Here is a 65,443-nt window from a genome sequence, read left to right on the forward strand (position 1 = left end):
ATTCATATGTTGAAACCTAACTCCCAAGGTGATAGTATTAAGAAGTGGAGCCTTTGGAAGACTCTGCCCTCATGAATGAGATTAGTGCCCTTTAAAAACAGGCCTTAGACCGGGCGTGGTGGCTCACATCTGTAATCCCAGCACTTTGGGAGGCCAAGGCAGGCAGATCACTTGAGGTCAGGAGTTTGAGACCAGCCTGGCCAACATGGTGAAACCCTGTCTCTACCAAAAATATATTTAAAAATTAGCTGGGCGTGGTGGTGCACGCCTGTAATCCCAGCTACTCAGGAGGCTGAGACAGGAGAATTGCTTGAACCCGGGAGGCAGAGGTTGTAGCATGCCACTGCACTCCAGCCTGGGCGACAGAGCAAGACTCCGTCTCAAAAAATAAATTAAATAAATAAATAAAAATAAAAACGGGCCTTAAGCCCCCTTTGCTCCTCCTGCCATGTGAGGACACAGAAGGTGCCATCTATGAGAAACGTACCCTCACCAGCCCCTGAACTGGCTGGCACGTTGATACTGGATTTCCCAGCCTCCAGAACTGTGAACAACAAATTTGTGTTGTTTACAAATTACCCAGTTTAAGATACTCTGTTATAGCAGCGCCAATGCCTAAGACACAGTCTGAGTATTGAAACGGTGGTTTTCTGGAGGCAGCCCTCAGCCAGAGAAGGGCCACTTGTGAGGACAGAGATTGGTTTATCAACCCTATTTAGGAGTTCAGGACAAAATAACTTACAAAATCAAGGCAAAGAGACCATTCTCCTTTCCTGCTTTTGCAGTCTGTTTCACTTTTCTGCCAGCATTTCCAGTGGCGCAGATGGCCAGGATGGTGCAGCAAGCAAGCCCTCTTCCACGCAGGGGGACGTTGTCTGGGAACCATGGCTGATATAGGAGCTTTTCCATCTTTGGTGCTCTGAACCAAAAAGGTGAGGGGATGGACAAATGAGAAAAGATTTTCATCTCATTGATGGCTCAACAGAACTAGAGATGGAACTATTTCAGATGAACTTGAGGGCCACTGCCTTTCCTTGATGCCCATCCTGTGGGCCTGCTGCAGTGTCTGAAATTCCCCACTCTTACATTGTGTCCTCTGGGACAGATCTTGATCCAGATGCCCTTGTTTGTTACAATGCACATTTATTACCCCAGGAATATTCTCTCTCCTGCTCAGTGCTCTAGTGCACCATTTGATCTCAAAGCACTGTTGGTGGAGCTCCAGTCCTCACCAGCCTATACACTCTCCACCACCTTCAACATTCCTTTTACTGCTCCTTTGCAGTCAAATGCCTCTTCCACCCCAACCTGTGACCACTGCTCTGTTACCTATCCCTATAGTTTTGCCTTTTCCTGAATGTCACATAAATGGAATCATACAGTTTATAAATTTTTAAGACTGGCGGCCGGGCACAGTGGCTCACACCTGCCTCTACTAAACCCCGTCTCTACTAAAAATACAAAAATTAGCCGCGTGTGGTGGCGTGTGCCTGTAATCCCAGCTACCTAGGAGGCTGAGGCAGGAGAATCTCTGGAACCCGGGAGGCAGAGGCTGCAGTGGGCCGAGGTTGCGCCACTGCACTCCAGCCTGGGTGACAGAGCAAGACTCCGTCTCAAAAAAAAAAAAAAAAAAAAAAAAAACAGACAAGAAAAGAAAACTGGCTTCTTGGCCGGGCACAGTGGCTCATGCCTGTATGTAATCCCAGCACTTTGGGAGGCCGAGGTGGGCGGATCACCTGAGGTCGGGAGACCAGATGGACCAACATGGAGAAAACCTGTCTCTACTAAAAATACAAAATTAGCTGGGCGTGGTGGCACACGCCTGTAATCCCAGGTAGTCGGGAGGCTGAGGCAGAAGAATCGCTTGAACTCAGGAGGTGGAGGTGTGGTGAGCCGAGATCGTGCCATTGCACTCCAGCTTGGGCAACGAGAGCGAAACTCTGTCTCAAAAAAAAAAAAAAAAAGCCATGCAGCTTCTGTCTTGTTCACTGGGACCCTCTTAGAGCCCTGAAATGAGGTGCAAGAAGCCTGATTGCCCCGAGGCCACCATGTTGTGAGGAAGTCCAAGCACAAAGAGAGGCTACATGCGGGGATTCTGGCCAACAGTCCTAGCTGAGCCTAGCCATGGGTGCCAATCTGGGTGCCAGATATAGTCCTCCCAATTGAGGATCCAGAAATTGTGAAGCAGAAACGAGCTGTGTTAGGCCATTTTGCACTGCTATAAATAAATACCTGAAAACTGGGTAATTTATAAAGAAAAGAGGGTTCCTTGGCTCTTGGTTCTGCTGGCTGTACAGGAAGCATGGCAACGGCATCTGTTTGGCTACTGGGGAGGCCTCAGGGAGCTTTCACTCACTGTGGAAGGTGAAGTGGGAGCTTGCACTTTGCATGGTGAAAGCAGGAACAAAACAGAATTGGGGAGGGCAGGAACAACCAGATCTCAGGAGTACTCACTATTGCAAGGACAGCACCAAGCCATGAGGGATCCGCCCCCATCACCCAAATACCTCCCACCAGGCCCCATCTCCAACACTGGGGTTTACATCTCAACATGAGATTTGGAGGGGATATCCAAATGATATCTCTGTGTGCCCATCCCTGTTGTGCCCATCCAAGTTCCCGACCCACAGAACGTGTTGGCCTAATAAAATTGTTGTTTTCAGCCACTAAGTTTGGAGTGGTTAAACAGCATCAGATGGCCATAACATCCTGCAATTTGGCACAGCCTACAAGCTTCTGGGCCCAAGAGATACCTGTTTTACTCTAAAAAGATGGATGTATGTCACTTCTTGGCTGCTTAGCTTCCATATGCTCCTCCTAACTCTTTTTGAGAAAATCATTTAAAATTCTCTTCATCTTCCCAGTAACATGGCCAATTAGATGGCCTAAACAGCCCTCTTAATAAAAAAACTAAAAATGCTGAAAAATTGGCCGGGCGCGGTGGCTCACGCTTGTAATCCCAGCACTTTGGGAGGCCGAGGTGGGCGGATCACGAGGTCAGGAGATCGAGACCATGGTGAAACCCCGTCTCTACTAAAAATACAAAAAAAATTAGCCGGGCGTGGTGGCGGGCGCCTGTAGTCCCAGCTACTCGCAGAGGCTGAGGCAGGAGAATGGCGTGAACCCGGGAGGCGGAGCTTGCAGTGAGCCGAGATTGCGCCACCACACTCCAGCCTGGGTGACAGAGCAAGACTCCGTCTCAAAAAAAACAAAAAAAATGCTGAAAACTTGCAAACATCTTTATAAACACACTGATGAGCAGGCATGAAAGTGAGGAATTTGTAAACATTTAAAAAAATAAAGTGAAATGGGCCAGGTGCAGTGGCTCATGCCTATAATCCTAGCACTCTGGGAGGTCGAAGAGGGTGGATTGCTTGAGCCCGAGTTTGAAACCAGCCTGGGCAACATGGTAAAACCCCATCTCTACAAAAAAATACAAAAAATAGCCAGGCATGGTGGTGCATGCTTGTAGTCCCAGCTACTCTTGAGGCTGAGATGGGAGGACTACGTGAGCCCAGGAGGTGGAGGTTGCAGTGAGCTGAAGGCATGCCACTGCATTCCGGCCTGGCTGACACAGCCAGAGCCTGTCTCAAAAAATAAATAAATAAAGTGAGAGCTAGGATTCTGAGAATCGAGCAACAAACCTGACTTTTAGACTGCTAAATCCTAGAGCACATAAACTTCCACCTTGGCAGCTACCTGAAAGCAGTAAAGACAAACCCTAGGGCCTCCCAGTGGGTGGGGAATATTCTAGAAGGAAACACTTTCAGGACCCCAGTTTCCACCCTCAGTATAAGGCTAAATAATAAAAACCACCACACAGAAGGGAACAAAAAGAAAATATTTCTCTTGTGGATGTTGTGACTTTAATCAAGCTCTAATCTCCTAGGAAGGTCCAAACCCCTTAGTACAACACAAAGGCAGCCACAACCTGGCCTTACCTCAAGATGGTTATTGGCCCCTAAACCTCATCCACGAGGCATTCATTTTGCTACTAATTCTTTTCACTTTTATCCTCTAGACTATGCCTTTGCATGTACCATTCTCTGTTTAGATCACACTTTTTTTTCTTAAGTATTTAAGTATACCAGTTATAGGAATCCTTTCCCACCTTTCCCGGCCATAGTTAATAGCTTCCTCCATTGTACTCTCATAGTTTGTTGAATGTGACACAGTTATAGAACATACTGCCTCTATTGTGATTTTACATTCTGATTTTTTCCATTGGACCAAGAGTTCATTTGGGGCAGTAACTTACTCATATTTGTAACCGTGCCTTGCTTATGGTGAGCAATTTGGATGTTTTGAAAGAAAGTAGTCTTACGGAGACGGAGAGTAGAAGGATGGTTAACAGACTGGGAAGGGTTGGTGGGGTAGGGAAGTGGGGATAGTTAATGGGTACAAAAAATAGAATAAGAAATAGTATAACTAGTATTTGATAGCACATCGGAGTAACTGCAGCCAATAATATTGTACATTTTAAAGTAACTAAAAGAATATAACTGGATTGTTTGTAACACAAAGGATAAATGCTTGAGGTGATGGATATCCCATTTGTCCTGATGAGATTATTATGTATTGCATGCCTGGGTCAAAATATCTCAGGTGGCCCATAAATGTTTACACCTACTATGTACCCACAAAAAACTTAAAAAAAAAAAACCACTAATAAATTAACCTGGAAAAACGTAGTTTTGTTCCTGAAGTAGGATTTTATCATATTCTTTGTAATTTTCAGTCTTCCCTGAGATGTAGCTCAGTGGTTCCTAGCTTCAGCTGCACATTAGAGTCACCTGCAGCTCTTTTCAAACTGTCGCTCCACAGCTGGGCCTCAGGCATCAATGCCTAAAGCTCTGCGGGTGATTCCAGCTTGCAGCCAGGGCCCTTCCAGCAACTCCAAGGCCGGCTGGTGTGCGCTGAAGCTGTCGGGAGTCGGACCAGCTGCACAGTTAATACATATGTGTCCTAGGCTCCTCTCTCCTTCCAACGCAAATATGTGCACAAACCCTGCCTGGAACCGCAGCCCTGTTCTCAGAATCAGATTCCTGAAAGTGGGCAAGCGGAAGCGGAAATAAGCCCTCTCCCAACGCCAGCTGACTCGATTTCGTCTCGGTCTTCCCCAGGGCTGGGCACGGGGCACCATGATCAGAGAGACACATTCCCTGTGGACGGCGCTCCCATCGGATGACTGGAGGGACGCGACACTAGAGGCAGGCAGTACTTCAGGGTGACCATAAGTCTTCCAAACATCCACAACGGCTCGTTCTCCCAGCTAAGGCGACAACGCTGCCATTTTGGATCTTGTTCACCCGCGCGAAGCCGGCGTTTGCACAGATTTTCGGACGTCATATTAAAGCGCACCGGGCGCCGAGACTTCAGGGAAATGAAGTCCTTGCGAAGGCCCCGCATTGATTGGGAGCGCGGGCTCCAGGACCCTTTGCGCAGGCGCGTTGGTTTCCCGACCTGAAGAGGCGCCGTCTTCCCGGGTCCCGAGCACTCTGTGCCGGAGGTGAGGGCTGTGGGTGTGTGTCTTCAAGGAGCGGAGTGAGCGCAGCAGCCGAGAGAGGGGACATGAGAACTTTGGGGAGGTGCTGTGGGAGCAAAACGGGGTGACACGGGCGAGGCCAGCCTGCAGAGCGTGTGTCGCGACGTCTCGGTGCGGACGGAAAGTTGTGCACCCACCCCCGTGTGTGCGTGTGTCCCGTGGGGTCTGGGCACCCATTGTATGTCGGTCCCGGACTTTCAGGTTGGAGGTTCGGAGTCTTCCTCCGCCTCTCCCGTTTCTTCTTCCCATAATGGGTGCTTAATGAACGTGGGTGGAATTAACACCAAATCTAGGATGCTGCCGCTTCCTCTTTCCCAGACAGCGCCTCAGATTGCCTCATTTAGCTCCCTACCCTGGGCCTCCGCATGAGTGCTGGAGGGCTTCATGGAGGAGGTGGGATTTGACGTGAAAACAAAAAGAACAACAAAACAAAAACCACGAAAGAAGCAGCTAAGCGTTAGGCAGATTTGAGCTGGAGATAGTTTTTACAGAAATGCAGGAACAGTGGTAGACAAGGTTGAAGAAAAGGTACGCTGGGAGCCAGGGCCCGGGACTCAGAGAATCAGGACAAGACTCAGTAGGCAAGGTGGCTTGTATAGGTGTGATCCAGGGACTGACACGAATGAAACTATTTGGGGACAGTTATTCTAGAGGTCACATTCAGGACTAGAGAGGGGAAAGGACCAGTAGCAGAGAGCCAGTTAGGAATATATGGTAGTTTTGAAGTAAGATGTTGTGGACCTGAATTATGGTGGTGGTAGTGAAAGGGAAGGATACAGATGACACTGCAAAAGAAGAGTCAAAAGGGCCTGGTGACTAGATTTGGGAGGACAGAGAGTGAGGTAAGAGTTTGAATTTGGGACACCTGGGAGAATAATAAAACATCGGATACAAATGTAAAGCCAGGAAGAGGCGTTGATGTGGGGAATTGCCTAAAGGAAGATAGTTTTGGGGTAATGGTGGAACGCCTAATTCAAGGTTTGCAGTCATTTGGAGATGCAGGATGAGTTTGGAAGAAGGCAATACAGTTGTATTGTCAAATTACAGGACATGGACATCTGTAGAGTTTGAAAATGGAGCCCTGAATGTGGATGGACTTTCTAAGGGATGGCAAAAACGAAGAAAGTACAAAGACTGAGCTATGGGCAGCATCCATGTTTCCAGGGCAAAAGTGGGGAAAAAGAGTCACAGAAAGACAGCAATTTTAGTGGTTGGAAGACAGGCTACTGCAGTATCATAGCAGTTACAGTAACCATTCGAATAAGCAGAAGCTTGTCAGAACAGTGAAAAGCTACAGAGAAATAGATAATATGGCCGAGCACGGTAGCTCACGCCTGTAATCCCAGCACTTTGGGAGGCCGAGGCGGGCGGATCACGAGGTCAGGAGATTGAGACCGTCATGGCTAACACGGTGAAACCCCGTCTCTACTAAAAAATACAAAAAATTAGCTGGGCGTGGTGGTGGGTGCCTGTAGTCCCAGCTACTCGGGAGGCTGAGGCAGGAGAATGGCATGAACCCGGGAGGTGGAGCTTGCAGTGAGCCAATATCGCGCCACTGCACTCCAGCCTGGGTGACAGAGCGAGACTCCGTCTCAAAACAAAACAAAACAAAACAAAAATAAATAAATAGAGATAATAAGATCAGAAATGCATTAGCAGGCTAGGCGCGGTAGCTCATGCCTGTAAGTAATCCCAGCGCTTTGGGAAGCAGAGGTGGGCAGATCACTTGAGGTCAGGAGTTCAAGACCAGCCTGGCCAACATGGTGAAACTCCATCTCTACAAAAATACAAAAATTAGCTGGGCATGATGGCGGGTGCCTGTAGTCCCAGCTACTTGGGAGGCTGAGGTGGGAGAATCACTTGAGCCCAAGAGGCAGAGGCTGCAGTGAGCCGAGATGATGCGATTGCACTTCAGCCTGGGCAACAAGAGTGAAACTCCGTCTCAAAAAAAAAAAAAAAAAAAGATAGTTTTCAAGCATGCCATTTCAGGTGCGTGAGGGGCAAAAGCTGAAAAACAAGGACTGGAGAACAGTAAGTGGTAACAGTGTGGAGTCAGTAGGTTTGTATTACTCTCCAAAAAGTTTGATCATGAAAGGAAAACCTAAATGAGAACTGTTTTGCTAGAAGGAGGTCATGGGATTCAGTGAAAATAGTTTCAGGTAGAGGAGGCTTGTATGTCTTTGAAGATGTCGAAAGAAAGTACTACTGGGGTGGAAAATGCTGAAAAAAAAAAAAAAAAGACTGGGGGCTGGGCGCGGTGGCTCATGCCTGTAATCACAGCACTTTGGGAGGGCGAGGCAGGCAGATCGTGAGGTCAAGAGACTGAAACCATCCTGGCCAAAATGGTGAAACCCTGTCTCTACTAAAAATACGAAAATTAGCTGGGCATGGTGGCGCGCACCTGTAGTCCCAGCTACTCAGGAGGCCGAGGCAGGAGAATCGCTTGAACCTGGGAGGCAGAGGTTGCAGTGAGCCAAGATCGCGCCATTGCACTCCGGCCTGGGCGACAGAACCAGACTCCGTCTCAAAAACAAAACAAACAACAACAACAAAAAAATGGGAAGTGCAGGGACAAATTCTGAGAGGAAGCAATGTGAAAAACAGTGGAACACAGGGTATAGGACACAAAGGTAAAGTCCTGGAGACAGACATTTCTGTCTTGTTGACCTCACACATCTCGCTGCCCTAGCACATAACAGCTACTTGGTACACATTCATCGAATAGTGGGACGAGTGGATGGGTTGCACTGGGCAGTAGAAAGGAAGAGAACTTTTATTTGTTGAATAAACTGTATGATAAATGCTTTATATTAATGGTCTCACCATTTATAACTATGCTGTGAGCTAGGTAGTAAACAACGGTTGGCTTAAGTAACTCATCCAAGGCTTCATGGTTAATAATTCCATGCCTGTGGAATGCTTTCTACCATATAACCCTGCTTCCCTTGAAACTCATTCCCAGGAATCTTTGGTGTGGTAGAAGACAAAAGTTATGCGGAAATTGAATGGTACCCATGGAGGTTTGGAATAGCTATGTAGCTAAGATGGGAGCAGTAAAAGCTTTCTGGATGACGTCAAGGGCTCATTTGAAGATATAGACTGAATTTAGAGGACATTTTCTCCAGTGATACTCTGAGATCCAGGGATAGGAAAAGAGAACACAGAAGTGGAGGTGGTTCTTGGCTAGCGGTAACTGCCCGTTGAGTTTGGTGGATTTGAGAAGTCTTCAGTGTCAGTGAGCTTACTGAAGTGACTGCTGGTGGAGTCTAAACCTAATGGGGAGAGAAGTCTACGTGACAGGGAACCTATGGATGAGGAGCACTTTGGGAATATCCACTGCTTAATAGCTGGGGAGCATATACGCTCACCACCATTTGTAATTTGTTCAGTGCTCTGTTTAATTAAAGTTGTAATCTAATAAAACTTTGAAAATTGTCTTTAAACATTTAACACTGGGCAGTTTCGACTGCAGTTTTGGATATGGTTTGATTTGTTCAAAAAGTTCCAGTGCCTTAGACAACCATATACAAATACTTTGACTGCACTTATTACTTATTATTAATTTGACTCCACTTATTATTACTACACTTACATTTAAACCTACTCTAAAATAGCAACAACTCGGCCAGGCCCAGTGGCTCATGCCTGTAATCTCCGCACTTTGGAAGGCCAAAGTGGGCAGATCACCTGAGGTCAGGAGTTCAAGACCAGCCCGGCCAAGATGGTGAAACCCTCTACAAAAATACAAAAATTAGCCAGGCATGGTGGCAGGCACCTGTAATCCCAGCTACTCAGGAGGCTGAGGCAGGAGAATCACTTGAACCCAGGAGGCAGAGGTTGCAGTGAGCCAAGATCATGCCATTGCACTCCAGCCTGGGCGACAGAGCGAGACCCTGTCTCAAAAAAACAAAACAAACAAAAAAATGCAGCAACTCAGTGTAATTAATATTTTCAGCACACTACCTTCCTAGAATTATAACATTACTTATTACATTAGCTTATACTAACTTTACTTAACACATTATTCTAAATGTGTTACATGTATTACCCTATTTAAGCATCAAGATAACTGCAAGAGATAGTACTTCTGTTATTCCAGTTTTGCAAACAGGCAGACTGAGACAGGTTAAGAAACTTTCCTGAGGTAGCACCGGTAGGAAGAGGCAGAGGCGGATTTTGATTTCAGGCAGTCTGTCTCCAGAGCCTATACTCCCAATGACTACACTTTCCTGTATCTCTAAATGCTAATTTTGACTTCTTTCTAGGGCCTAAGGGTAATATTTGGATACCCTCTTGGGATGGACGAATCTTAAAAGACCAAAAAGGAAAAGAATACTCTTAGACAACACACGTTGCATGCTCTGGTTATCAATTGACATGTCTTTGTTTCTATTTATGTTTATATCTGCCTCCTCTCAGCCAGATTCAAACTCTAATCTCTCCGCGTTAGGTTGGGGGTGTTTTTTGTTTGTTTGTTTTTTGCTTATACTTAGCTAAACTTGTTTTTCCAATAAGTTTTTGCTTTTCACATAGCTTTTGCAAATTGGTATTCACCCTCAAGGTAACATTCTTTTAAAATTTTGCTTGGCCAGTGTGAACCCATTGTTAAATAACCCTGAGCTGTCTGGCAACTTTTAACTCTAAGCTATAATGATTTATTTTCATGAAAAGATAGCATAGGTAACAGACCAACAGACTAGAAGAGAAAATCCCCAAATATCCAAGAATATGATAGACCTGTTATAGAATAGAGTTGAATGCTACCAAACAGACCAGTAAATATCTATTGATCTGGTCTTTTGACATTTTTGAAAACTTAATTGTTGCTTATTTCTGTCTTTGATTCATAAGTCTAGCTATAGGGAGACATCTCCTAAGGGAGAAAGGATGAAGTCTGCACAGTTACTATGCCTCTTTGGAACCAGAGGTTGGTTCATTGTTAGTAGAGCCCATTTCTCTTTCTACTTGATACTTACGTGTAGCCCCAGTACTGATTAGTCCTCCCTGTTTGGGGTATGTAGTTCTGTATCTAGAATTACCTGGTTTATTCCCATTCCAAATTTCTTTTTACATACTTATATGAGTAGATACAAGTATCTATCCCAAGGGTACATCTATACTTTATGAATAGTCATACAATTAATAGAAAAAAGTACCTTTTTATATAACTAAAGTTTTAAACATTGCCTTCCTTGTATTAGAACTTTTATGGCATACTTTATATTAACTTTTCTATTTTGAGTATGAAACTCATAGTCCTTCAAAGTTCAAATTATTTTATTTAGCACTAGTGATTTTTATTATTTATCTGGCCAGTGGGAGCCAGAGTCATCTGAGTTTTCTTATTCAAAGATGTGCGGTCGGCTCAAATTCTGAATGTCCAAAACTGTACTCATTGGTTTTCCCTTCAGTCCTCCTTCTCTATTCCTTATCTCCATGAATGGCATCGTTATCCATGCCACATTGGTAACCCGGGCATCATCTTTGCCCTCATCACCTTCAGCCTCTTCTTCCAGCCAGTGTATTGTCTGTTCTTTTCCTTTTTCCTTTTTCTTTTCCCCCGAGACAGAGTCTTGCTCTGTCACCCAGGCTAGAGAGCAGTGGCGTGATCTCGGTTCACTGCAACCTTTGCCCCCTGGATTTGAGCGATTCTCCTGCCTCAGCCTCCCAAGTAGCTGGGATTACAGGTGTCTGCCACTGTGCCTGGCTAATTTTTGTATTTTTAGTAGAAACGGGGTTTCACCATCTTTGCCAGGCTGGTCCTGAACTCCTGACCTCGTGATCCACCCGCCTCAGCCTCCCAAAGTGCTGAGATTACAGGTGTGAGCCACCGCACCCAGCCTGTCTGTTCTTAATAGCTTGACAGCAGTTTCCTCCATTTCTGCTTTCACAGCTTTCATTCAGTTTGTCATCTTTCTTATTTAATTATAACACTCTCCTCAATGGTCTACTCACCTCCATTCTTTCCTTCCTGTAATCCCATCACACCACAGCCACTCAGTGTGGCGTGGCTACCTGTGTTGGGGTCCCCAGGATCACCCCAGGTTCAGGGATTCACTAGAAGGACTTAAGACTCGACCCGTAGTTGTACTTCTGGCTAACAGTATGATGATGACCCTGCAAGGATAGGCAGCCAGATTATAAGGGGAAAAGACAAGCCGAGTAGAGGAATACGTATATAGGCTTCCTTCTATTCTCTTTCTCCCATGAGGGTGTCACATGGAGCACACTCCTTCCCCTAGCAACGAAAATGCAGCAACAAGTGTGATGTCTGTGCTCAAGGAAGCTCATTGGAGACTCAGAGCCCATGTTTTTTATTGAGGGCTAGTAACCTAGGCACCGTCTGCCTAACACATACCAAAATTCCAGACCCTCCAATAGGAGAGCACATGTTCACCATAAACCACATTGTTTGCACAAATAGTTTAGGCATAGTAGACCACCATTATCTCTTAGGGAACTGGGGAACCCTCTCAAAATCGAAGTTTCCAGCTGCCAGCGAAGGGTCAGCATGCAAGCAGAACTTTCTAGGAATAGCAGTCTCAGGTCTGCTATAACTTTTCTGCACACCACCCTTCTTTCCTTCCTGTTATTTTTTTCTGTACACCAAAATAAGGACATACTCTTGTTGAAAAAAATATATAAAGAATGGTAAGAAAATAAAAATAACTTATAACTCACCACTCAAATTTCATTTACATTTTAATGTGTTTTTCCTTTTTCTGTACATAATATGCATGTACAAATATGTAATTTTAAAAGTGTGCATTCTTCACTTAGTATGTTTTGAATTTGTGGTTTTTTTTTTTTTTTTAGATGGAGTCTCACTCTTATCACGCAGGCTGGAGTGCAGTGGCGTGATCTCAGCTCACTGCAACCTCTGCCTTCTGGGTTCAAGCGATTCTTCTGCCTCAGCCTCTGGAGTAGCTGGGACTACAGCCACGTGCCATCATGCCTGGCTAATTTTTGTATTTTTAGTAGAGATGGGATTTCACCATGTTGGCCAAGCTGGTCTCGAACTCCTAACCTCAAGTGATCCACATGCCTCGGCCTCCCAAAATGCTGGGATTACAGGTGTGAGCCACTGTACCTGGCCGTTCTTTGTGGGTTTTTTTCAGTTGTTGATTTTCTTTTTTTTTTTGTAAGAAACAAAGCATTACAGATAAAGCTGAAGTATCCTGGGTATCCTTCCCCAGTCTTATTTCCCTCTCTTCTCAGATATGTACACATTTGGTGCTTATTGTCCCATGTGTTAATAGATTTTTGTAGGTATTATCTACCTGTTTTTAAATTTTATATAAATATTAAACAGTAAGTCATTCTATAACTTATTTTTTGCCCAGTAATTATGTTTTTGCAATTTATCTCTGTTAACATGAGATAATGTATAATATTCATATATGTATATATATTCACAAATCCTTTATCTGATTAACGGACATTGAAGTTGTTTGCAGTTTATCACTAGTGATCTTCTCCCCAGTGACTTGTAATGCCACCTCAGTCATACATCAGGCTTCCCTGATGTTTGGATATGTTTTGGGATTTTCTGTTCTAGTCTATTGGTCTGTAATTGATGTGGCTATCTTTTCATGAAAATAAATCATGATAGCATAAAAGTTAAAGCCTCCCAGGCAGACATGGATTCAAGTTCTACCTCAGATTCTTACAAAGCCTTAATTTCCTAATCTGTAAAATAGTGCCTACCTTATTGATTTATGAGGATGGAGTTAAATTAGCCTTATAAAAAGCACTTAGCACAATACCTGGCAAATAGAAAATACTCAATAATGCTAGTTATTATTAAGATGATGGGTTTTTTTGTTTGGGTTTGGTTTGTTTGAGATGGACTCTCGCTCTGTCGCCAGGCTGGAGTGCAGTGGCACGATCTTGGCTCACTGCAACCTCCACCTCCCAGGGTCAACCAATTCTCCTGCCTCAGCCTCCCAAGTAGCTGGGACTACAGGCACATGCCACCACGCCCAGCTAATTTTTTTGTATTTTTAGTAGAGACGGGGTTTCACCATTTTGGCCAGGATGGTCTCCATCTCTTGACCTTGTGATCCGCCTGTCTCGGCCTCCCAAAGTGCTGGGATTACAGGCGTGAGCCACCATGCCAGGCCAAGATGATGTTTAATTGTGTTCCATTGTATGTATGGACTGGGCCATAAATTATTTAACCAAGTCTCCAGATGTTTAAGGTATTCCAAATTTTTGCTGCCTTATTGAAAAGATTAAATGAGATAATACATATAAAGTGCTTAGGAAGTGCCCTGGAACATAGCTGTCAATAAGGGTTAGTGTTAATGATGAGTCATAAAAAGCTGTGTATATATTATTACTTATTTCCTAGTATAAATTCCTAGGAGAGAATTGCTGGGTCAAACAGTATGTTTCAAGGCCCTTGATATAAGTCACAGTGATTTTTCTAAAGCACAGATGTGATGACATGTCCACACCCAAATCCTTCAGTAATCGTCACGCCTGTGGAGAAAGGGTCATGCAAAGCTCTCCTCGATGAAACTGGCCTCTACCTCTTTTCCCTTGTCTTCCCCACAGCACTACTCACAGCCTAGACTTCTACCATTCTAAGCTAATTTTTGTTGTTAATCCTTTCCATATAAAGACCTGCCTCCTTCTTTTTGAAAAACCTCAAGATTTAGAATGTTCTAGCTCCTCCCACAAATGAAAACTTAGCTTAGATCCCACTCCTGTCAAGAAAGCTGCAGTGTTCCTCCTTCCGTCCCTCCCTGCTGGGTTAGGTGAGCCTCTGAGGTGCTCTCATGGATTGCTGTGCATATCACTTTGCTGCTCTTAACGCATTCTGGAGTGAAATATTATTTCGTTTACTTGTTTGTTCTCTGTGCTAAGCTATAGCTTCTGGAGGACAAAGACAGTGTCTGACAGTTTTTCTGCGCTTGATATAAGTAGTTGGTGCTGAATAAATGCTGGTTGAATAGAAGGATGAATGAGTCACAAGAAGCAGTGACCATATCCCCTTGACTGTTGGAGAATGGTCAGTATACCACAAATATGCCTTTTCTTCCTCCTTACCAGGACCACACCATCTCCCAGCCACCATAAATCCCATAAATGTGGGATTTAATGCTCTTGTTTTATTTTTATATTTTTTATTTTTATAGAGACAGAGGTCTTGCTATGTTGCCCAGGCTGGTCTCGAGAACTCCTGGCCTCAAGTGATCCTTCCACCTCGGCCTCCCAAAGTGCTGGGATTACAGACATGCACCACCGTTCCTGGTCTGTTGTTTTAGTTAGACTCTTGATTGTGAAAAACTGAGACTTAGCTAATCCCAGTAAAGGGAATTAGTGATAAGATCTTGCACAGAGCCCAAGAGGGTTAGAGTATTATGGCAATCTATGAATAAATAAGGCTGGTTTGCATGGAAATTGGAGCCCATGGGTGGTGCTAGGCGAGGTGAGGGCTTCCCCAGGAATTCTTAGGTCTTTGCGTCAGTGTTTCACCACTGATGGGACTGCACTGGGCTTCCCCCTGCCTGCCTCTGGTCCCGTGGTCTGTTATGACCTTTTCTCTACCTTTTACCTCCCATGTGCCCACGGGTTCTGCTGCTGGTAACTTTGGTTCCCCGATCCTTGTGGCTACTTCGGGACCTCATGATATCCTTTCAGCTCGTCACCCACTTGTCCTGACATTTCTTAGTTCACATTCCCAAGGAAGGATGTCATCTTTTCAAGCCAGATCACATCTCAGTCTACTAGTCATATATGCATTACCCACCTGTGGCCTAATCAGTGTGGCTCCGGGAATGAGACACAGGGTCACATGGTACAAAACCTGGCTGCCCAAGGAATGCTCCTTTAGCAAGGGCTATGAGTGGGGTATTTTTCCTTTGAAGAGACTGGATTGTCTTTGATATGTCTTGTCCATGTAGTCATTTACAAAATTGCTTATGGCTTTTGCCCAGTAATCATTCAGGGCAATATTGAATGTGAATTTATACGTACTGTGTGAATCTTACACAGTTCTTGACTCTCAGGAATAGAACTCTGCCTCTAGCATCATGGTAAAAACCACCACCACATCGTGGTCTAATTCGCAATTCCATGGTTGTTGGCTCTAATTCTGGGGTGGTCTGGGATTGTTCCTGGCCTTGCTTTACTTGGACCCCCTTTTGTAAGGTATCGAGAATGTCATATCCCCCTGGTATGTGCTTCATGGGTCAAAAGACTATACGACAGGACTAGTCTTTCTCCTACCTTCTTTCTCACCCCCCACTTCTGCCTCATTAGGACTCTGCCCTTGTCCACAAGGAGAGTACACAGGAGAGAATGGCTGCTGTGTCTCCAACCACCAGATGCCAGGTGAGGTGGACTTTTGTGTTTCTGAAATACTCCATTTGTCTCCAGAATGTAACCACTTTTCTTTCTCTATCCTGGAGCCTCTTTGAGCAGACCCAGCCAGGCAGATGAAGGACTCCATAGGGAGTATTTCTTTCCTATTTGACTTGAGGTATCCTTTAGTGACCTTTTCTTGCTGTGAGCATGTGCCCATTAGCTTGTCACCAGGCTTACAACTCCTGGAGCCTTCACTGTGAGTGATTTTGCCTAGACGCCAATGGTAGGGTCTGATTGGAAGGTTTGGGGAAGAGTGGGCTGGTTCTGGTCCTGACTGTCCCTTTGGTACATTCATGTGTGGACTGAGAGGAGGCTCCAGTGTTCCAGGGAGTGTGGGGCTAGGCTGGGGCATGTGATACACACTGTAGAGCACCTCTGTGGGGTGCTAAGAGCCCTGAAGAGAGTCTCCTGTGCTAGAGACTGTGTGGCTTGCTCCATTCCTGCCCGAGGGCAGAGTCTTAAATTCTGCACCCTGGCCTAGAACTTTTGCAGACACACTGGAGATTCATCTGAAGTTTTAGAACTGGAGGTAAAGAGATGCAATCTTACAGAATTACAGAGCATTAGAATGAAATGAGAGGGATCCTACAGATTATCTAATCAACACCATTATTCTAAGAATTTGTAAAAAAAAAAAAAGACAATTGGTGAAATTTGAGTAAGATTGTAGATTAGATAATAGTATAAGATCAATGCTATTTTCTCCATTTTTTATAGTTATACTGTGATTATAACAACAGTACGTCCTTGTTTTTACAAAATACACACTGAAATATTTAGGATTAAAGACACATGATGTTGACAAGTTAGTCAAGAGGCCTAGGGAAAAGACAGGAGAATGTGTATCTAGAGAGAGACAGAAAAATAAAGTAAATGTGGAAAATGTTGACAGTTGAGGAAGCCAGGTGAAGGGTACACAGGAATTTTTTTGTGCTGTTTTTAGAAGTCTCAAAAAAGAGTCTGATATTCAGAAGCTCAGCTCTAAGTATAGTGGTCTGAGATTCTGACCAAGAACTTCATGTCTTGGGTGATAAGGCCACTTTTCCCAAATGCTTTAAAGTCCTACTCAGTCAGAACTGTTTTTCTTCCCTCCCACCATGCGTCCTCCAGGGCTGTCATCTTTGACATTTTTGGTCTGGTCCAAGTAAAGAGAAGGGTTAAGAGTAAGGGAGAATGTGATTGTATTTTCAGGAATCAGTGACATTCGAAGACGTGGCTGTGGTTTTCACAGATGAAGAGTGGAGTCATCTGGTCCCCATACAGAGGGACCTCTACAAGGAGGTGATGCTGGAGAACTATAACAGCATTGTGTCATTGGGTAAGGGGAGCCTCCATGAGGAGGTACAGTTTGTACTATGCTAATGTGGGGCTGAGAGGGCTGAGGAATTAATACCGTTCTCCTCCCCGCTGAGTTCTGAGCCACCTGAGAGATAAAGTAAGAGTCAAAAGATGTGGCATCAGAGTACAGCAACAGCGGGCTCAATACTGAACCCCAGCATTGGGCAGACATGCCCGACGACCATAGGCTCTCTCGCTCAGCAGCCTGCCCCGGCAAAATGCAAGGAGGGCCAGCGAAGGCTGAGGGACAGAGCGGAATGTGTGTTAGAGGCAGGGAGCTGGCTCTCCAGAGGGGCAGGCAGAAGACGCTGAGTTCCATATGCCCAGTTCTTCTCCCAGTTCGCCAGTCAGGTACCTCAGCTCACCCAGAGGAGTGTGTGCTGGGGTAGGGGCCATCTTGTCGGAATTCAGGGTTGTGCCTCTGAGGTCACCAGATACATGTTTGATTTTGAATATTTGTCTTAGGTACAGTCTTAGATGCTCACAGAAGACACTTTGTAATTATAGAGACTTGTGTGACAAAGAGAAAGTTAAGAGTCACTGCTGATTCTGGTGTTAGTGAAAAGTAAAGTTAGGCTCCTGGAGGTTATGAGAACCTCTCAGGAGCTTCACGAGAGGCTGAGACAGTGCCCAGATTGAGAAGCCGGCTTAAAATAAGCAGCAGATGGCAGTAAAAGTCACATTGCAAATTTCCTACCAGGCAGGTCAAAAAGTGAGTGCTAACACCCCCTAGATTAACTTAATCAGGCCAATTGTCTCCCAAACAGAATGGAATATTCAGGAGGCATCAAAGGAGCATTTGTTACAGGCTTTAGCAGATGGTGTATTGAGGAAAATAGAACCCCTGAGGTCAGGGACAGAGAGCCACAGGGAGATGCTGGGTGTGGCTGTTTTGTCAACAGAGAATCCACATAAAACCCAGCAGACAATCCTTGGGCCCAATAAGAAAGTGCCTCTTTCCCAAGTTGGGGCCTCAACAAAAGGGAAGTTTAGAGCCCAAGCCTATTTCCAGGATCTATTTTTTAATATAACCAAAAATGGATAGATTTGCTTCAGGGAATTTATCGTAAGGAAATAATAGGACTAGCAGTCCATGGTGTATGCAGATGTTCATCCCACTATTGTTTGTTAATAGCAAAACGTTAAAAATGGTCTAAATTTCTATCATAAGGGAATTCATTAAATAAATTATGTTATCCATACAATGCCATATCCCGTAGCCATTACAATGGTGAGGTAGATCAGTGCTGATTGAAATAAAATAGTATTTTAAATTTATTATGTGAAAAAAAATCAAGTTTACAAATCAGCATCATTTCATTATCTAGGTTTGTTTTTTTTGTTTGTTTTTTTTTGAGACAGAGTCTCACTCTGTTGCCTAGGTTGGAGTGCAATGATGCAATCTCGGCTCACTGCAACCTCCATCTCCAGGGTTCAAGCAATTCTCATGCCTCAGTCTCCCAAGTAGCTGGGATTACAGCCATGAGCCAACACGCCCTGCTAATTTTTGTATTTTTAGTAGAGACGGGGTTTCACCATGTTGGCCAGGCTGGTCTCGAACTCCTGACCTCAGGTGATCCACTCATCTCGGCCTCCCAAAGTGCTGGGATTACTGGTGGGAGCCACTGTGCCCAGCCTCATTATCCAGTTTTTAACAGAATATATCTATGGATATCTTTGGATATCTGAATAGAAAGAAAGAAAATACACTGTACGCAAGGTGATTTTTTCTTTTTGCTTGTATACACTTCTAATTTTCCTAGAATGACTCGGACAGACTTGTTTCAATGAAAGCATAATGCTCAAGGCAAACAAATAAACAAAAATGGGCAGTTTGGATTCACTTTTTACTCAAGGTGACTTAATTTCATTCTCATCACCCCTAAGCCAATGACCTTCATCCTACCAGTGCTAACACTGGGAACTTCCCATTCACTTCACGGGGAAGAATAAACACGTGAATCCACACGGGTTCTCTCAACCTTCTGACCTTGTGCCACTTGCTCCTTTTATAGCCTCAGTGCTGGCCTCCGTCCAAAGGTTCCTCTGCTTTGGACTCTGCATTCTTGGCTTGTGCGTTCTGCTTTCTGCATTTTCTCTCTAAAAGACTTAGATGCTGTGGCCAGGCACAGTGGCTCATGCCTGTAATCCCAGCTCTTTGGGAGGCCGAGACAGGTGGATTACCTGAGGTCAGGAGTTTGAAACTAGCGTGGCCATGATGGCAAAGCCCCATCTCTACTAAAAATACGAAAATCAGCCAGGTGTGGTGGCACCCGCCTGTAATTCCAGCTACTCGAGAGGCTGAGGCGGGAGAATCACTTGAACCTGGGAGATGGAGGTTGCAGTGAGCCGAGATCAGGCCACAGCATTCCAGCCTGGGCGACAGAGTGAGATGCTGTCTCAACAACAACAAAAAAGTCTTAGAGGCTGGGATTGAGCTTTGGGAGAGTGATGTTATTTTCATCACACACAGCCACCTGCTTTGTTTCTTTCTCTTTGGGCAGGCCTTCCAGTTCCTCAACCTGATGTGATTTTCCAATGGAAGAGAGGGGACAAGCCGTGGATGGTAGATCTTCATGGGTCTGAGGAGAGAGAATGGCCAGAGAGTGTCCCTCTAGGTAACTGAGTGTGAACAGGACAGAATGGAATTTTGTTTGGCTTTTTGTTATTTGGGTGATGGGGGAAATAACAGGTATCATCTTTCTCTCAAATTCAAGTCTTCTGCTTTATTATTTATTGTATATCACCCAATAGCTTTCGTTTTTTTCCCTCTACACCTTAACGTATTATTCATCTATATTCACCAAGTGTTACTTTCTCACGTCTGTAACGTTGTGCACTCACACTTTGCTATTTCTTTTTTTTTTTTTGAGACAGAGTCTCGCTCTGTTGCCCAGGCTGGAGTGCAATGGCGCTATCTCGGCTCACTGTAACCTCCACCTCCCAGGTTCAAGCGATTCTCCCTGCCTCAGCCTCCCAAGTAGCTGGGATTACAGGCGCCTGCTACCACACCTGGATAATTTTTGTATTTTAGTAGAGACGGGGTTTCGCCATGATGGCCATGGTGGTCTCAAACTCCTGACCTCAGGTGATCTGCCCACCTTGGCCTCCCAAAGTGCTAGGATTACAGGTGTGAGCCACCATGCCCAGCTACACTTTGCTATTTCTACTGAGTGCCATCCTGTCCATTCGGCATGCTCTCCTGATTGTCCTGGCCGTGCTCCTACTGGACATCCTCCTGTTTTCTGAGGTGTCCACCATCCATTCTGTTCCCTGCCACCTTCTTCACTCCCAGGTCTTAGTCCCTCCCTGCAGTGTAAGACTATCTGTGGGAGCAAGCAATGCAGTGACCATACATTACTTTCAGACTCATTGGAGCATCTCTTCTTTCTGTAATATTTCCTAGCCCAGGAAAAAAACTGCATCTGTTTTCTGTTTGTTCCAGACTGGGAAACTAAGCCTGAGATTCATGATGCTTCAGACGAAAAATCAGAAGGATCATTGAGGGAATGCCTTGGAAGGCAAAGTCCTCTGTGTCCTAAATTTGAAGTTCATACACCCGATGGCAGGATGGGAACAGAAAAGCAAAGCCCTTCAGGGGAGACTCATAAGAAATCCCTCTCCCGGAACAAAGGCTTGCAGCGAGGGTCAGCCCTGCCCAGGGAAATTCTCACTAAAGAGAGACACCAGGAATGCAGTGACTGTGGGAAGACCTTTTTTGACCACTCATCCCTCACCCGCCATCAGAGGACTCACACTGGGGAGAAGCCCTACGACTGCCGCGAGTGTGGGAAAGCCTTCAGCCACAGGAGCAGCCTCAGCAGACATCTGATGTCACACACTGGGGAGAGCCCCTACGAGTGCAGTGTGTGCGCAAAAGCCTTCTTTGACCGCTCGTCCCTAACTGTCCATCAGCGAATTCACACTGGAGAGAAACCCTTTCAGTGCAACGAGTGTGGAAAAGCCTTTTTTGACCGTTCATCCCTTACTCGACACCAGAGAATTCACACTGGAGAAAGTCCTTATGAATGTCATCAGTGTGGGAAAGCCTTTAGCCAGAAAAGCATTCTTACTCGCCACCAGCTAATCCACACTGGCAGGAAGCCTTATGAGTGTAACGAGTGCGGGAAAGCTTTCTATGGTGTCTCGTCACTGAATAGACATCAGAAAGCTCATGCTGGAGACCCTCGCTATCAGTGTAACGAGTGTGGCAAAGCTTTCTTTGACCGCTCATCCCTTACACAGCATCAGAAGATCCACACTGGAGACAAGCCATATGAATGCAGCGAGTGCGGGAAAGCCTTTAGCCAGCGGTGCCGGCTCACGCGGCATCAGCGTGTCCACACGGGAGAGAAGCCCTTTGAATGCAGTGTGTGTGGGAAAGTTTTCAGTTCAAAATCTTCTGTTATTCAACATCAACGGCGTTACGCCAAACAGGGAATAGACTGAGTTGGGCAAAAGCTTGGGTAGGACAAGACTTCCATACAAATTTGAGATAGATCTCCCCTACCTTAAAGCTGCCATTTGCTCATTCTACCCACTCTGGCTGCCGTTGTCCTGTCCTGCTTCTGCCCCAGAGCGTTTAATAAGCACTCCCTTCCTGCTGTGTTATAGAACTGTAGGGGAGGCCATGGAAATGACTCTAAAGATACAAAATTTTGAAGAGGTTTGTCAGACAATAGGATAGATGTTAGGAAGAGACAACACTTCTTGTCTGAGAACCTAGGCCCCAGGTATCACTGCACTTGAAGAAACTGGAGGCTGCAACAGGAGGGAAAGGCAGAATGATATCAGAGCAGTACTATTTTTTTTTTTTTCAGAACAGTTGTTTTGATGGCTGCTAGTCCCCCTCTCTTGGAGCTTTTTGGGACACTAATGTTGTTCTCTTGTGTCCCAGCTTTTAGATCTCTTACTTCCACTGCTAGTAGCTAGTACTTACTGAGCACCTGCGATGAGGTAAAGACTCAGCTAAGGGTTTTACAGGAAGTAGATTAGTTGATCCTGTCACCAACCATATGAAGTAGGCACTGTTACCACCTGCATCTCCAGATGAGCACCCTGAGGTTTAGAGAGATTAAATAACTTGCCCAAGGTGAACCAGCTGGTAAAAGGTGATGCCAGGTCTTGAAGACAGGTCCACCTTCAAAGTCTGTTCTCTTTACCATTATGCTCAATGGTTTGTTTGTTTTATAATTTATGTATATGTATTATCCTCTCAGCTAGATTGTAAGCACTTGGAGGTGTGACTTACAGGTCTTTGTATCTCACACAGTGCCTTGCTAATAGGTGCTCAATAAATATTTATATGAGTGAATGACTTTTCTGCTTACCAAATTCTCTCCATTCAAAACACCTCTTGGATTTGCATACTTTCTCTGAATTCACAGCCCAGCCTATACTTGTATCATCCCCAGCTCCCACTCCCGGCAGCAGTAGCTTCCTAATTCCAGTTCTTCCTGCTTTATTGAAGAGGGATGTGCTAAGCTGTGGTACAGTAACAAGCCCACAGAGAGCTATGTCTCCCTTAAAACCTGACGGGAACCACTCTGTCTTATTCTATCCTCATTGTTTGGAACATCTGGCTTCCAAAGTCACCACAAGGGAGGAAGAGAAAGCTAGAGGAATTTGTAGGATATTTTCTTAGACCCAGGCTTACATCACTTCTGTGCACATCTAATAAGCAAGAACCCAGCACCTAGAAGCTAGGAAAGTAAACAAGCACCTCGAAAGTTGGTTAATACCAAGAGCCTCTATCACAGTTACATTTTGCATATTACTGTTCAGCCAGTCTTTGCAAATGACCCCTTCCTGCCCATCACTGCCTTCCTGAAGACCTAAAATAGCTCCCTATTTAGTGAAAAATTATCTGAATATTTAAGGTCTGCCTGAACATGATCCCCATTGCTGAACTTTACCTCCTGATCCAAAAACTCTTCTCTTCCCTGGGCCCAGTCCTATCTTTTTTTTTTTTTTTGAGACAGAGTCTCACTCTGTCACCCAGGCTGGAGTACAGTGGCACAATCTCTGCTCACTGCAAGCTCTGCCTCCTGGGTTCACGCCATTCTCCTGCCTCAGCCTCCCGAATAGCTGGGACTGCAGGTGCCCGCCAACACGCCCAGCTAATTTTTTGTATTTTTAATAGAGACGGGGTTTCACCATGTTAGCCAGGATGGTCTCAATCTCCTGACCTCGTGATCCGCCCGCCTTGGCCTCCCAAAGTGCTGGGATTACAGACGTGAGCCACTGTGCCCGGCCTATATTTTTATTTTTATTAAAGGTTAGGCACTAGATGACCTTGACTCTAGGCATCTGCATTCTCTTGCTCTTTGCTTAGGGTGAAGCTCAGAAAAGGACTTGGTTCTGAAAGGCTGTCTGGAGTTAGATTGTCCTACGTGATTCCCAGTGAATTTAGATGAATTTCCTCTGGAAGTTCAAGTCAGATTGGAGAAGCTGAATTACCAAACAGACCCTCCCCAACCTACTAACGACCCTGTTCACCCTAGAGCAGACAAACGGCAGGGAAGACTTGATCTGTGGACTTTTGAAAGGAACTTGAGGAAAAACGTAACAGAATCTATAGGTGCGGACAATATGTGATATTGCTAAATAATGTCAAGTAGGAAATAAAAGAGACTATTGACAAACTTTTGGCAGATGACTGTCTCTGGGAGTTCTGAATTTTTACTGCGTTGTTAAAAGTAAATTGAGGGTCAGGTATTTCTCTAATACATTCTACCATTTTCAGCAAGATGAGATTGGAACAAATTTAGGATTCCAATGGACATCTTTTTTACTCTAATATCCTTAGAAAAGATACCAATGGAATTTTGAGCACAGTAGTAATGGAGACAGAGTGGGGACATGGATTTGATCGTTTTCCCTTTGTTTCCCATTTAAATTTGGTTATCAGAGCTTTTTTTTTTTTAATGTGGATACTGTTCCACTTCCTTCTAAAAAGAGGAAATGGCCATTTTACCTTTTAATTAATATCTCCCAATATGGCGTGTAGTAGTGGAGACCTTAAATTTTGAGGTATTGGCTTCACCTAATAGCCATTAGTAGGATCAAATCTTGGAATTAGAAATTGGTCAAATTGGAAGAATATCAGCATTCTTAAGGTATAAAGCAAAAATGGCTGGATAGTGTTTGCAGGGGTTTGAGCCTCAAAGAAATGAAGTCATATCACAGATGTCAAGCTTTAAAAGGAGTTTCAAGGAAATATTACTGATGACAAGTTTTTGTTTGTTTCGTTTGAGACAGAGTCTCACACTGTTGCCCAGGCTGGAGTGCAGTGGCGTGATCTCGGCTACTGCAACCTCCACCTCCCAGGTTCAAGCAATTCTCCCACTTCAGCCTCCTGAGTAGCTGGGAATACAGGTGCCCACCACCATGCCCGGCTAATTTTTTGTATTTTTAGTAGAGACGGGGTTTCACTATGTTGGTCAGGTTGGTTTTGAACGCCTGACCTCGTGATCCACCCGCCACCGCCTCCCAAAGTGCTGGGGTTACAGGTGTGAGCCACTGCGCCCGGCCAAACTAAGTTTTAAGAGAGAATTGAGTGCTTGCCACACAAAGGCGCAGAAGCATTCCATGAATCAAAAGAAAGGTTGGCAATGCTAGAGAATCTTGCGATGGAAAGAACATGGCAGATGGCAGAAAGCTGGGCACCGCAGCCTGGCACAGTTGGCAGGCCAACCAATCCCAGAAATGCATCTGGGGTGTCACGATGCCAGGGTGGCCAGCGGGAGAGTTGGCCAGCTTCTGGGCTCAGGCACACCCACCCCCTCCTCCCCAGGCCTGCATTTCTAAGAATAACCGCCTCTGCAAGTCTTACATAATAAATCACACAGAGCTGAAGAAGGAGCAAAGATACCAGGTGCCAGGCATTAGGCAAGAGAAATATGTTCATTTTCAATAACCAGCTAGAACCGATTGCTCAGGAAGTCTAAGAGATTGACTGCAGTGGATGTCAAGTTCCTAAGTGGTCGATGTTACTGAGGCAAGACTCCTGTGGTAAAAACAAAGTTAAAGTAGGTATGTTGAGTTGGGTGATGGGGATCCTAGTGAGGGGGCTTCTCTGAAATGCTTTTACAAGGGTTTGAGTGGATTGGGAAATGTATATACAGATTGACCATTATAATTTGAAATCCAAAATGCTCCAAAATATGAAGCTTTTTGAGTGCTGAGCTACAGCCAGAAGTGGAAAATTCCACGTCTGATCTCATGTGATGGGTCACAGGAAGATCAAGATTTAACGGGTGTGAAGACAGGACGAGGCTTCAAAGGAGAATGAGTAGATAGAGATAGAGAGGTCAGAGAAATGCCAGGGGACAGCTGTGTCACAGAAGTCAAAAGATTTTCAAGAAAGAGGGAATGGTCAAAAAGCACTCAAAGTTGCCAAGTAATCAAGGAAGACAAAGCCTGAGAAGGCTCCACTGGAGTTTATCAGTGACATTTAGCAGTGATATTTATGGAGTTAGAAAGATGATGATATATTGTGAAATGATAAAAGCAGGTTACAAAATGTTTGGAACTTGAATACATTTACAATATAGTTCCACATATATGCATAGAAAAAGAAGGACCAACACCAAGATATTACCCCTAATTATCTTTGACTAGAAAGCTTATATACTTTTTGTTTTTCTTTTTTTTTTGAGATGGAGGCTTGCTCTGTCGCCCAGGCTGGAGTGCAATGGCACGATCTCAGCTCACTGCAACCTTCACCACCCAGGTTCAAGCAATTCTCCTGCCTCAGCCTTCCCAGTAGCTGGGATTACAGGCATGTGCCACTACATCCAGCTAATTTTTGGTATTTTTTTTAGTAGAGACGGGGTTTCACCGTGTTGACCAGGATGGTCATGAACTCCTGACCTCAGGTGATCCACCCGCCTTAGCCTCCCAAAATGCTGGGATTATAGGCATGAAGCACCATGCCAGGCCAGTTTATACACTTTTCTTTATCTCTCTTTTTTTTAAATTTTATTATTATTATACTTTAAGTTTTAGGGTACATGTGCACAACATGCAGGTTTGTTACATATGTATACATGTGCCATGTTGGTGTGCTGCACCCATTAACTCATCATTTAGCATTAGGTATATCTCTTAATGCTACCCCTCCCCCACCCCACTCCACAACAGTCCCTAGTGTGTGATGTTCCCCTTCCTGTGTCCATGTGTTCTCATTGTTCAATTCCCACCTATGAGTGAGAACATGCGGTGTTTGGTTTTTTGTCCTTGTGATAGTTTGCTGAGAATGATGGTTTCCAGCTTCATCCATGTCCCTACAAAGGACGTGAACTCATCGTTTCTTATGGCTGCATAGTATTCCATCTCTTTTTTTTTTTTTTTTTTTGAGACATAGTAGCACTCTGTCACCAGGCTGGAGTGCAGTGGCGCGATCTCAGCTCACTGCAACCTCCGCCTCCCAGTTTCAAGTGATTCTCCCGCTTCAGCCTCCCAAGTAGCTGGGACTACAGATGTGCGCCACCACGCCCAGCTGATTTTTTGTGTTTTTTGTAGAGACAGGGCTTCACCATTTTGGCCAGGATGGTCTCAATCTCTTGACCTCATGATCTGCCCACCTCGGCCTCCCAAAGTGCTGGGATTACAGGTGTGAGCCACCGTGCCTGGCCTATCTCCTTTTTATACTTCCTAGTTGTCTCCAGTGAACATGGAATGTTTCAAAATATTTTTAAAACTGCAAATAAAATGAGGAGGCACATTTTAAAATATATGGAGTAATGAACACCAAATTTAGTACAGTGGTTACCTCATGGAGGGGAAGAGAGGAGATGAGGGAGGGGCTTCAATCTTAGTGTTAATGTTTATTTCTTAAATTAGGTGGTGGGGCCATAGGTGTTTGCTTTAGTCTTTATGCTTCTTGTATGTCTTATGCATTTCATAATACATTTAGAAACTAAATACGGAAAATGAAGGCTTTATAAATTTCACTATTTTACTTTTCTTTTTTCTTTTTTTTTTTTTTTGAGACAAAATCTCTTCTTGTCCCCCAGGCTGGAGTGCAGTGGTGCAATCTCGGCTCACTGCAATCTCTGCCTCCCAGGTTCAAGCGATTTTCTTGTCTCAGCCTCCTGGACAGCTGGGATTACAGGCACCCGCCACCACGCCCAGCTAATTTTTGTATTTTTAGTATAGACAGCGTTTCACCATGTTGGCCAGGCTGGTCTTGAACCTCTGACCTCAGGTGATCTGCCCGCCTCAGCCTCGCAAAGTGCTGGGATTACAAGTGTGAGCCACCGCGCCCAGCCTATTTTACATTTTTAAAAGCCAAAGCCATCATAATTTATCTTTTTAAGGATTTCTAAAAAACTGTTTATTGATGATTATAGTTGTTTTATATTATCTAAAACTCTGCCACTTGAATTTGTATTTTCATCAAAATCAACAAAATTGCACAGAAATATAATTAACGGATACAAATTCATTATTTTTAAAGCTATAAAAGAAAATGTCTTCATGGGGTTGTTCCTGAGGTGTGGAACCTTCTCCATATTCCACTGCTCTAAGCCAAGAACTTTCCCTCAACCCACAAGAACACCAGGTCCATATGGGGGACATTCCCAGATAGTCATCAGGGAAAGAACACGTGAACCACTTCAAAGAGACCTAACTCAGATTTTCTAGAAAGTTGCCCTGACTTCCCTTCAGCTGTGTATGTGATTCTGGAAAGTAGCATATGCTTTCTGGACAGTTTCATGTTCCCCCCTAGAAAGTAAGGCACTGTTACTAAACCCTGAGGGGGCCATGGGTTTCTACCCTAAACAGCCATTTCTCATTCTGTTCTTTGTGAACAGGACTTTTATTTCCTAAACCCGATGTGATTTTCCAGTGGAATGGAGGTGGAGAGCCGTGGAAACTTGATATTCAGGAAGGTGAAGTGAGAGAGGGTGCAGGAAGTACTTCCGTAGGCATGTGTGGATGGGCAGATGGGATTTAGTGGAAGGTTCACATAGAGACCCCTCCTTGGGGTCTCATAGGCCTATGGAGATGGTCATGGCCATACTGGGCCTTTGCTGCAAAAACTTGTGCTCCAGATAGCCACGTGGCTTTCTTGTCACCTTTTCCAAGTCTTTGCTCAGATGTGCCCCCTTCTCAGCCAGGTTTTCCCTGGCCATCCTGTCTAAAAACAGAACTCTCAGTCAGGCAAATTGGCTCACACCTGTAATCCCAGCACTTTGGGAGGCCGAGGCCGGTGGATCACTTGAGATCAGGAGTTCAAGACCAGCCTGGCCAACATGGTGAAATTCTGTCTCTATAAAAAAATACAAAATTAGCTGGGCATGGTGGCTCATGCCTGTAATCCCAGCTACTTGGGAGGCTGAAGCAGGAGAATCACTTGAAGCTGGGAGCTGAGATCATGCCATTGCACTCTAGCCTGGGTGACAGAGACTCCATCTCAAAAATTAAAAAATAAAATAAAACATAACTCTCGCCATCCCTTCTACACTTCCCAGCCCCTGCACTCCCAGCTGTCTTCCCAGGTCTGTCTTCCTGACATTTTTACTTTTTAATTTTGTTTACTGTCTGTACGCACCTACCCCTAATTAAAATGTCAACACCACCAGAGATGTTTTGTTTTATGTTCTCGCCTACTGTCTCAAAACACTACCTGGTACACAGCACACACACAGATACTGTCAGATGAGTGACAAAGTGGAGCTGTCCACAGCAAGGCCCTTCCTGTTTGTTTTTCTTAGGGGTGGTAGTGGTGAGGGGTGAGGGTGGGAGAGGAGAGGATTGAGACACACCTTTATTTCAACTCTGATAACACTTTCTCATCTTTCCTGCTTATTTATTTATTTATTTATTTATTTATTTATTTATTTATTTATTTTGAGATGATGTCTCACTCTGTCACCCAGGCTGGAGTGCAGTAGCACGATCATGGCTCACTGCAACCTCCGCCTCTTGGGTTCAAGCGATTCTCCTGCCTCAGCCTCCCAAGTAACTGGGACTACAGGCACCCACCACCATGCTCAGCTAATTTTTATATTTTTAGTAGAGACAGGGTTTCACTGTGTTGACCAGGCTGGTCTTGAACTCCTGACCTCAGGTGATCTGCCAGCCTCAGCCTCCCAAAGTGCTGGGATTACAGGTGTCAGCCACCATGCCTGGCTTCTCCTGCTTATCTTTTACCATACGACCTTCCTTTTCCTTTTAGATCCACTCAGTAGTCACAGGCAGCTACTTTCCTAGGAGCTAGCCTGTCTCCCTACTTATTCCCTGATGTTTACACTCCTCTTCCTGTAGCAAGCTGCCCTGGTCATTCCCTCTTCTATAGTTCTATGCATATCTCCTATTTTTCTTCATATACCTCTTTTCGAAATGCTCTTCTTTTGGCTGTTCACATGATTAACTTCTTTCTTTCAGATCTTAGTTTAAACATCAGTTCTAGATGACCACTCTTAAGGATCTCTCTGAAGCCCCTACTCCAACTCCCGCTCATTATTTCCTTCACTGCACTCATCGCCATCTGTTATATTTTGTTTGTTTCTTTGCCATCTGTGTAGTAGAATATAAGCATCATGAGGGCAGGGACTCTGGCTGTCTTAGGCATTCATGTTTCAGTGACTTACTGTGCCCAGCACTTAACAGGCACACTGAATGATAAATAGCTAATGCACGAATAACTGAAACGTGTTTAGTGGGCTAAATGCCCACTTTCCACTACTAATCTCTATTTCTCTTTTCCTTTGCTATTTTTCACTCTGTCCCTGTTGTTTTTCTTTTAAGGAGCTACCAATCAATCAGCCAGTATTTTGTGTTTGTTCTTAACACACACAATACTTTCTTCTTAACTAGCACTCAAAGCTTTGACCTCTATTTGCTATTTATTTTAGACCAGAAGACTAGATCTAAGAGCCAGGACTCTGCTCAAAGGCAGGATGTTTCTTAAAAAATAAAATCACTAAATACATTAATGAAAACCTCTGAAAAGATTGTCCACTGGGTCCTGCACTTATCCCTGAAAAGCCTGAGGGCAGAAAGAAGAAAAACCATTCAGGGAAACGTTGAAGAAATCTGCCCCCAAGGAGAAGGACTGAGGCAAAGATCTACTCCTGCCAAGAAAACCAACAGTAAGGGGAGGAACTTCGAATGCAGCGTGTGTGGGAAGACCCCGTATAACCACGTATTTGTCATCCACCATCAGAAGACTCACAGTGGAGGAAAGCCCAATGACTGTCAAGAATGCAGAAAAGCCTTCAGCTGCAGGAGTCTTAAGAAAAACCTGATGTCAGCGGTGGTTCATGCCTGTAATCCTAGCACTTTGGGAGGATCGCTTGCACCTAGGAGTTTGAGACCAGCTTGAGCAACATAGTGAGACTTTGTCTCTATAACGTTAATTAAAATCGAAAAAAGAAACACCTGATGTCACACACTGGGAAGAGCCCCTTTGAATGCAATGAAAACTTTCTACAACTGATTAACCCTTACTGGGCATCAGTGAACTCATACTGGAGAAAGTCCTTACGAATGCACAGAGTGTGGGGAATCCTTCAGCGGGAAAGGTATTCTGGCTGGCCACAGCAAACCCGCCCTGGAGAGAGGCCCTAGGAACGCAGGGATAGGGCAGAGCTCGATTGGACCATTCATCCCTCATTCAACACAGGACAGTGCACACTGTAGAGACACATTCTGAAGATAATGAGTGTGGGAAGGTTTTCTTTACGGCTCGTCCCTTAATCAGCAACAGAAAAATCATAGTGGAGACAAGCCCTGTGAATGCATTGAATGTAGGAAAGCCTTCCTCCAGAAAAGATGGCTCATTCACCATCAGAGAGTGCACCCTGGAGAGAAGCTCCATGAGTGCAGCATGTGTGGGAAAGTTTTCAGTCGCAAGTCCTCTATCATCCAACATCAGTGATGTTTATGCCAAACAGGCTTCGGGGTACCATGGAGGTGCTTCAGCCAGACATGCAGTCCCAAGAGAGACTTAGCATGTTTTTGTTCAAGGTAATGACGATTAATGTTTGAGCACCTTCTATCAACTGCTTATCCTTATGCCTCCATTTGGTACCACAGTCTTAATAAATAGTCTCAATTAACCATCCCATACACTTCATTGGGATATCTCAAATTTGAGATGATGCCTGGAGGATCCCCAAATTGGTCAGAAGCTCTCCAATCAATATGCTTTGCAGGTGTTTGAAGGAGACCCTAAGATAGGCAACAGACATATTATTTATTTATTTATCGCAAGGCTGAATGCTGCAGGAGAACAAGAACTCCTTCATATCTGTGCATTGCTGTGTTCCCAGTGTGGTGCCTGGCACTCATCACATATTTTCTTTCTTTCTTTCTTTTTTTTCTTTTTTTTTTTTTTTTTTTGAGATGGAGTCTTGCTGTGTCGCCCAGGCTGGAGTGCAGTGGCACGATCTCAACTCACTGTAACCTCTGCCTCCCGGGTTCAAGCGATTCTCCCTGCCTCAGCCTCCTGAGTAGCTGGGACTACAGGCGCCCACCATCACACCCGGTTAACTTTTGTATTTTTACTAGAGATGAGGTTTCACCATATTGGCCAGGCTGGTCTCAAACTCCTGACCTCATGATCCACCTGCCTCGGCCTCCCAAAGTGCTGGGATTATAGGCATGAACCACCGTGCCCGGCCTCATCATATATTTTCTAAACAAATGAATACCTGAGAACTTGAGCCAAAAATCAAACGCACTTATACAATTAGAAACTGTAGTAAGAAAATAAACATCAAAGAAAATGTGGTACTTATACACAATGGAGTAGTATTCAGCCATAAAAACGAATGAGATCCTATCATTTGGAACAACATGGATAGAACTGGAGGTTATTATGCTAAGTGAAATAAGTCAGGCACAGAAAGACAAACATCACCTGCCCTCACTTATTTGTGGGATCTAAAAAACAACTGGACTCATAGACATAGAGAGTAGAAGGATGGTTACCAGAGGCTGGGAAGAGTAGTGGGGGGTGGGAGGGAGGTGGGGATGGTTCATGGGTACAAAAAAATAAAAGAATGGGCTGGGCGCAGTGGTTCATGCCTGTAATTCCAGCACTTTGGGAGGCCGAGGCGGGCGGATCACAAGGTCAGGAGATCAAGACCATCCTGGCTAACGTGGTGAAACCCCATCTCTACTAAAAATACAAAAAAAAAAAAAAAAAAAAAAAAACAAATTAGCCAGGCATGGTGGCACACACCTATAGTCCCAGCTACTCTGGAGGCTCAGGCAGGAGAATCACTTGAACCCAGGAGGTGGAGGTTGCAGTGAGCCAAGATCAACGCCACTGCACTCCAGCCTGAGTGACAGACTGAGACTCCATCTCAAAAAAAAAAAAAAAAAAAAATGAATAAGACCTACTATTTGATAGCACAACAGGGTGGCTGTAGTCAATAATAATTTAACTGTATATTTTAAAATAACTAAAATAGTATAACTAGATTGTTTGTGACACAAAGCATAAATGCTTGAGGGGACAGGTACCTCATTTTCCATGATGCAATTGTTACACATTGCAATGCCGTATCAAAGCATCTTATGTACTCTCTATACACCTACTATGTATCCACAACAATTAAAAATAATTTTTTTTGAGATGGAGTCTCACTCTGTCACCCAGGCTGGAGTGCAATGGTGTGATCTCAGCTCACTGCCTCCCGAGTCCAAGTGATTATCCTGTCTCAGCCTCCCGAGTAGCTGGGATTACAGGCGCCCACCACCATGACCGGTTAATTTTTGTATTTTTTTAGTATAGATGGGGTTTCACCATATTGGTCAGGCTGGTCTTGAATTCCTGACCTCAGGCAATCCACCTGCCTCGGCCTCCCAAAGTGCTGGGATTACAGGCGTGAGCCACCATGCCTGGCCAAAAATGAAATTTTTTTAAAAAAAGATAAGAAACATCCGCTGGGTGTGGTGGCTCTCGCCTGTAATCCCAGCACTTTGGGAGGCCGAGGTGGGCGGATCATGAGGTCAGGAGTTCGAGACCATCCTGGCTAACACGGTGAAACCCCGTCTCTACTAAAAATAGAAAAAATTAGCCAGGTGTGGTGGCAGGTGCCTGTGGTCCCAGCTACTCAGGAGGCTGAGGCAGGAGAATGGCGTGAACCCAGGAGGTGGAGCTTGCAGTGAGCCGAGATCGTGCCACTGCACTCCAGCCTGGGCGACAGAACGAGACTCCGTCTCAAAAAAATAATAATTAAAAAAAAAAAGATAAGAAACATCAAGCTTCTATGTACTTACGGATGCCAATGCCTTCACTGTAGCTGTGCTGTGAGCTCTTCATCTGCTCCTCTTATCTCTTCCTGGAGCTCTGACTTTGGTTATGTGCTACTGTTCTTCACTCGGCCCAGGACCCTGTGTTTCCCTTTACTTGTGGTCTTCTGGTCCCAGACGTGACCTCTGGGTTCTGGAAGACAAACCCATCACCCAACTATCCTTGTTTCTACAGTGGTGTTGGTTGTTTCATCTTTGTTTAATTTTATTGATAACCAGGCTTCCTTAGTCTGGCTCTGCCATTCCACAGCACCCTGGATATAGCCCCTTCCCTTTCTCTCTTTTTTTTTTCTTGAGATGGAGTCTTGCTCTGTCACCCAGGCTGGAGTGCAATGGTGCGATCTCAGCTCATCGCAACCTCCACCTCCCCGGTTCAAGCGATTCTCCTGCCTCAGCCTCCTGAGTAGCTGGGACTACAGGCGTGTGCCACCACACCCAGCTAATTTTAGTAGAGGCGGGGTTTCACCATGTTGGCCAGGATGGTCTTGATCTCTTGACCTCATGATCTGCCTGCCTCGGCCTCCCAAAGTGTTGGGATTATAGGCATGAGCCACCGTGCCCGGCCTTTCCCTTTCTCATCATAGATTCACTTGTAGCTGTGGAAGGGAAATATGTTCATCCCAAAAAGTTCGGAGTCCTTTGCAGCATCCAGGCGCAGCCGTGGCAGCTGGGTGGGGTCCCAGGCTGAAGAGGTCAGCCACTGTGAAAATGGCTACAGGAAATGGGGCTGTGTCTAATCTCAAAGAATACCACAAAGCCAAAGTTAACTCCAGACACTGCTCGTCCACAAATGGTCATCCCTCAGTACCAAAGCAACAGACATGAGGATGTGACTGAAGGCCAGGCCTATGAGACATGGTGTCCTCCTTCTTGCCCTCAACATTAGTACCCATGAAGCCAAAACACAGACTGTCCTGTCCACACCTACACAATAGAGACTTAGATCAGCTTCCTCACTTCTATGGCTTTAAGAATTCCTGCTTAGGAGTGAAGCAGTAATTTCAGACGGCAGCTGAGAGAGCGTGAGCACCAGGATGGGGAGGAGGATAGGCTCTTGCTATCCACGCATTAAAAAGCATCATTATTTTAATTTCTTGTCCCATATTGGCACTCCTGTGGATGAAGGATAGAGAATTAGCATGGCCCTCCCTTCTTTCATCCTATAAATGAGCAGGAACGTGGAATTTCAGGCAGGATAAATGTAGTGATGGTGAACCCCAGTAGCAGAGGCCTCAAAAAAACCAGTCATCATGATGATCAAATATCTGGCCCCGGTGTGGTACCCAGCCTGTTGAACATGCCAGAGGTGCCATATAAAGATGTGGATTCCTCTCCATCATACTTGTGTATAAAACCTGTGCAGACTCTGCAGAAGATGCAAAAGACCATCTACTCTAAGATCAGAGGTTCAGGATTTTGAGCCACTTTATAGATGCTCATGATAAAGTAGCTTGTATGAGCTAAAGTGTTGACAATGAGCACTGAGTAATGCTTACTGCAGCAGAAGCTGTTCGTTGTCTAGCCAGAAGTCATTCTTCACCTCCTTGACGATAAGAACTCTGGTTCTATTCTGAGTAGCAGAGCACCCAACTATATTTCTTGGCTTCTTTTGCAGCTAGATATAGCTAATCAGGCCAATGAAATATTGATATATCAAATATCAGGCGAATGCTATGCTGATAAAATTCAAATTTTTTGGATAGGACTTCTGGAAGGGTACTTAAAAGAAAGAGTGACAGCTAGGACACTCCCTTTTGGCCTTGTCTTTTCCTTCTTTCTACCTGGAATGTGGATTTAATGGCTGGAACCCCAACAGCCACCTTGTGACTTTGAGGACATAAGCCATGCCTTAAGGATGGCAGAGGAGAAAAACAGAAGATGGCTGATTCCCCGATAATCTTACGGAGGCTTCATATCAGCCCTGGACTGCCTACTTCTGGACTTGAATGTGAGAGAATAAAACCTGATGTAATTAACCATTGTACTTACAGCCAAAGAAAGTTCCTGTTAAACTTTCCAAAACAATACATAGATTCCACAGAAAAAGAGCTAACTCTTCCATCCTCATATTGGGACCAGAAGGGAGGTGAGCTGTACCTCACTCTGCAGCTGGCCTGACCTCAGAAGCTTTATGGTCAGCTCCAGAGCGCTGACGCCTCCAGGATTGTAGCTCACAAGAGCAGAATAATAGGCACAGAGGAGGTGTTGACCTTCCCTGTCCCCATAGCCCAGCATCATTCTTTGCAAATCCCTCATAAGTATCTGATAGTTCAATCCCAGCATCTTTCAAACATCGTTTGCCTGGTTCTCTTCAGGTCAACTTCTCTGCCACTCTTATTAAAAATATATCCATTCATCCATATAAAACTATCTTTTCAAAGTACACACAGAATGAATTATAAACAAAATATACAACCACACTATTCACAGTTGGCTAACTGGCTGCCAAGAGTCACTTCAATATGGAGTTCTTGACTATTATTACACCTGGCTGTGGAGATGCCTGATGACCCTCCAGGTCTACTACTTATCTCATTTTGTTGTTTGGAGGTGGTGAAAGGGACATCCCAAGCATCCTCTTGGTGCAAGAGAATGACATGATATAGGCTGGAAGGTGTTTCTCATTTAAAGGTCTATTTGCTTTCCTCACAACATGGGTGCCCATTCCTGCTGTTTCTTTCCTAATAACCCCCAACAGCTACCCTGCTAGGAAATGGGAGTTTTCCGTAACTCCCTTGAAAAGCCATATCAGTAAGTCTATCTGATGGAAGCATGGATGGAAATAAGATCTCCTCTATTTACTATGACTTTGTGAGTTTCAAAGAATCCATAATACTCCTTTAGCTATTGTGGGGGAACAAGCCAAGCAGATATCAGCAAACCAAAGACAAGCTAAAACCAACCCTGAATGTCCTGTGTCTGGGCAAAGTGGGTGTGGACCACTGTGTCACTTGGCTTGACAGAAACTGCCCAGATAGACCTCCATGTCCCAGATACCTTTGCATTCTTCAGTCTTCATGGTTGCTCCTTTCAAATACCAGATAAAATGCCAGATCAGCATTTGTCAGGTTCCAGAAGTCCATTGGTTATGCTTGTCATGTCAGCAGCTGTCTTGGCCTCATTCTGTGGCTCTTTCCTGGACTGCTGTTTGCCACAGCTCCTCTACCATCAGCGCGACTTCATCAGTCAGAGATGGCCAGAAATTTCACAAGTAAATTCCTGCTATACTAGAGTTCTTTAAGGATGTGGCCACGACACTAAGGCTCCTTGCGCAACTCTAAGACAGTAAGAGATTTGCTTCCTTGAAGTTCCTGGTGCTAGGATCAGAGCCTCTCTGTCATTCTCCCCCAGGGGCTTGTCTCCAGGTTCCTCCTTCCTTGATCCAGGCCTGTGCCTCTGCCTTCATCACCTGATCCTAGCCACTGCTCCTGCTCCACCATGAGTCACTGCTCCTCGCCCACAGTTGTCCCTTGCAACAATGCTGTCATTAGAGGGACCAGGGGTCATAGGCAGCCATGCTCCCAGTCTTAGCCTAAATTCCCTAGGAAATAGAGCTTGAGGCAAGGATTAAGAGCTGGTGCTTTATGAGGTGCAAACCTAGGGCAACATGAGTGAGGAAAAGGAAGTGAAGCAGGAAAGGATGGGAAGAAATGCAAGACGATCTGTTTGCCTGTTGACTTCTACTTCACCAGCTGGGAAAGAGAGATTATTCAGCATGTGCATCTACTTGGCTCTGTAAGAAGTCCACATTCCAGTGTACGTGGAGCAACCATTCCTCAAGGCAATAATGGGTAAAGGGAAGCCAAAGGAATTAATCGGATCAGCTTCCTCCATCTCTCAGATGCTCCCGCCCTTCAGATGGCATCACCCAGCCATTCCTAGGGAAGCTAGCCCCACAACCCACTGTATGGCCCTTCAATAAGGCTGGAAGTGGTGTGAGGGGTCCGAAACCTGAGTGTGCAGCTCTTTGGCCTTCAGCTGGCAGGAGGAGAGCCTGGCACTCCCAGGTAGGTAAACATCCAGCCGCAGGTGGTGCAAATGGACGAGATGAGTGGGTTCACAGGCCCTGGCAGCTGAGGTGGGGCAAATGGCCAAGGGTCTGTGCAGAGGCCTAAGGGATGTGACGAGGCACAAGACACATGCCCAGTGAACTCCCTCTGCTGCTTCACTCCAAGCCTGACTTCCTGCCTCAGGTCTGCCTGCCTCTCTCACTATCTGAGGCCTTTGGCACCTCTCTCTGTTATGTTGAATCTCATGTACCCCAAATCTTCACCCGTTTGCCACCCAAATCCTTCCTTTACATTTTTGGCTTTGCCCTCTTCCATGATGATGAACAGATTCCATATTCATTTCTCTTTTTTTTTTTGAGACGGAGTCTCGCTCTCTCACCCAGGCTGGAGTGCAGTGGCGCGATCTCGGTTCACTGCAAGCTCCGCCTCCCGGGTTCACGCCATTCTCCTGCCTCAGCCTCTCCGAGTAGCTGGGACTACAGGCGCCCGCCACCACGCCCAGCTAATTTTTTGTATTTTTAGTAGAGACGGGGTTTCACCGTGGTCTCGATCTCCTGACCTCGTGATCCACCCGCCTCGGCCTCCCAAAGTGCTGGGATTACAAGCGTGAGCCACCGCGCCCGGCCCATATTCATTTCTCTTAACGTCAACTTTCACATCAAAGTAAATGGCCTTTTATGGCACTGCTGCTTAAGAAAGGCAACTATGCTTTCCTGACAGGATGTCAGACCTATTAGAAGGAAATAGATGTTCTCATAAGTTTTGAAGAACTCAGGGTTAATCTGCCTGTAAGAGACAATGAGGACTCGTGGGTTTTTATTACAAGGTGTTCCAATTCCACCCTACTGCTGCGTGACACCAATTTATGTGCTGCAGTGGGAGAGGGGTGCCACTGCTGTTCAAGGCCACATTATTCTAAAGTAGTGCCCGTGTCCATGTGTGAAGAAAGTCTGAATTTTCCAGAAGCACACAAATTAAAGCCAAGAAAAGCAATGAGAACCATATTAGTTTCAGGTACTTTTACCTTCTCTGCATCATACAGTGAAGAGTATACTCTCCTTCAGTTACTGATCATGTAAGTACCAGTAAATACTCTGGGGACATCCCTTCCCCGTGGAGCCTGATCCCTGGTGCATGCACACTGGGGGACACTCAAGAAATAAAATTAATAATTATAATATTAGAAAATATAGAAAAGAAATAAAGTAATGAAGGACAAAAAGGCTTCACAAAGACAGTGAACAGAGGCTTGGTGCTGGTGAGAGAACAAGCCTGGTGGCCATCTGGGGGAAGGATTATGCAGGCTGAGGAAGAGGCAGAGGGCTCCAGAGTGGAAGCTTCACCTGACTGAAGAAGGACAAGAAGGTCAGTGTGGCTGCAATAAAGCAAGCAAGGGGCAAGTCGTAGAAGAGATCAGAGAGCTAGTGGAGGTGGGTGGTGTAGGTTATGAAGGGGCTGTGGGCCATCATAAAGACTTTTGGCTTTTATTCTGAGATGAGGGAGCCACTATGTTGAGAATAGAATGTGCAGGACAAGAGTAGAAGGGGTGGGACTAGTTAGCAGGCATTTGCAGTGATCCACACAAAAGATTATGATTTGAACCAGGGGGGTGGTGGTGGTCATGGTGGTGGTGGTGGTGAAATGTCATTAGATTCTGCACGTATTTTGAGAGTAGAGCCGGCCAGGCATGGTGGCTCACGCCTATAATCCTAGCACTTTGGGAGGCCGAGACGGGTGGATCAGGAGGTCAGTAGATCAAGACCATCCTGGCTAATGCGATGAAACCCCGTCTCTACTAAAAATACAAGAAATTAGCCGGGCGTGGTGGTATGCGCCTGTAGTCCCAGCTACTTAGGAGGCTGAGGCAGGAGAGTCTCTTAAACCCAGGAGGCAGAGGTTGCAGTGAGCCAAGATCCCACCATTGCACTCCTGCCTGAGCAACACAGCGAGACTCCACCTCAAAAAAAAAAAAAAAAAAAAAAAAAAAGAGAGAGAGTAGAGCCAATGGAACAGGATGTGTGGCATGAGATAAAGAAAATGATGACTCCAAGGTAGCTGCACTGAGCAACCAAAGGATCAAGTTGCCATTTACTGAGGTGGGGAAACTTCAGGGGGAAGAGGTTTGGCAGTGGAAGAGGGGGAACAGCAGAGTTCACTTTCAAACATGCTACATTAAAGATGTTTATGAAACATCAAGTCAAGAGGTGGAGGAGACAGCTCAAGGTCAGGGGAAAAGCCCAGGCTGGAGATATAAATTGGGAGCTGACCACATTTGGGTGGTATTTAGAGCATGTGGGTGGAACAAGATCATCTAAGAGTAGGCACTGCTATCTTAGTGTTGACAGAAGAAGAGAGGCCCAAGGCCTGAGCTCTGGGGCATTTCAACATTTGGTTGATTCTCAGATGAGCAGCTTCGGCATTATCTGGGAAGCTGGTGGAAACACAAATTCTCAGAACCACCTCAGACCACCCGAATAGGGGTGGAGTTCAGCACTGCGTTTTAACCAGACTTTCAGATGATTATGATTACTATATAATTTTGTGCCACAAAATAGCATTTCAGTCAATGGCAGACCACATACATGATGGTGGTTCCAAACGATTACAATGAAGCTGAAAAATTCCTATTGCCTAGTAATGTTGTAGCCATTAGGGGAATACATTACTCCTGCTTGTGGCGATGCTGGTGTAAACAGGCCTACTGCGCTGTCAGTTGTATAAAAGTACAGCAGTACAATTATGTACAGTATATAATACTTGCTAATGATAATAAACAACTATATTACTGGTTTATGTACTTACTATACCATACCTTTTATCGTTATTTTAGAGTATACTCAGTATACTCCTACTTCTAAGAAAAAAAGTTAACTGTAAAACAGCCTCAGAGGTCCTTCGGGAGGTATCCCTGGAAGCAGGCATTGCTATCCTAGGAGATGACAGCTCCATGCCTGTTATTGCCCTTGAAGACCTTCCACTGGGACAAGATGTGAAGGTGGAAGACAGTGATATTGATGACCCTGACCTTGCATAGGCCTAGGCTAATGTGTTTGTGTCTTAGTTCTTAATTTTCTTTTTTTTTCTTTCTTCTTTTTTTTTTTTTCAGACGGAGGCTTGCTCTGTCGCCCAGGCTGGGGTGCAGTGGTGTGATCTCGGCTCACTGCAACCTCCACCTCCTCGGTTCAAGAGATTCTCCTGTCTCACAGCCTCCCCAGTAACTGGGACTACAGGCGAGCACCACCACGCGTGGCTAATTTTTGTATTTTTAGTAGAGACGGGGTTTTGCCATGTTGGCCAGGCTGAACTCCTGACAGGTGATCCGCCCGCCACCGCACCTGGCCAGAAAAGGTAACTTGTTGAAGGACAATTCTTTTTATAAATTTAATGTAGCCTAAGTGTGCAATAGTTATAAAATCTACAGTAGTGTATAGTAATGTCATAGGCCTTCACATTCACTCACCATTCACTGACACACCCAGAGCTGAAACCGACCCAATAGTCCCACAGACAGGTTTTTTTTTTTTCGATAAACACAGAATGTGTCCCTTCTAGTCTTTGTTGTTGTTGTTTTGTTTTGTTTTTTGAGACACAGTCTTGCTCTGTCACCCAGGCTGGAGTGCAGTGGTGCGATCTAGGCTCACTGCAAGCTCTGCCTTCCGGGTTCATGCCATTCTCCTGCCTCAGCTTCCTGAGTAGCTGGGACAACAGGCACCCCCCCACCACGCCCGGCTAATTTTTTTTTTTTTTTTTTTAGTAGAGACGGGGTTTCATCATGTTGGCCAGGATGGTCTCAATCTCCTGACCTTGTGATCCGCCCGCCTCGGCCTCCCAACGTGCTGGGATTACAGGCATGAGCCACCATGCCTGGCCTTCCCTTCTAGTCTTAAAGCTTGAAACTTATCTGAGTTCCTTCCTCAGCAAAGAACCCCAGGCCTCCCAAAAGGATAAAAGAACGGGCTGGGCACGGTGGCTCATGCCTGTAATCCCTGCACTTTGGGAGGGTGGATCATCTGAGGTCACGAGTTCGAGACCAGCCTGGCCAACATGATGAAACCCTGTGTCTACTAAAAATACAAAAAATTAGCTGGGTGTGGTGGCGGGCGCCTATAATCCCAGCTACTCAGGAGGCTGAGGCAGGAGAATTGCTTGAACCTGCGAGGCAGAGATTGCAGGGAGCCAAGATCGCGCCACTGCACTCCAGCCTGGGCAACAAGAGTGAAACTTCATTCTCAAAAAAAAAAATAAAAAAAGAACGGAAACTCACCAGATCACCACATCCAGACAGTGAGACATCCGGCCTCTCATGCATCATGATTGCTAACCTACCCCTCCTGAATTCCTGTTTTCCCACACATTGTTACATTTCTTCCCTGCTATATAAACTCCTCACTTTAGTGGGTCAGGGAGATGGATTTGATACTGATCTCCCATCTTCACAGCTGCAGCACCCAATAATCGTTTCAGTCATTGGCTTCTTGTGCAGTGAGATTATGGTCTCAGTCATCGGCTTCTTGTGCGGTGAGTGGCAGGACCTAGACCTACAAGAAAAAAGTTAACTGTAAAACAGCCTCAGAGAGATCCTTCAGGAGGTATCCTGGAAGCAGGCATTGCTATCCTAGGAGATGAAAGTGTTTTGGTAACAGAGTAACTTCCAGTCTTGCAAGCTCCAATCATGGTAAATGCCCTATACGGGTGTACCATATCTTTTATATTTTGTTGTATCCTTTCTATGTTATGTTTAGATACACAAATACCATTGTGCTACAATGATCTACAGTATTCACCACACAACCTGCTGTACATGTTTATAGCTTTGGAGCAATAGGCTATACCATATAGCCTGGGTGTGCAGTAGGTGGTACAGTCTAGGTTTTCATAAATACATTCTATGATGTTCACACAAGAACAAAATCGCCTAAGAATGCATTTCTCCGAGGGTATCCTGGTTGTTAAGTGATGCATGACTGTTGTTTGGAAAACACTGGCTTAGAGGTGAGGAGAAGAGGAAATACCTAATGAGATTGAGAAAGAGTGAGCAGTCAAGGAGGAAGAAAACCAGACAGTATTTCTAGGAGCAGGGAGTAGCCAAGTGTTATCAACTGCTGTTAATAAAGTGAGATGAGGACTGACAATTGATGTGGTAACAAAGAAGGGATATCTGTGATGGGGATGGTTAGCAACAAAAAGAAAGGGGTACTCCAGACACATTGAAACCAGCCAATAGTCCCATAGACTTTATTTTGGATAAACATAGAAAGTGACTCTTTGGTGGTTTTTTTGTTGTTGTTTGTTTTTTGTTTTTTTGAGATGGAGTCTTGCTCTGTTGCCCAGGTTGGAGTGCACTGGCACGATCTCTGCTCACTGCAACCTCTCCCTCATGGGTTCAAGCGATTCTCCTGCCTCAGCCTCCCAAGTAACTGGGATTACAGGCATGCACCACCACGCCTGGCTAATTTTTCTATTTTTAGTAGAGACGAGGTTTCACCATGTTGGCCAGGCTGATCTCGAACTCCTGACCTCAAGTGATCCACCCACCTCGGCCTCCCAAAGTGCTGGGTATGATAACAGGCATGATCCACCGTGCCCGGCAGACTCTCTGGTCTTAAAGCTTGAAGCTTATACTTGTTTTATCATAGTTCCTTCCTCAGGAAAGACCCTCAGGCCTCTCAAAAAAGTATCAAAAGATGATTCTGAGAGAGCACTTGATAAAAAAAAAAAGTATCAAAGAACTGAAACACGAGATGATGGCATCCAGACAAGGATACACCAGACCCCTCATTCATCATGATTGCTTTCTTATTCCTCCCTAGTTCCTGTTTTCCCCCACACAGTTACATTTCTTCCCCGCTATATAGACCCCTGGTTTTAGTAGGTCAGGGAGATGGATTTACAGCTGGTCTCCCATCTCCTTGGCTGCAGCACTTGATTAAAGCCTTCTTCCTCCTCTCAGTGATTGGCTTTTTTGTGCAGCAAGCTGCAGGGCCTAGACCTTATCCCTGGGGTTTCCGTAACAGCATCAGCGAGTGGTGTCTTTCATATGAAGCATCTTCTGAAGGCAACTGCCCATCCCTTATCTCCTGCGGAAGGAAGGATGGGGAGATTCCCTTTGGCTGTCATCTGAGCTGGCAGGGCTTTGTCTCTACCACATGTCCTTTATCCCCACCAGCCCTAGCTGCCTGGACCAAATGCAGCCAATCTATGGACCAGTTAGAGGTAAGTGTGGTTATCTGTGCAGAAGAAACCCAAAATAATACTGGCTTATACAAAATAGAAGTTTGCATCTCTCTCATACTAAAGCCCAAGCTCTGTTCCAACAAATTACCCGGGGCTCCGTTCCTTCTATCTTGTTGGTTTACCATCCCTAGGGTGTTAACCTAGTTCACACGGCCCGTGATGATTTACTATGTTCCAGTCAGCGAGGGGCTGGGGATGCTGGGGAGGGCAAAGGGCAGGAATAATGAGAAGCCTTGGGAAGCCTTGAGGCTATCTAAAAATTGGAGATTCTGCTGGAGAAAGGTCAACTGAACATTGTGGCTTGTATCCAAACGAGGACATAGATAACTAAATTTTCTCTTGGGAATCTGAACTGGACAGAAACCTGGCACTTTATTGTGGAAAGGTAAGTGAAAACTCACACTAGCCTGAAGACCCGCCCACCCCTAGGGCTCCTGGGGAGTCTGCTAGACCTCCACGCTCCAGCCTCCTTGGGGCAGCAAGACTAGTTTACTGGTTCTTCTTGGAGATATGGCTGTTTTTGGGGTTGAGGTGATTTTGGGATTGAAATTCCATTTTCCTTTATTCCGAGGTGCAATATTGGAACAAACATCCCTGGTTACTTAAAGTAAACTGAGATCACCTCTGTGCTGGCCACGAAGGGCCGATGCATGGAGGCGCAGCAGCGGGGACACCGCCAGGTGCCTCCCCTCCGATGGAGCACCGCAGCCCGGGAAGGATCCTGCGTGGGTCAGGGGCGCCGCCTTCCGCCCTCACAGTAGCAGGGATGCGAAAAGTCCCACGCCGGGCGGGGTTTGACGCGGCCACCGCCCAGAGTCGGCACCGAGGGAGGAGCGGCCCTTCGAAAGCCGCTGGCAGGGATTAGCCAGCTGGCCAGCGTTCCTCCAGGCCGGTCAGGAGCGTGCGGCGGCAAGAAACGCGGCCCCGGGCGCAGGAGGCCGCAGGGTCCTCTAGGAAGCGGCGTTGGGAATGAGAAGGCCAGCCGCGCCCCGCGGAGGATTCTGGGAGTGGTAGTTCGACCTCATGGTTGGCCGGCGCTAGTCGTCCCCGCCGGCTGTTAGATGCCTTTGTCGTCGGGCTCGGCTTCCTCACTGTGTGGCTGGAGGTCGAACCCAGGGTGGAGGAGGGCTGAACGCATCCCCTTTTAATCTGAGTGCCCGGGAGGAGGGTGGCGGGAGGACCCCCAGGTGGGGGCGCCAGGCCGCCCGCGCGTGCGTTCCCGGCCTCTTGGGGGACCCGAGCGGCGAACCCCAGGCCCCTTCCCTTGCCGCGGTTGCCTCCAGCGCGGGCCGGAGGAAGGAGTCTCCATGGAACCTGGTGGCAGAGGTGAGGATTTGGGAGTGATGCGGCCTCGGTGCCGGCTGGAGAGGGGGAGAGGGAGAAAGGGAGAAAGGCTGCCTCTGGCTGGGGCAGGCTCAGGGAGGAGTAGCGTCACGAGCCCCTTCCTACTAGCCGGTCTCACTTGGGGTTTTGAGGGACAGCCCGCCACTTCCATTGCCCTCCTGGTCTGTAGGGCGCTGGATGCCTCCCTTGCCCAAGGGAAAATATCAACACATCTGACAATTTGGCTTTTGATAATGACTTCTGTTTTGATCTCAGAGGAGCCCCATAAGGCAGTAGGAAGGGACTATCTGACCCTTTTGGATGGTAGGGAAAGCAGGGATTTGAGAAATCGCGGAATTTGTTTACAATCCTGTTTTGTTTTTGGTGGTGGTGGTGGTTTTTCCATAAGACACATCACTTTTCTGAGTCAGGCAGTATTGTATTAATATCTGAAAAGTCAGTGTTCAAGAAGAATTTAGTCTTCGTTTATCCTGTGAGCCTGGGATACAACAGAGATTAATCACTGAGGCGTGGACATACAAAGACTTTTGAGTATTATTTTGACTACTTAGCACATGCAAGATAAAAATATGTTTAATTTATATGTCCAGATGCTCATAGGAGTTCTACTGGAGTTTAAGGGCAGAGGAGAACAGGAGGAGCCTGAGGCAGCAATGGTCAAGGTGTCTTGATTAAAAGATATTATGCGATTGTCCTTTGGTTCCCAGTGTTGACTCTTCTTAGATGACAACTAGCTGGTGTGTGGCACTTCCTGCTAGTTTATTGCAAGGACAGAGTAATCATCATTGCTCCTGTCTCCACTTTTAGGATCACTTTTTGAGGACTCAGACCTTCTCCATGCTGGAAACCCAAAAGAAAATGATGTGACTGCTATGCTGCTGACCCCTGGGTCCCAAGTAAGTTTAGATTTCTTCTTTCTTTTCCTTCTGTTCTCAGAGCAAGGATATCTTTCCTTCCATTATTTATGGAATTGCTCAGCCCTGATTCCTAGACCACTGGGTTCATCCTGATAACTGATGACTGATGGCCCCGAAGGAAGTGCTCTTCAGTTGTGCAGAACTTTCTTCCCAGCGTTGCTTTCTCTCTACCCACTGAGTGTTTGCTGCACACACATTGAGTACTGTAATTGGCCTTGGTGAGATGCAAAGAAGTAAAAGCCACTTGCTCCTGCATCGTGGAGTTTACTAAGGCAGTGAGAGGTATATAAATAAAATAGTTAAACATGAAGAAATATATATTTTTTAAACGTAGAAATGATTGGTCCTGACAAGTCATAAAAGTCTCTGAAAGAGATTTTTTTTTCATCTGTTTGGGAGAAGTGTGGGATAAAAACTGTACTTTGAAAAACAAGAAAGAGTGGGTAGTTGGAGGGTAGAATAAGGGAATATTCCAAGACAGAACAGCTTTGGCCAAAAAATAAAAAAAAAAGTCTTCAAATGATGAGGGAGTTGGAGGTCTTCCAAGGATGTGTGGATGTGTGAGTCACTGTGGGTTGACCTAGACTGTGGTGAGGGAAGCTTGGCTGTGTTGTACCCAGACCCCAGGACAATCTACACTCGGTCTTATTCCAGAGGCAAATGAAGGCCCCATGAAGGTTTTTAGAGGCCCAGCAAGATGAAACATGCCATAGCTGATTGGAGAGAGAAGATTAGTAAAGATGCTTCTGTAAGATTTGGCCAAGACAGTGGGAGATTGGCAGACCCTTTGGTTCAGGTGCTGGGTCTCTTTGTTTCCGTCACACCAGGCCTAACAGCATACAGGTACTGATGATCCTTATAAAACCATGGGAGAAATTGCCAGTATTGATTTTGATCTGTGAATTTGTAGATCGCTTTCAGAGAGATGAGGGGAGAGAAAGTCAGTAGCACCTGGTAACAGTGTCTGATTGGCCTGCCTGTGCCTTCTAACCCCGGCACATGCACTTAAGTGAGTTGATTGCTGAGGTTTTCTTAGGGAACTGAAGTCTGAAAGCAACTGCCTGTTAGTCTGTTAGTGTTAGCATTGTACAGAACGAAGATGGTGCACGTTATATTACTTGTGCTGATCACTCCTGAGGCATATGACCTTAAGGGGCCGTAAACTTAAAAGTGTGGGATTTCTTACTTAAAGTGTTAAAGAGTGTATTTTGGGCAGAGAATTTTCAGATTAGGTAGTTCTTTTAACTTTATGTCATTATGTGCATTGTTTTACCAATCATTTTTGAAAGACTATGAAATATACATTAGAAAGCTGAATATAAACAAAATCAACTGTTCAATTTATATATATATATATATATATATATATATATATATATTCAAGGGGCTGTGGCCCAAGTGGTAGTTTAAAGAGCGGTAAAACTGATTCATTTGCTAACCCAAGGGATGGTTTATTTTACTCTATTTAAGTTAAATTGTAGTCGCATAGAAACTTTAAAAATAGAATTTGAAAAATTATTAGACATTTGTCTTATCAGCAGTAACAGATTCAAAAGAGCATTACCTGCCCTACTCCCTTATTTTGATATTTTAGTAAACAAACTAAACTTTATGCCTGTCATCTAGATGAAGGTTAGGCTAAATACTCCTGCAGTGTTTTCAATGTTTAATACGTTTCTGTTCTCCTCCGCACTTCTGTTCCCATGCACACGTTTATAGAACACCCCATTTAAACTTGTTTCTAATAATTCTTGTTCCTTCTTTCCTTTCTTTCATCCAAATATTCAACAAATATTTACAGAGTTTCTGCTCTGTGCCAAGTACTAGGGCTGCCTCAGTGAGCAAAAATAGACCTGGCCTCTGCTCCTGTGGAGCTTATGTTAGCCACAAGATCTCTCCCTCTATGTATACAACCCAAGGGAACGGAAGGAACATGTGTTCTAACTAGAGAGTCAGGGAAGGCTTCCCTTGAAGTAACACCTGAGCTGAGATCTGAAGGGAGAGAAGGATTCACATTGCTGAAAGGATGGGGCAGGGGGCAGAATATTCAGGAACAGGAAGCAGGATGTGTAAAGGGTCTAAAGGGAATAGGACACACACTTCAAGCAGATGAAAGAGTGCCACCAACTGGGTGGTAAGCAACTGGGGGATGGGGGCAGACTGATCAGGGTCGTGAAAAACGACAAGAACACTCTGGGAAGTTTCATAATAATTTGGGCTTCAGATACTGTTTTACAAATAAGTCTATATTCTGTGACGTGTAGGAAACGTCTTAATTTTTAATATATGTGGGATTGATTTCATTCGTAGGAAAACTAGAGAAAAAAATGCTTCAATTTCTTGAACCCCATATATTTTAAAAACTATACCATAAGGAAAATATTTAATTCATAATTACATTTTTCTCCCCTTTTTCCTGTATAAGTAGTAGCAAATTCTGTAGTTCTGTAATTTATTGATACATAAACTAAGAAGTTCATACCTTCAAGTTTTACACTGAAGGTGCTTTCCTTCCTACTTGCAGGTAATATGCATTTCTGCTGCCTGGAAGCAAAGAGTGAGTCTGTGGACTACAAATTCACCAGAGAATCTTAGTACTGGAAAGGGTGGCCGAGGCCATGTTGTCTGTCCTTTTTTTATCCTTCCTGTCTTCCTCCTCCTGTGCTGTCAGTTTTATTCTTCTTCAGAGGCCCCTGTAAGGAGGCTCGTTGGTGAGCACCAATGTGTTTGGTTTTTCAGGAATTGATGATCAGTGATATGGCCGAGGCTCTTACCCAGTGGAGGCAGCTGAACTCTCCTCAGGGAGATGTGCCTGAGAAGCCTAGGAATCTGGTCTTGCTGGGTAAGGATGGCTCCCCCAACGCCTGTGAATTTACCCAGTGTGATACCTTGGCCTCCTCAGTTCCTAGGAGCTCCAAGGTCCTTATATTCAATGATTCTTAATTCTAGTGGGGCCTGAGACAGGCAATTTCTGCCTTTTGTTTCTGGATATTGTTTTAACACTCCTGGAATTAGACATAAACACCTTTATTTTATGAACCCGTAGCATCCTTCTTCTCAACTCCTTGACCAAGGATGTGGAGACAAAGTGCTAATGAAAACAACTCTTAAGAGAATGGATGCTTATTCTTTAAATAGGGGGAGGTAAAATTGATAAGGGACTCAAACCCCTATCAGTCTTCCTACCTCGTGAGCACTGTTGAGGAAGAAATGGAGAACTGACCTCACTCTCTCCGTCTCTTACCATGTTCCTAAAGACCAGGGAATGAACACTGAGGTCTTCACCAGACTCCTTTTTCTTTCCCTATGAATAGGGCTTCCAATTTCCACACCTGATGTAATCTCTCAGTTGGAGCATGAGGAGGAGCTGGAGAGAGAAGTCTCAAAGGCAGCCAGTCAAAAGCGTTTGTGTTGGAAACAGTGCGAGTAAAACCCAGATTGTCAATGCAAATGCTTATGGAGGAGGAGCCTGTCCAGATTTTGCTAGACCCAAGGAAAAGTTGAAATCCCTGTCTCGCCCTTGTGCCACATCCTAGCTCTGTGGATGGTGATCTGTTTATAAAGTTATAATTTGATTTTTTAGAAAGTAAATACTTTCTACTCTTTCAAACCAATTCTTTTCCCCAAATAAGATAAAATGAAACCAACATTTTAATGTTTGTTAGTAACTTGCTTGGGTTCAAGGCTCTAAAGCAGGATTTTTTACATGTGTTATTTTATCTTTGCCAGATGCCATTTTTTTGAGTTTCAGATCAATGACTATAAATTCGTCTCTGGGTTTTCCCTTGCCACCTTCTCTGTCTAAGCAGAGGCAGCATGGCATGATGGTTAAGACTGCAGACTTTGGAACTAAGCTTCCTTGGTTTAAAGCTGGTCTTAGCTACTCATTAGCTTTGTGACCTTTAACAAATGACTTGTGTTCTCTGTGACTTAAATTAAAATGGGGATAATGATAGCACAGAACTTATACTGTTTTGGTGACCATCAAAGGAAATAATCCAAGAGAAATGTTTTAAACAGTACCTGGCTATATGCTAAGCAAATGATAGCTATTAAGTCCTAGTAACTTTTTTGAAAGATGCTGTGGATTTGACCCTGTTACTTCTGTAAAACTGGATTACTGCAAAAGACTATTGGCTAATTATACTTTCTTTTACTCTTACCCTTGTAAAATTGAGGCAGCATAATACTTCTAGGTTCCCCAATGAGTTGCTTACTCTGCCAGTTCTGTATTCCTCTACCTGCTTTCAAAGCCGTTGTTAGTCTACCTGCCTAACTTTTTTGCCTTCTCTGTTCTTCAGCTTGAACTCTTAACATCAGATAGGCAGGTCTCTTACTATCCTCCACTAACTGTGTGTTCTTCATGAACATTTGGGGCTTTAATTTTTCCACTCCCCTTAGCTGGAAGTCCATTTGCTTTTAACCTATTCTACCTATTTGTCCTTTAAAATCCCAGGCACTTCCCTGAATATATCTAGTTGAGAACACTGTATTGTATTAATTTATTTCATGTAGAGACATGATTGGAATGGGTATTAAAGACCATTTAAGCTTGGAAGTATTTAAACATTTTTAGCAATGAATCTTTTTCCCCTCAAATTCTTACTAGGAAGCCCAGGAACTTGGGGTAGATATCTTGAGAGGTTGGGGACTCATCTGAACGCATGGAGTTTTGACCTTCCCCTCCCAACACACTGCTGTTTTTCTCCTTCTTTCCTTTCTCTCTTTTTTCTTTCTTCTTGGTTCTGTTTTACTCTTTCCAGTTTGCTGGGTCTAGGGTGATGGTAAGCAATCAGAGGTGATAGTTGCTTTCCAATTAATAAGCTTTGTGGTCATTTGAGTTTATAGACCTGGACCATGTTGAATGCTAGCTTCTAGAATTTGTGTCTTATCTTGAGACAGTAGAACCAACAGATTTTTGTGAAAGGGAGATGGTTTTGAGCAATTAGTCTTTTAGCAGTAGTTGGGACATATTGGAGTAGGAAAAGATTGGTGGCAAGGAGATTAGCTAAAGATGGTCATTCTTGAGGCATGAAATGACAAGGCTCTGGTCAGATTGGTACAGTGAGTCTTTGGAAGACCATCTTTCTCTGATCCTAGCCCTATCTCCTCTAGATCCTTTTTTAAAAAAAATCAGCTATTTCTCCATATCACCTCTTCTTAGTCTCATTCTGTTATTTTTTGTTATTTCCTATCCTGCTGCATAGAGGAATGTTGAGTGCCTGCATACACTCTCCTTTTATGCAGTCGTACTTCTTTGTCCAGTAATCTTTTTTTTCTTGTGTTCTCTCAAGATTGCAAGACTATTTTTGAGAGCTTTCAAGTTCATGTGTTCCCTGTAAATATTCCTAACAAAGAATGAAACAAACATGTCTCATTAATTTCCTACCACAGCAGTTATTTTTCTCTCAGTGTAGGAAATGGTACACATGTGTATTTTTGCTTATTTCAGACTGGGAAACAATACCAGAAAGCAAGGAGCTAACTCCAGAGAAGGATATTTCTGAAGAAGAATCGGCTCCTGGGGTGTTAATGGTAAGATTTTCGAAGGAAAGTTCTAGTGAATGTGAGGATTCTTTAGAGAGTCAGCAGGAAAACCATGAGAAACATTTAACACAAGAGGCTGTCACTCAGAAATCTTCTAGGGAGAGAAGCTACCAATTTGATGAATTTAGAAGAAATTGCACTCAGAGGTCCTTACTTGTTCAGCAGCAAGGAGAGAGACTACATCATTGTGATTCATTTAAAAATAACTTAAAACAAAATTCAGATATAATTAGGCATGAGAGAATTTGTGCAGGAAAGAAACCTTGGAAATGCAATGAGTGTGAGAAAGCCTTCAGTTACTACTCAGCTTTTGTCCTTCATCAGAGAATTCACACGGGAGAAAAACCCTATGAATGTAACGAATGTGGTAAAGCTTTTAGCCAGAGCATACACCTTACTCTGCACCAGAGAATTCATACTGGAGAGAAACCCTATGAATGTCATGAGTGTGGGAAAGCCTTCAGTCACCGCTCAGCCCTTATTCGGCATCATATAATTCATACTGGAGAAAAACCCTATGAATGCAATGAATGCGGGAAGGCCTTTAATCAGAGTTCATACCTCACTCAACATCAGCGAATTCATACTGGAGAGAAACCTTATGAGTGTAATGAATGTGGGAAGGCCTTCAGCCAAAGCACATTCCTTACCCAGCATCAGGTCATTCACACTGGAGAGAAACCTTATAAGTGTAACGAATGTGGCAAAGCCTTTAGTGATCGGTCAGGTCTTATTCAGCACCAGAGAACTCATACTGGGGAGCGGCCTTATGAGTGTAACGAATGTGGGAAAGCCTTTGGCTACTGCTCAGCCCTGACTCAGCACCAGAGAACTCACACTGGGGAGAAACCCTATAAATGCAATGATTGTGCCAAAGCCTTCAGTGACCGCTCAGCCCTTATTCGTCATCAGAGAACACACACTGGAGAGAAACCTTATAAATGTAAAGATTGTGGAAAAGCATTCAGCCAGAGCTCATCTCTTACAAAGCATCAGAAAACTCACACTGGAGAAAAGCCCTACAACTGTAAGGAATGTGGAAAAGCCTTCAGCCAGAGTTCGTCCCTCTCTCAACATCAGAAAACTCATGCTGGAGTGAAAACCAAGAAATATGTCCAAGCCTTTAGTGAGCATTTAGCCTTTGGCCAACACAAGAGAATTCATACTGGATAGAGACCATGGAAATATGGTACATTCAGAGCATACTTATTGAGCATTTACCATACTTGCTGTGGGAGTCTACAAAGAAATTTAAGACTGTTGCAAAAAAGTTATTGACAAGTCATTGCTGTTGTGGGATGTAGCATGATTAGACTGTGAAAGTATAGTTTTACATTTTTAAAAGTGTTCTGGCAGAGGACACTGAATTTCCCTCAGGAAAGAGGAAAATTATTTGTAACACCCTAATGTGTATGTAAATTACCATATCCTTGGGAGAGAAATGGGGTGTGCCATGGTGGAAACAGGACATCTTGACTGTGCCAGGTATTTTCATAATACTAAGAATATAAGTTTTAAAGAGATAAGTTATCCTTGTAGGGAAGTTGCATGGGTAGAAAAAAGAGATTGAGAATTCACAATGAGTTTGTCCAGAGTCAGGAGTGGTGGTGGAAGGGAAGTTGCCCTTCATTCTTAAGTTTAAGGAGCCAAAGGAAGTAGAGGGAAAGGATAGGAAAAAAGAGCTGGGGGAATGAACTCAAGAAATGTTGATTATGAGAACTACTCAACTGAATATTCACAACCATGAGAAATATAGACTTGCTAGTTGGTCAGTTGAAAAGCTTCTGTGAGGGTAGCCTTACCCTGCAACTAAGGAATGTTGGCTGCAGGGTAATGCAGGGTGTTTGCTTTTGGACTTTTTGTCTTTTAGACCTTGCTTATTGAGACATTGCCTACTAAATCATGTTAATTCCAATGGTCAAGAACAACAGCTTAGAAAATTGAGTACAGAAGAGACCTTTGATGTGTTCAAACTGTTTTAAGGTATCTGAGTTACCTGAGAATGTGCTTATTTATAAAGATTTACCTCAGTTGTATCCAGTTTGTACCTTAGATTTTTTTTATAGCTTATAGTAAAGTTTAGTTGTAGATTTGCACTGACACTGCATGTTAGATTATGAAAAACTTGAAAAGACTTTGAAATACCTTTTACCATTTTACTCGGGTAGAGGCAGATGGCATCTTTTTATATTTTTTTCATTGAAACTTTGAAGATTATTGGAAATACTATTTTGAGTGCAGTGTTTTTATTTTTAGGAAGTTGTACTATGATGTATCTTGGTGTGAATTTCTTTTAGTTTACCCTATTTGGGGTTTGCTTAGCTTCTTCAATCTGTATGTTTATGTCTTTTGCTAGATTTGGGAGATTTTCAGCCCTCATCTCTTTAAATACATTTTAGCCCCCACCTTCTACTCCTTTTCTTCTGGGACTCTAATGAAAGAAATGTTAGCTCTTTGGTTGTAGTCTCACAAGTTCCTGAGGCTCTGTTCATTTTTTCTTGAGGATTTTTGTCTGAATCTGCTCAATCTGCCATAACAAGATAGCATAGACTGACTGAGTGGCTCAAAAAAATATGTATTTCTAACAGTTCTGGAGGCTGGGAAGTCCAAGATCAAGGTGCCTGCTGACTCTGCTTCTAGTGAGGGCTTTCCTCCTGGCTTACAGATAGCTGTCTTCTCACTGTGTCTTCTCATGTCCGTAGTGCATGCAGATGGGGGGCCAGTTGGGAGAGGGAGAGAGATAGCTCCCTCTTCTTATCAGTCTACCAGTTCTAGCAGATTAGGACTCTGCCCTTATTACCTCATTTAACCCTTATTACCCCCCTGAAAACCCTGTCTCCAAATAATTTCACATTGGGGATTAGGACTTCAACAAAATTTTGGGGAAGAGGGGATACGTTTAGTCCATAACATTCCACCCCAGCCCCCCACCGAATTTATGTCCTTGGGTGCAAAATACGTTTATTCCACTCCAACGGCCCCCAAAGCCCTAACTCATTCTAGCATTAGCTGTAAAGTCCAGACCTTCAAGTAAATATCACCTAAAGCAGATATGGCTAAGACTCAAGGTACAATTCATCCTGAGGCAAAATTACTCTCCAGCTGTGAATCTGTGAAACCAAACAAGTTATGTGCTTCCAAAATACATTTGTGATCTGGACATAATGTAGGCATTCCCATTCCACAGGGGGAGAAATAGGAAAGTAGGAGGAGGGATGCATCCTGAGCAAGTCCAACACTTAGCAAGGCAAATTCCATTAGGCCTTCGTTTTGCCAGATCTTGTGAGAATAATCCTCTTTTGCTCAATGCTCTACCTTCCAGATCCACTGGGGTAGTGGTCCTATCTCTGTGGTACTGCCAGGTAGCCCCTTTCCTAAGCCTCTGCAGGGCAATTCTGCCCCTAAGTCTTCAGTTGGAAGCTTTCTGTTCTGTTGAAACCAGGGCGATGATTCTACCCTTTGAAACAGGAGGCATCCCCAATGGTCTCTGAATTGTTTTCAGGGTCATTCTCTTTTCTTTTTTTTTTTTCTTTTTTTTTGAGACAGAGTCTCACTCTGTCACCCAGGTTGGAGTGCAGTGGTGCAATCTTGGCTCACTGCAAGCTCCACCTCCCGGGTTCACGCCATTCTCCTGCCTCAGCCTCTCCGAGTAGCTGGGACTACAGGTGCCCGCCACCACGCCCGGCTAATTTTTTGTATTTTTAATAGAGACGGAGTTTCACCGTGGTCTCGATCTCCTGACCTCGTGATCCACCCACCTCGGCCTCCCAAAGTGCTGGGATTACAAGCGTGAGCCACCGCGCCCGGCCTCATTCTCTTTTCTTGAAGGATAACACATATTCATAGACAAATGGCTCTCTAGTCTGGTTCTGTAGGATCTAAGAAGTCCTAAAGCCTGCTTTCATTTTATTTTGTTGTTTTTCTGTCCCCTTTAGTGCCAGGTGGCTGTGTTTCTGCTGTTATAATCCCGTTTATATTCCTGGCTTCTCCTGGGGCTGCTAAACCCATTGGATCTATTTATCAAATGGTTGTTAAGCCACACTCTTAGTGTTTTCTTCGTAGCAAATTTTCTCATATTTTTGTGATACAAATAGAATTTTCAAATCTCTATAATTGTGCTTCCTTGTTTTTTAACAGTTCCTTCTTCACTTAATCTCTCTCCTCTCACATTTTACTACAAGCACTAAGGGGACCCAAGCTGCACCTTCAGTACTTTGCTTAGAAATCTCCTAAATAAACAGTTTCATCACTCTCAAGTTCTGCCTTTCAGAAAACACTAGAACAGTTCAGAGAAGTTCTTTGCCACTTTATAACAAGAACCACCTTTTTTTTTTCCAGTTCTAATAACATGTAACTCAGATGTATTGCCATCTGAGACCTTGCCAGTGGCCTTTAATATGCATATCTCTAGCATGTACCTCAAAACTCTTAGCCTCTACCCATCACCCAGTTCCAAAGCTGCCTCCACATTTTGAGGTATTTGTTACAGCAGCATTCCCCTTCTGGGTACCAAAATCTCAATCTGCTTGATCTGCCATAACAAAAATCCATAGACTGGGCGGCTCAAACACAGAAATTTATTTCTCACAGTCCTGGAGGCTGTAAGTCTAAAATCAGGGTCCAACAGCATTCAGTTCCTGGCTTGTAGATGGTTGCCCTCTCACTGTGTTCTCACATGACCTTTTCTCAGTGCATACGTGTGGAGAGAAATTGGATTGGGACCCCACCTTTAAGGCCTCTTTTAACCTTAATTACTTCCTCAGAACCTGTCTCCAAATACAGTCACATTGAGGGTTAGGGTGTCAACATAATGAATTGGGGTCAGGGGGACATAGTTCATAACAGTTTTCTCTCTTCAGATTGAGCATCTTCTGTTGTTCTTTTTTGTTTGTTTGTTTGAGAGGGAATCTCGCTCTCGTCCATGCTGGAGTGCAGTGGCGCGATCTCAGCTCACTGCAAGCTCCGCCTCCCAGGTTCACGCCATTCTCCTGCCTCAGCCTCCCAAGTAGCTGGGCCTACAGGCACCCGCTACCATGCCCGGCTAATTTTTTTTTTTTTTTTTTTTTTTTTGTATTTTTAGTAGAGACGGGGTTTCACCATGTTAGCCAGGGTGGTCTCGATCTCCTGACCTCATGATCCGCCTGCCTCGGCCTCCCAAAGTGCTGGGATTACAGGCATGAGCCACCACCCCGGCCAAGTATCTTCTGTTGTTATATCTTCAAGTTCACTAGATCTTCCCTCTGTCCTTTTGATTCTGCTGTTGAGACCATCCTTGAGTTTTATTTCAGTTATCGTATTTTTCAGTTCCATTTGATTCTTTGTTCTGTTTCCTTGCTGAGAGCCTTTCTTTGCTTATTTTGTTTGTATTGAGCATGTTTGTAATTACTCATTGAGGCATTTTTGTGATGGCTGCTTTAAAATCCTTGCAGGTTATCCTAACATCTGTGTCATCTCTGTATTGACATCTTTGGGTTGTCTTCTCATTTAAGTTGAGATTTTCTTGGTTCTTGGTGTGATGAGTGATTTTCAGTTGAAGTCTGGACATTTTGAGTACTTTGGTATGAGACTTGGTATCCTATTTAAGTCTTCTGCATTGACAGGCCTCCTCTGATACCACTGTGGTGGAGAAAGTGTTGCAGGGGGTGCTGCCTCATTACTTTAAGTTGGTGTTGGAAGTCCAGGTTCACCATTGACCTCTAATGACTCCTGGGGCAGGGGTCCTTAATACTGCTGGGCAAGGGTGGGATTTACAGCTCCCCACTAGGCCTCCGCTGACACCACACTGGCTGGGGAAGATCAGGAATGCCTTGTTATTGCTACTTACATGGCCTCGATTGACAGCATGGTGTGGGGTTGAGGGTGACATCATTACTACTGGGAATTGGTGTAAGTCCTGACTCCCCACTTGGTTTCCACTGAGACCACACCAGTAAGGAAGAAGAGAGATGGCTCTGGGTAGGGGGGACGCTGCCAGGGCGATGTATGGGGAGGGGTGGGTTTTAGAAATCTGTCTGCCCAGTTGGTCTTCTCTGATAGCACCCCAGAGTAAAGGTGGAGGACTGAGGAGCCTTGTTACAGCCTGGTGAGGGTGGAAGTATAGGCGTTTGTTGGCGGGGATAGGACTATAGCTTTCTTCTGTGGTCTTTGAAGTAGGATTGTGGTTTTCTAAACATTTTCTGTCTTGCTAGGCTGCTCCCTTCCCAGTCCTTTGGCTAGAAAAAGCAGATTTTTCTTGAGGCTTTTTTTTTTTTTTTGTCTGTGCCTGTTGGCGTTTCCGGGTTGCCAGCTTCTCTAGAACCCGATCTGGGATAGATGAGGCAATAAGAAAGCCCAAGAAAGTCACTGCTGTGTTCTTCCTCAGGTTCTGAGGTCCCTGGCCAGTCCATTCTCTGTCCACCTTTTAGAACTTTGTTATGTTTGCTTTGTATATAATATCCCAGATTTTTAGTTGTACTTAGTGAGAGCAATAGGAGAAAGTAGTACTTCACCTTTCCCGTGACATCCTTGTGCTTGACACTGAAATCACGCATCAAGTTGTGGTATATATAGGGTTTGTGGTGTGTAACCTAAGGGTTTGTGGTATTTACAGGTCATTTGTCCTGAAGATAAGCTGCCAATTTGATAGGTAGAAACTATCAGCCTGCTTCATATAGCTTTGAAGGAACAATAGTTTATAAATTGAGGAAACACCAGTATTTAATTGTAGGTTATAAACTGGAGAAGAGTAGCTATGACTAAGAATATAAACTGTAGGGTTAAATTTTTTTTATTTGTATTTTTGTTTGGAAAACATATGAGAAGCACTGGAGAACTGGACTCAGAATTTCGGATTTTTTTCCAATTATATATTATCTACATGTGGCTATCTGTTCACTTTAATTTGCCATATGACATATGATATCATAGAGAATCAACAAAATAAAGAATGAAAATAACTGAGATTTGGGACAGGTCACCTTCATTCTTTGAAATCTGTTTCCTCATAGATACATGTTTTAAAATTTAATGCCTACTTGAGAATCATTAAGAGTTAGGTAGAAAATGGATGCAAATGTGGTTTGTAAGCTATCAGGTGCTATGTAACTATTAGGTATTATTGATATAGTCATTTAGAAGACATATCCATCATGTATGCTTCACAGTGGTGTAGCCCAATAAAAACAACTGTGAATATAATGGAATGAGGCTTTTTATCTTTTTAAGTAAGTTTTCTGGGATCCTGTTAAAATCTGCATCTTTTGAGATAATCATATGGTTCCTTTTAATCTATTAATATGGTAAAGTACGTTGATTTTCTGATATTAAAGAATCCTTGCACTTCGGGGATGCAATTTCATGATTTTTTTCTCCATCTCTGGGGGAGTTTGTGTCCCTTGAATTTTAGTTGCATTCATCTGTTAAACTGGGATTATTGTGTTTGTAGTGTGTGGTTTGGTTGGTTTTAGGGGCTATTTAGATTTACTGTTTCTTCTAGAAAGTTTTAGGTTTTTCTAAAAATGTATCCTTTTTGGTCATCGAGTTGTTTAAGATATTTTTATTTTCAAGTACTTGTTCTATCTGAACTTAGTCCCTTTTTTCTTTCCTGATATTGCTTATTTGTATCCTCTCTTGGTAATGTTTCTAGAGATGTGTCAATTTTACTAGTCTTAAAATAACTGACTTTTTGAACTTTTGCAAAAATCAACTTTTATCAAAGTGCACAATAAAATTCACCCACTAAAAGGTATTTGCTATGTTTGACGAAGATATTACCCTTTTAACTACCACTGTAATTGTGTGTGTGGTTATAATAGTTCCTCCTTCTCCTCCTCCCTCCCTCTCTCCTCCTCCTCCCCATCTTCCTTCTCCTTTCACCCCTTTCTCTTTCTTCCTCCCTTCTTCCTTTCTTCCTTCCACAGTTCTGTCTTAAAACGACCTATGTAGACTTGTGTAACCATCACCACAAAGGGTACAGAACAATTCCACTGCACCAACAAATTCCGCTTGTGCTGCTTTTTTTTTAAGAGTGGCTCCCCACCCCGCATTGAGTATAAAGGCTTTGATTTTCATCAGTGTTGTGTCATTTATTCAGTTTTATTGCTGAGTAGTTTTCCATGTTAGGTACCACAATATTCTTAGCTATTAACCCACTGAAGCACATTTAAGTTGTTTATAATTTTTGGTGATTATGAATAAAACTATTACAAACATTAGGTTTTTGTATGAACATAAATTTTCATCTCTGTAGGGTAAATATTGGAGTGAAATGGTTAGTTAGGTCATATGGTGAGTATATGTTTACCTTTGTAACACAGGGCCAACCTTTTCCAGAATGATTGGTTAATTTTGTTTTCCCACCAGCAATGTATGAAGAAGGTGTTTTCCCACCAGCAATGTATGAAGAAGGTGTTTTCCCACCAGCAATGTATGAAGATAATTTGCCAACACCTGGTATTCTCATTGTTTTTATTTTATCCATTCTAGTAGATGTGTAGTGGTATCTCATTGTGGTTTCAATTTGCATTTCCTTAATGACTAATGATGTTGAGCATCTTTTCATGTGCTTATTATCCATCCGTGTATCTTTGATGAAGTGTTCAAATCTTTTGCCATTTTAAAAGAATTATATTGTTTGTTTTCCTAGTTTAATTTTGTAGTTTGTGGCTTGTCTTTTTATTCTCTTTTATTCAATTTTTATTTCAGTGTCTTTTATAAAGCAAAGGCTTTAAATTTTAATGAAGTCCAGTTTTTCCCTCTATGGACCATACTTTGGTGTCATATTTAAGAACCCCATCCCTAACTAATGTTTAGGAAATTTTTCTTCTACTAGCTTAATGATAATGTTTTTCACTTACATCCATTTTAGGTAATTTTTATATAAGTTGTTAAATAAAGGCCCAGGCTCGTTCTTTTTACATGTGGTTATCCAATTGTTTCAGTATCATTTGTGGAAAACACATTGTTTCTCCATTGAATTGCCTTTGCCTTTTTGTCAACAATTGATTGATCATAGTTAAGTGGGTCTGTTTCTCAGTTTTCTGTTCTATTCCATTGATCTATGTGTCCATCCCTTTGCCAAGACCACACATTTTCTTGATTACTGTAGCTTTGTAGTAAATCTCAAAATCAGGTAATGTAAGCCATTCAAATTTATTCTTTTTCTAATTTATATGTTTCCACTGTCATATATTTGTCTATGTATTATGTCAAGTTTTACTTTATATATTTTGACACTCAGTTGTTATCTGAATACAAGTTAAGAATTATCAAATCTCTGGTGATTTGAATGTTTTCTCATTATGTAGCAACTTTCTTTAAACATAAGAATACTTTATACCAGATAATATTGGGGGTTTTTTTGGGGGGAGGAGGTTTGAAACAAGGTCTCACTCTCACCCAGGCTGGAGTACAGTGGTGGTGCGATTTTGGCTCGTTGCAACCTCAACCTCCTGGGCTCAAGTAATCCTTCCACCACCGCCTCTCGAGTAGCTGGGATTACAGGCATGCACCACCACACCCAGCTAAATTTTTTTGCATCTTAGGTAGAAATGGGGTTTCACCATGTTGGCCAGGCTGGTCTTGAACTCATGAGCTCAAACAGTCTGCCCACCTTGGCCTCCCAAAGTGCTGGAAATACAAGCATGAGCCACTCTGCTCCACCGCAGATTTATTGAGATATAATTTACATACCATAAAATTCATCCATTTAAAATGTACAATTCAGTGTTTGTGTATTCACAGAGTTGTACGACCATCACAACAATAAATCTTAGAACATTATCACCTCTAAAATAAAACTTTTAGCTATAACTTCTGCTATGGTCTATATGTTTGTGTACCCTCAAAATTCATAAGTTGCAATCCTAACCCCTAAGGTGATGGTATTAGGAGATGGTGCCTTTGGGAAGTGATTAGGTCAAGAGGGCATAGCCCTCATGAATGAGCTCAGTGTTCCTATGAAAGTGGCCTCAAACAGGTCACTCACCCCTTCTCCCTTGTGAGGACAATGAAAAGATAGTCATCTGTGAGCTAGAAAGTGGGTTCTCACTCAAATTTCATTATGCTGGTGCCTTGATCTTGGACTTCCCAGCCTCCAGAACTGTAAGAAATCATTTATTGTTGTTTATAAGCTACTCAGTCTGTGGTGCATTTGTTATGGCAGCTGGAACAGACTAAGATAACTCCTAACTCCTCTATTCTCCCCAGCACTAGGCAACCATGAATACACTGTCTATGTTTGTAGATTTGCTTGTTCTGGACATTTCATATAAATGGAATCATACAGTCATCATACAGTATATGATCTGGTGTGGTTTGAAGGTGTATTAGCCCGTTTTCACATGCGATAAATAACCTGAAACTAAGTAAGTTATAAGGAAAAGAGGTTTAATTGGCTCACGGTTCCACAGGCTTTACAGGAGGCGTGGCTGAGGAGGCCTCAGGGATTTTACAATCATGGGGGAAGGCAAAGGGGAACAGGCTCATCTTACATGGCCAGAGTAGGAGAGGGGGAAGGTGCCACACACTTTTAAACAACCAGATGTCATGAGAACTCTTATCACAAGAATAGCACCAAAGGGGGAAATCTGCCCCCATGATTTAATCACCTCCAATCAGGTCCCACCTCCAACATTGAGGATTACAATTTGACATGAGATTTGGGTAAGGCCACAGACCCAAACCATATCAGAATGTGTCCCCTAAAGTTCATGTGTTGGCAACTTGATCCCCAGTGTGGTGGTTCTGGGAGGTAGGGCCTAATGGGAGGTCAATGGATTATGGGGGCACCACCCTCATGAATGGATTAATACTATTCTCGTGAGAGTGGGTCTGTTATCACAGGAGTGGGTTCCTTACAAAAGAACAAGTTTGGCTCCCTCTTGCTCCTCTATTGCCCTCTCTTTGCCCTTTGGCCATGGAATGATGCAGCAAGGAGGCCCTCAACAGATACTAGCTCCTTGATTTTGGACTTCCTAGGCTCCAGAACGGTGAGGAAATAAATTTCTATTCGTTATAAATTACCCATTATAGCATTCTGTCATAGCAGCACAGAAGGGGCTAAGACATGGTCTTTGTGATTGGCTTCTTTCACTTACCATAATGTTTTCATAAGGTTTATGTTACAGAATATATTAGTGCTTCATTTATTTTAAAAACATTCTTTCCTTTTTTAAAAAAATCTCAAATGTGATAGTACTTTTTTATTGTGGTATAAAAACACATAACGTAAAATTTACCCTCTTAACCATTGTCTTAGTTTGTGTTGTGCTGCCATAACAGAATACCACAGATGGTAATTTATAAGGGTGGAAAATTTATTGCCTCACAGTTCTGGAGGCAGGGAAGTTCGAGATCAAGGGGCCAGCATCTGATGAGGCCCTCCTTGCAGCATCATCCCATGATGGAACATGGAAGGGTAAGAGAGCAAGAGAAGACTGAACTCACGCTTTTGTAATGGCACCAGTTGCACCCACAAGGGTGAAGCCCTCATGGCTTAATCACCTCTTAAAAGGTCCTGCCTCTTTAAACTCTTAACACCGGCAATTAAATTTCAACATGAGTTTTGGAGGGGGTAAACATTCAAACCATAGCATTCCACCCCTGGCTCCCCAAAACTTTAGTCCTTTTCACATACAAAATACATTCATTCCATCCCAATATCCCCAAAAGTCTTAACTGATTTCATAATCAACACCAGATTCCAAAGCCCAGAGTCTCATCTAAAATCAGATATGGGTGAGACTCAAATCACTATTCATGCAAAGGCAAATTTCCAGCTCTGAGCCTGTGAAATTGAACAAGTTATGTGCTTCTGAAATACAGTGGTGAGACAGTCATAGGATAGACATTTGCATTCCAAAAAGGAGTCAGAAAAAAAGAGAGGAGATCCTAAGCAAGTCCACTCTGTGGCTTTCCGGGCTCAGTTCACACAGAAGCTCTCGTGGGTTGAAATCTTGTGCCTGCAGCTCTCCCAGGCTGGTGTTGCACACTGGTAGCTCTACAGTTCTGGGGTCTTGAGAGTGGCCCTGCCCCCATAGCTCCTCTAGGCCTAGTGGGGGACTTTATGCAGTGGCTCTGATTCCACAGTTCCACTGGGCATTGCCTTAGTGGGGTCTCTCTACAGTGGCTCCACCCTGTAACAAGTCTCTGCCCCAGGCTGTTCATCACATCCTTGGAAATCTAGGGCTACATTGAAGATCAGGTCATCTGCAGATAATTTTATTTTTTCCTTTCCAATTTATTGCTTAATTACTCTTACTAGGACCTCTAGTACTATGTTGAATAGAAGTTAGTCTGGTGAGGATTGGTAGCTGATAAATTGTCAGTTTCTGTTGACTGATGACATTTCTGTTTCTGTTTGACATTTTTGCCTCAGTTCCTGAAATGTATTTTCACTAGATGTTCAGTTCTAGGCTGCTGTTATTTTTCTCTCATCTCTTTAAAGACAGTATCCTACTTTGGTTCAACTTAGCTTCTCATGGTTTTATAATCATGAATTGTGAGCTTACGTTTTACTGGCCTTAGTATGTAGGGATTCTGGAAGGCCTGTGTTGTGGGATGTTTCTCTGAAGAATTATTAAATAAATTTATTTCTTGAATTGAGATTTCCTGGACTAAGCAGGAAACATTACCTCAAATGCCAAACTCTCCTTGGGACAGGTCTGTGGTTATTGACTCACTAAGGGAAGATCACCCCATTCCCAACTCTCATCACCAAGTGTGGGGGTGCTTAGGCCCACGTGTCCCTGTGGACTCCCATTTTTAGTGGTTAGATGCATTTTCTACCACCTGTTTCACTAAGGGTCTCTATCCACTGTGGTGTCCTGGATCCAAATCACTGCCGTGCTCACGCCCAGGTCCTGGTGTCCTGGCTTAAGTGGCTCTTGAGTCCCAAAGTCCCAGGGAGTTAAGAGCAGCATGCAAGGCAGGAAATTTCTGGTTTCTTTTGTCCTTATAAATGAAGTATTTTATTAAATGAGTTATTTTTCAAGACAATGAAGTAATTGCTACCACAATTTATTGCTATGGCCCTAGAAAGGAGGGACCTGAGGCTCCTCTCTCCTCCCTCCCTCCCCTCCCCTCCACTCCCCTCCCTCCCTGCCTCCCTCCCTCCCTTCCTTCCTTCTCCTTGTTTTTTTCTTTCTATCACATCTGCTTTATCTTTGCCTATGCATGTTTTCCTTTTGCTGAACTATTTGCAACAGGATTGCCGACATCATGGCATTTTACTACTCATGTCCTGTATCTTACAAGAATATGTATCAGCATGTGTATTTTTTAATTTTATTTTATTTTTTGAGACAGAGTTTCACTCTGTCTCCCAGGCTGGAATGCAGTGGCACAATCATGGCTCATTGCAGCCTCAACCTCCTGGGCTCAGGTGATTCTCCCACCTCAGCCTCCCAGGTAGCTGGGACTATAAGTGCACACCACCATGCCCAGCTAATTTTTTTTTTTTTTTTTTTTTTTTTTTTTGTAGAGACAGGGTTTTGCCATGTTGCCCAGGCTGGTCTCAAACTCCGGGCTCAAGTGATCACCTGCTTCAGCCTCCCAAAGTGCTGGGATTACAGGCCTGAGCCACTGCACCCAGATATTTCATTTTTAGAGACAGGGTCTCTGCTCTGTTGCCCAGGCTGAAGTGCAGCAGCATGATCATAGCTCAGTGTAACCTTGAACTCCTGGGCTCAAGCAATTCTCCTGCCTCAGCTTCCTGAGTATCTGGGATTACAGGCACACACCACCACATCCAGCTAATTTTTTTTTTCTTTGTAGAGATAGAGTCTCGCTATGGTACACAGGCTGGTCTCAAACTCCTAGGCTCAAGCCATCCTGCCAAAGTGCTGGGATTATAGCATGTGTCTTCTGTTGGCAAGTACATT

General features: G+C 44.1%; 2 protein-coding genes across 3 annotated transcripts; both read left to right on the forward strand.

Annotated features, from left to right (window-relative positions):
- The first annotated feature begins 4,197 nt into the window (after positions 1–4,197).
- On the forward strand, positions 4,198–22,575 carry ZNF2 (zinc finger protein 2). 2 transcript variants are annotated; one of them, XM_003281025.4, is made up of 5 exons: positions 4,198–5,509; positions 15,815–15,886; positions 17,111–17,237; positions 19,762–19,875; positions 20,703–22,575. In XM_003281025.4, the coding sequence occupies exons 2-5, from the start codon at positions 15,854–15,856 to the stop codon at positions 21,704–21,706; spliced, it is 1,278 nt and encodes a 425-aa protein (XP_003281073.1). In that variant the 5' UTR covers positions 4,198–5,509; positions 15,815–15,853; the 3' UTR covers positions 21,707–22,575. The 2 variants fall into 2 exon arrangements, with proteins under 2 accessions (XP_003281073.1, XP_003281074.1); XM_003281026.4 differs by lacking the exon at positions 15,815–15,886 and having other exon boundaries at positions 5,440–5,509; positions 20,703–22,571.
- Positions 22,576–44,985: 22,410 nt separating this feature from the next.
- LOC100599111 (zinc finger protein 501-like) lies at positions 44,986–53,522 on the forward strand. The gene is made up of 4 exons (XM_030827845.1): positions 44,986–45,102; positions 45,928–46,016; positions 48,777–48,879; positions 51,490–53,522. Exons 1-4 carry the CDS (start codon positions 45,084–45,086, stop codon positions 52,755–52,757), a joined length of 1,479 nt encoding a protein of 492 aa, XP_030683705.1. The 5' UTR covers positions 44,986–45,083; the 3' UTR covers positions 52,758–53,522.
- Positions 53,523–65,443: the final 11,921 nt, after the last annotated feature.

This window comes from Nomascus leucogenys, chromosome 14, assembly GCF_006542625.1.
Source record: "Nomascus leucogenys isolate Asia chromosome 14, Asia_NLE_v1, whole genome shotgun sequence".
NCBI classification, from domain to species: domain Eukaryota; kingdom Metazoa; phylum Chordata; class Mammalia; order Primates; family Hylobatidae; genus Nomascus; species Nomascus leucogenys.

Coding starts and splice junctions, on each gene's coding strand:
- ZNF2 (XM_003281025.4), top strand. CDS start 15,854: ATGGCTGCTGTGTCTCCAACCACCAGATGCCAG. Junction 15,887..17,110: donor CTCCAACCACCAGATGCCAG/GTGAGGTGGACT, acceptor TTGTATTTTCAG/GAATCAGTGACATTCGAAGA. Junction 19,876..20,702: donor GCCAGAGAGTGTCCCTCTAG/GTAACTGAGTGT, acceptor TGTTTGTTCCAG/ACTGGGAAACTAAGCCTGAG.
- LOC100599111 (XM_030827845.1), top strand. Junction 46,017..48,776: donor TGCTGACCCCTGGGTCCCAA/GTAAGTTTAGAT, acceptor TTGGTTTTTCAG/GAATTGATGATCAGTGATAT. Junction 48,880..51,489: donor TAGGAATCTGGTCTTGCTGG/GTAAGGATGGCT, acceptor TGCTTATTTCAG/ACTGGGAAACAATACCAGAA.